General features: G+C 45.4%; 1 protein-coding gene across 1 annotated transcript; it reads right to left on the bottom strand.

Annotated features, from left to right (window-relative positions):
- Positions 1 to 15239: 15239 nt before the first annotated feature.
- Positions 15240 to 59759, bottom strand: LOC128696994 (aminopeptidase NAALADL1). Its single transcript, XM_053788477.2, has 15 exons — positions 59514 to 59759; positions 55017 to 55200; positions 49265 to 49455; positions 48423 to 48539; positions 47890 to 47991; positions 47163 to 47304; positions 46328 to 46527; positions 44904 to 45167; positions 44144 to 44330; positions 43289 to 43493; positions 38776 to 38876; positions 34960 to 35053; positions 33269 to 33430; positions 17042 to 17165; positions 15240 to 16857 (listed from the first exon to the last, which is right to left on the bottom strand). Exons 1-15 carry the CDS (start codon positions 59549 to 59551, stop codon positions 16545 to 16547), a joined length of 2424 nt encoding a protein of 807 aa, XP_053644452.2. The 5' UTR covers positions 59552 to 59759; the 3' UTR covers positions 15240 to 16544.
- Positions 59760 to 60896: the final 1137 nt, after the last annotated feature.

Here is a 60896-nt window from a genome sequence, read left to right as displayed (position 1 = left end):
TCTCAGCCTTTCTTTGTATTGGCGACAAAGTCTCGTTACAACAGGTCCAAGTAGTGGAACCTCAAAGCCTAGATACCTGTATCTGCTTACATATTCTAGAAGAGACCCATCATGCAACTGGATCTGACGAACTGTGCCTCTCTGCCGAGGAGGACGCCTGTTGAGTATCTTTGTTTTATCCCCTGAGATTATTAACCCCAGGTCCTGACACGAGGCTAGTACATGATTAAGAATGTTTTGGGTGTTGGAGAATCCGGTAGTGTGAATCATTATGTCATCAGCAAAACTAACCATATAATGATGGGGCTGGCTAGGCATGGCATTAAGTAAGGCATTAATCAAAATGTTGAAAAGGGTGGGACTAAGCACACCTCCCTGTGGGGTTCTTAATGATAGTATGTATGGTAGATTTGATATTTGTATCTGTTATATCTATGTGACTCTGATGGGTTAGTATTATACCCCTTAAAGAATATCTTATCATTTCACATACACTTTTTAAATTACACCAAAGTGGTTGGGCCACTTACCTTTATATCCTACCTCTCTCCCCCCCTCCCACCCTTTTCCAATATTTCTATCCTTACCCATCCTTCTTCCTTACCCATCTTACCAAAGCTCTGGTCATAAGAAGATCATTGAGCTGGAGGTAAGTGGTGGTACTATTTTCTTGCACTAACTACTGTCAAACAAGTGGTTGGTGTAGCTACAATTTGACAAAGTGGTAGTTGCAGCCTCTCACCCCTTCCTGTCCTCCCTCACCCCTCAGACGCCAGTCGGCATTTTATCACCTCACACTAGCTACCTTACATAATGTTATTTTTTGGGATTTAGACTGTGCTGTGCATGCAACCTATGTCCATCATGTAAATTTGATTTTTTGAGAGCCTGCATGATCTATACACTGTCTTGTATGTTAAATTAAGTTTTCCCAGTAATGTCAAGTGGGAACTTATCGTTTTAACAATGTTCACTTTGCCCCTGGGAACAAGGGTCGCCACTCTGTTGTTCAGAGTATACTTACTCAAAATCTGTGCATTATCTAGCATGGACTTTGTTTCTAAGTGGTGTGGTCTGGTGTGTACTGCCTCAGGAAGATGGTTTGCCTCATCATAATTTGTAGTGAGCGGACTTCGTATTTGCCGAGCATAGTGGACTTTGGCCAGCCCTGAGGCTTGCACCCACTGTGACTAAAATTAGCTTCACGCGGCGATGTCTGGTTCGATTCCCAGCGAGGGTAGAAACATTGGACGTGTTTCTTTACGCCGGATGTCTATGTTTACCCATCAATAAAGTGAGTACCTGGGTGTTAGTCGAATGGTTTGGGTCGCATCCTGGGACAAAACTGAACTAATTTGCCCGAAATGCTCTGCATAACAAGCGGCTTTCTATATTGTAGTACGCCATTGATGACAGCTAGGCCTGTATACCTTGTACATGTAGTAAATAAAGTTATATATTTTAGAATGGTATCATTGTGTTTGGCTTTGGCGAAGGACGGAAGACATCATAAAAATTATATAAGCTTAGGGAGAGATGTACCTCTAAAGAGGACAGAGACAACATCGATGATATTCAATTTCCTATCCTGGTTTCTCGTCTCCTGAAGTCCGAGTTGTCCTAGAATTTTCCCACTTGCACTGGACCCTCGTGGCGTTACGAGGAGAGCAAAGTCAACGAGATCAATGACTGGCACTTCTTACAAGACGGCTGTGCCTTGATCAATGGTGTGTTGGCTGAAGATCACTTAAGTTCACATTTGGATGGTTGGAGATATAACTATGATTTTTTTTTCCCAGCTGTGTCAGCTTGACAGATCTTCATATATAGAATGACGAAAACAAGAGTAAATATAAATGCTGATGCCTGGGTGTATATATAAAAGAGATATAATCAAATTGTCAAATTCGTGATTATACTTTAGCATTATCACAATGCTAACTCTCGCGTCAAACTGACTCAAGGTACATGAAGTGAGCTTTGTAAACATTGCCTTGACAGTCACATCAACAATGCAGAGTAAGTCTTTCCTAAACATTCCTCTCAAAGGTAAGTTTTATCAACTCGTGACTTTTTAAAAAAAAAAGCACCCTTCAGTGAAATGTTGACTTGCTTTTCTATTGGTATCTTTTTATTACCCAACTTGTTGGCATTTTGCTTTCCAAACATTGTCTCTATAGACAAAGTATTTGGAGTCGCGTCGGTACCCGCGTGCGTCTCGTCCCATCCCTTTGTATGTTTCCTTTGGTGTGCAGCTCCGGTCACGTAAGGACAGGGACTCTGCTTTGGAAATCCTGCTTCTTCATTTTAGCATTTTTCCTTCTTTAGATGCTGTAACGATTAAAGAAGGTATTGACATGACTTTTAGAGGGATATTGTATGAAATAACAGTGGTGCTAGCAGCCAATATAGTTGGAGCGCCTGAGGCAGAAACAGTGCCGTAATGACTATTTAATTAGCACCACAACCTTTGGTTTCTGCTTTAGGTGCTTCAGCTACAGAGGTCATTAGCACCACTATACTGTCTCATATCACTCTTGACTGTATGTGGTTAAATGGATCCCAGCTACAAGCTCTTTACACTAACGCTACAATAGAGACAAAAATGTTGATTTGCGCACACACAGTGAGCAGGTTAGTTGACTGATGTCACAACAAGCCTCTCATATATTCCCATGTATGTTTACAGCGTAGAAATTCCTACTAATTCAGTAGGAAAGTAGTTTGCCAGTATCGACTTGCCCCACCGTATGCCGTTGCACCTGCATGCAATCTTAGACTCCAGTATGCGTCAAATTTACAACATTCAAAAAGCAGACGAGCGGAGGTAATCCCTGCACCACACACCTCAAGTAGGCTTGCTGTGTTATCAGTATCTTGTGGGATATTGATGCGAGTGCAACTCAGGCACAATCTACTAAACACATCCTCAGTCATATGTGACTCATTATGATTATAGGAAGAGTCCGTCCTGACAGCATTCTACTGTTCTTGCCAGGCCTTTTGAGTTTTCTCACTTCACCCCTTGTCCGTTTAGTTTTGCTGGCACGGGTGTTCACCTTGTTGCCCATTCAGAGATCCTACCATCTGAAGGCCTTGAAATTCAATTGTCTAGTTTCTCAAGATGACTCTCTGCTGCCGTTTCCAAGAGAAATCCTGCATATGGAATCTCGACTGGATGTAATCGGTGTAGTGATCGGTTTCCCAATCCCTGTGTGCTACCTACCAGAGCAAAATTAACTGTGGGTTGCTGGCAAGACACAGGTGCAGCACATGTGGGCGCCACATTAGCTCTCTGTCTAGGTGCATACCCAAGTACTTCAGAGTAGCTGTTGCGACAGTAATGCTACAATAAGTTTTAGCCGTGAAGAACTGTTGACCCTCATTTTGGTAAGAATAAAGTTTTCGTCTTCTCTACCGAGATCCTGAAACTCCACCTGTTAAGCAGTCTTTTATAGTCAGTAGGGATGCCTGTGTATGGTTTGTCACCTCAAACACGTCTTCGTCTCTCCCTGCAGAGCTATTTTCTGCATACAACATATTGGCAATTGACGTGTAGCCTTCAAAAATATCGTTGACCGACATCTTAAAGTATTGAACTCTGCAGACTGTCTTCTTTGATCCCATTTATTAAGGGGTGCAAAGAAGAGTCCTTTCCCTTCAGTCTGGACCCCCAAAGTCCTCAAAGTTAAAAAGTTTTGAACAAATATAGCCAATTTACCATCCACGTCTTACTGCTGTAGCTTCTGCATTAGTTCACGTGGTCAAACATTGTCATATGCTTTCTCTATACAGAGTCCACCAATACTCATTCCTCAGGAGTCATTTTCTTGATAGTTTTTTTCTACAACTATAATATCCTTTACCTTAGTTGAACTTGCGTTACCCACAAATCAATATTAGAATATTGAATTAAAAGTAATTAATGTCGTCATGTAACTTGATCGTTTTAAAACAAATCTCAGTACGCTGAATATACTGCTTATATAACACAGGTGAGTTATATACAGCTGCATAATGCTGACAGTGTTGAAAAAAAGCAGAGGTGAAGAACAAGCTTATTTTGTGATAGTTTCGCTTTCTGTAGAGCTTTAACAGTTCAGTTACTTGATAAAGCTCTACACAAAGCGAAACGATGTCACGGTACAAGTTCCTCAGGCGTTTTCACCTGAGCATTTCAGTGAGTTAATATACCATATAATAAAGACGGGTAAAGACCCTGTGTTGGTTCTAACAGCAAGAGTCGGAGGCTTCAAGACGGTGTCTCACGCACAGTGCTTACATTAACGAAGAACGAGTGTCAGTCGTTGAGTCTCGAGACTGGGGTTGATCCCTGAGACCGGCCTGGCAGCGAACACTCATTCCCTGAGTAGGATGCCATAAGACTGTCAGATGCTCCAGGAGACATTTTTCCTGACGAGCCAAAATACCACCGCTGTGACGCAGCTGCTGCATGCACACTGTTTTGAGTTTAATTTCAGGGTTAAATCAGTTGAATTAAACTTAAGGTTTAGCAGCCCACAAATTATTGCTGAAGATAAATAAGTCCTTGGCAGAGGTATTTGAAGATGTTGAAAATGGGTACAGGAGACGACAGTCCCTCGGTGTTTCTCAGGTTTTGTGATTGAGATCAATTTATTTTATGTGAAGAGCTCTGAACTCTCCTCGCTGATATGTAAATTTATCATAAGGGGTGGACATCCACGAACGTTCTTAAGTCATTTACCCTTACGGGTGAATGATTTAAGAACATGATTATCGGGTGAATGACTTAAGAATGTGATTTGTGATTTTCCTGTTATTCACCCTTACGAGACTTAGGATCATCATAAAATTTATTTCTGCCTCACTTAATTTGCACACTACTGTATGAAACTTTAACCATCCAAGGGAATGCATCATGTCATGTCAGTGGTTGTATTTCGATCCTTACACACACACACACACACACACACACACACACACACACACACACACACACACACACACACACACACACACACACACACACACAGAGGTATGATAAAGCTCACGGCTCAGGGAGAGTGACCTAGTAGCGATCAGTGAAGAGACGGTGCCAGGAGCTCGGACTCGACCCCCGCAACCTCAACTAGGTGAGTACAACTAGGTGAGTACACACACACACACACACACACATTTTAAGACTAGGTTTGACAGGGGTCCCTGAGACTAGGAATTTACAGTAATTGAGCGACGGAACTACGACTAAATAAGTTGATCAGATACGTAAGAATACACACCATGACTTCTCTACGTAGTTGTACCATACTGTAGTATATTGCTGTAGCATATTGTTACACAGACTTCCTTGTCCAGGGCAACAGGTTACCAGAAAGATACTATACCAGTCGGTATTGTAAAGAGTGAAAATGAACACAAGGATTTCTCACAGGGCTGCATTCAACCCCCTTTCTGCGTGAATTGCTGAGGTCACCTTCTATGCTCTCCAGGGTAAACTGCTGCTTCTTCTCACGTCTGCAGCATCCAATCCTCTCCCCCCCTTCCCTGCTCTCTCTCTCTCTCTCTCTCTCTCTCTCTCTCTCTCTCTCTCTCTCTCTCTCTCTCTCTCTCTCTCCTAATTAAGCTGTCACTTTAGCGAACCTTGGGGTGACTCGCCATTCTTTAAGTAACGTTATTTGGGTACAGGTACACACGAGTACAGTTAGTATGCATAGTTTTTTAAGATATATGTAAATTACCATATAAAATTAAGCTTGTAGAAAAGGAACGTTCTCATTGGCTTCAAACAATATACTCTAAGCGCCTTCCGACTTTCCAAAGCTGTCGACAGTGACTGTCAGGTTGTGTGGATAAACTAAGATCTTTTTCTTACAGATTACCAACCATGGCGTTGAGCTGTTATCCAATTGGAGCTAACTTTAGCTGAATGAAGAAGACATTGAAGCTAACTTAGCTGATTCAGGAAGACACTGAAGCTAAATTTAGCTGAATCAGGAAGAGAAATCGCTAACTTTAGCGGGACCAGCAGAAAACTCCTAACTATAGCCTGACGAGGAAAGAAATCAGAAAATAACTAAGATAAACAAAGATTAATTTAAGAAAAACGTCAATAACATAAGGAAATCTGAGCGCAATAAAAATACAAAAAAAAATAGATCGCAGATAATGGTTCCGGGAGCGAGCGAGAAGTCGAAATAAAACATGACAAGAAAGTGAACAAGAAAAAGGTTTGGGCGTGTTAAATAATAGAAAAAGAGCAGAGGACGAAGAGAGAAGTGGAAGTGGATCTCTACGTCTCTCTCTCTCTCTCTCTCTCTCTCTCTCTCTCTCTCTCTCTCTCTCTCTCTCTCTCTCTCTCTCTCTCTCGCTGGCTCATACACCACTACCTGTGTCCCATCAGGTAGGCTGTGTCCCCTTCCTGTGTACCGTCAGGTAGGCTGTCCCCCTCCTGTGTCCCGTCAGGTAGGCTGTGTCCCCCTCCTGTGTCCCGTCAGGTAGGCTGTGTCCCCCTCCTGTGTCCCGTCAGGTAGGCTGTGTCCCCCTCCTGTGTCCCGTCAGGTAGGCTGTGTCCCCCTCCTGTGTCCCTTCAGGTAGGCTGTGTCCCCCTCCCCCGTCAGGTAGGCTGTGTCCCCCTCCTGTGTCCCGTCAGGTAGGCTGGGTCCCCCTCCTGTGTCCCGTCAGGTAGGCTGTGTCCCCCTCCGGTGTCCCGTCAGGTAGGCTGTGTCCCCCTCCTGTGTCCCGTCAGGTAGGCTGTGCCCCCCTCCTGTGTCCCGTCAGGTAGGCTGTGCCCCCCTCTTGTGTCCCGTCATTTAGACTGTGTCCCTCTCTTGTATTCAATTCATTTCAAGTTTATTCTCTACAAGGGTTACAATGTGGGGTTTACAGGTTTTGGATATTGTGTGGTTTACATGTTATAAAATACTAATTACAGAGGGGGCCACTAGGACACCTAGCATGGCTAGGCATTTCGGGCAGACTTAGATTAATTCTTAACATTAAATCCTTACAGATTATGGTATTAAGGCTGTGACTACATCATAATTTGTGAGTTTAGCAATGTGAATGCTTTTGTTTTGGCACAATACAAAGTGTCTATATTGGAGTATCATAGGCAAACTTATGACTAGTTAGGATTTATTATTTTAAGATTAAGATTAGTATTTCTGGGTTTATAGTCAGGTAGGCTGTGTCCCGTCAGGTTGGCTGTGTCCCCCTCCTGTGTCCTCTTCTGTTCACCAGTCTAGGAATGTGACAAGTGTATATCACATTTCCTGTTTTAACTGAATAAAGATAGAACGGAGAGAGAGAGGAGAGAGAGCAACATGCTGGAGGATGAAGCAACACTTCATCAAGAGATCTTCAGCTCACCAGAGAAAATCCAACCTCTCAAATCTCCAGGTCCAAGGACATAGCGAAGCTCTTTGAAGCTTAAAGATGAGATATTTATTATACCACAAGAGTGCCTCTTAAAGATATCTTGCCTGCGAACGTTACCCCAGTGATGGCGCTGGTCTTAAGGAAGTTCGCTGAACTTCACGAAGCTGCTACGACTGAAGGATTCTCTACAGCTGCTCCTTTCAATCACCGTTGCTCTTCAGATTCTCCTGGACATGAAGGAATCTGGTTTAATTACGAGAGAGAAGGTGGAGGGAAGGGGAGAGGGTTAAGAAAGTCAGTACGTCATCGATGGCTTGTCTTAATTCAATTAGGGTTCTTCAATCTTGATCCTCACCCTCCCCAGAATGCGACTCACACCAGTCGACTAACACCCGGGTACCTACTTGCTGCTAGGTGAACAGGGATAGGTGTAAGGAAACACGCCCAGCATTTCCTAATTATGTTAGTCTCCAGCGGGCAGGTGCCCAGAGCAGTGCCGACACCTGACACTTATTGCCCCAATCGACAGTTGTGGATGGCATCTAGGGAACGTGGTAGTGTTTCTTAGCTAAAACTAGGCTCTTAATTAAGCCATGGGACGACAATATAATCCTGTTGGGTGGTAGTATACCTGAGAGCTGCGCTCTGAAATGAACTGAGGTAGAATAACTACTCTTAGCCAGTGATTTCTGCTGACAAATGGCAGTGTAAGTTGTCAGATGAGTCTGTGAGGCTGATCTAAATCTCGCCTAAGAGACAGGTAGAAATTGTTAAGGTTGTGTATCACAATGGAGAAATAATACGAATTACCCACAAGGGTTTCTCCAAGAGTAACGCATGGCTATGACAACACAATATGTAACACAGGCTTTCACTGGGACAATGTCTCGCTCATTTTTTCACAGAACTTTATACTGCATGTTGTGAATTGTTTGTTTACCTCTCACAGGCTAGCCTGTAGCTCTCTCAGTGGCTCTGTCCCGTGTCTCTCTTCTAGCTCGCGTTGCTGTATAGTCCTTGTTGTGGCTTATCGCTTCTTTTTGATTATAATAATAATCTTCTAGCTCGCGTGTGTGTCTTATTGGCAGTGATTCGTGAAAGATGGTCAGCAAAATAAATGGCATATAATCAGGGTTTCTTAACATAAGATGCGTCCAAAAGCCCAAACCTCACGGAAGTTACTTGTCAGAATGCAAGCAGAAGCTGGACGCTGGATGTTGTATACTTTGATATATCCTTGATGAGTTCCCAGAGTTTCTACTCCTAGGGCCAGGCTCGTCTAGTGCTTGCCTCGTCAACCAGGCTGTTGTTGGTGGTGGCCTGCAGCCCCACATATCCATCACAGCCTAGTTGATCTGGCACCTAGTGAAGATAATTGTCCAGTTTCCTCTTGGAGACTTGTACACTTGCTCCAGCAGTGTTTCTGATAACTTCTGGTAAGATGTTAAATAGTCTGGGACCACAAATGTTGATACAGTGTTCCCTTATTGTGCTCACCGCACCCCTGCTTTTCACTGGGTTTATCTTGCACATCTTTCCATATCTCTTGCTCCAGTATGTTATGGCAGTATGCACATTTGGGACAAGGCCCTCAAGCATCTTCTAGGTATATATTATGTATCTCTCTCTCTCTCTCCTCCGCTCCACTGAGTACGTATTTATGACGTTCCCAGTATTGGCTCTGCGGACCGTAAACGATCTTTGTGTTTGTTCCAGCTCTGATATTTCTCCTGCCTCAGCTGAATGGGGGCGTCAGCACTGAGCAATACTCCAGTTGCCGTGAGAAATGAAGATACGTATGCAAAACCTATGTCATTTATAAGAACACGTTTCGCCCGCTATGGGCGAAGCTTCTCCCAATAAAATGTCTTTATTTCGCAGTTTTTCGGTAGTGATATGTCTTATAAAGCGACTGACTTCGCTAAGAAAGTTCAAAGTCTCCAACACCCATTAGAAAGTCAGAGATGGGAGGGGACTGGAAAGCTGTGATTCAGCAGTGCCTGACACTGACTCAGCAGCAGTGCCTGACACAGTGACTCAGCAGCAGTGCCTGACACAGTGACTCAGCAGCAGTGCCTGACACAGTGACTCAGCAGCAGTGCCTGAAACAGTGACTCAGCAGCAGTGCCTGACACAGTGACTCAGCAGCAGTGCCTGACAGTGACTCAGCAGCAGTGCCTGACACAGTGACTCAGCAGCAGTGCCTGACACAGTGACTCAGCAGCAGTGCCTAACACAGTGACTCAGCAACAGTGCCTAACACAGTGACTCAGCAGCAGTGCCTGTCACAGTGACTCAGCAGCAGTGCCTGACACAGTGACTCAGCAGCAGTGCCTAACACAGTGATTCAGCAGCAGTGCCTGACACTGACTCAGCAGCAGTGCCTGACACAGTGACTCAGCAGCAGTGCCTAACACAGTGACTCAGAAGCAGTGCCTGACACAGTGACTCAGCAGGAGTGCCTGACACAGTGACTCAGCAGCAGTGCCTGACACAGTGACTCAGCAGCAGTGCCTGACAGTGACTCAGCAGCAGTGCTTGACACAGTGACTCAGCAGCAGTGCCTGACACAGTGACTCAGCAGCAGTGCCTGACAAAGTGACTCAGCAGCAGTGCCTGACACAGTGACTCAGCAGCAGTGCCTGACACAGTGACTCAGCAGCAGTGCCTAACACAGTGACTCAGCAGCAGTGCCTGACACAGTGACTCAGCAGGAGTGCCTGACACAGTGACTCAGCAGCAGTGCCTGACACAGTGACTCAGCAGCAGTGCCTGACAGTGACTCAGCAGCAGTGCTTGACACAGTGACTCAGCAGCAGTGCCTGACACAGTGACTCAGCAGCAGTGCCTGACACAGTGACTCAGCAGCAGTGCCTAACACAGTGACTCAGCAGTAGTGCCTGACACAGTGACTCAGTAGCAGTGCCTGACAGTGACTCAGCAGCAGTGCCTGACACAGTGACTCAACAGCAGTGCCTAACACAGTGGGTCAGCAGCAGTGCCTGACACAGTGACTCAGCAGCAGTGCCTGACACAGTGACTCAGTAGCATTGCCTGACACAGTGACTCAGCAGCAGTGCCTAACACAGTGACTCAGCAGCAGTGCCTGACACAGTGACTCAGTAGCAGTGCCTGACACAGTGACTCAGCAGCAGTGCCTGACACTGACTCAGAAGCAGTGCCTGACACAGTGACTCAGTAGCAGTGACTGACACAGTGACTCAGCAGCAGTGCCTGACACAGTGACTCAGTAGCATTGCCTGACACAGTGACTCAGCAGCAGTGCCTAACACAGTGACTCAGCAGCAGTGCCTGACACAGTGACTCAGTAGCAGTGCCTGACACAGTGACTCAGCAGCAGTGCCTGACACTGACTCAGCAGCAGTGCTTGACACAGTGACTCAGCAGCAGTGCCTAACACAGTGACTCAGCAGCAGTGCTTGACACAGTGACTCTGCTGCAGTGCTTGACACAGTGACTCAGCAGCAGTGCCTAACACAGTGACTCAGCAGCAGTGCCTGACACAGTGACTCAGCAGCAGTGCCTAACACAGTGATTCAGCAGCAGTGCCTGACACAGTGACTCAGTAGCAGTGCCTGACACAGTGACTCAGCAGCAGTGCCTGACACAGTGACTCAGCAGCAGTGCCTGACACAGTGACTCAGCAGCAGTGCCTGACACAGTGACTCAGCAGCAGTGCCTGACACAGTGACTCAGCAGCAGTGCCTGACACAGTGACTCAGCAGCAGTGCCTAACACAGTGACTCAGCAGCAGTGCCTAACACAGTGACTCAGCAGCAGTGCCTGACACAGTGACTCAGCAGCAGTGCCTGACAGTGACTCAGCAGCAGTGCCTAACACAGTGACTCAGCAGCAGTGCCTAACACAGTGACTCAGCAGCAGTGCCTGACACAGTGACTCAGCAGCAGTGCCTGATACAGTGACTCAGCAGCAGTGCCTGACACAGTGACTCAGTAGCAGTGCCTGACACAGTGACTCAGCAGCAGTGCCTGACACAGTGACTCAGCAGCAGTGCCTGACATAGTGACTCAGCAGCAGTGCCTGACACAGTGACTCAGCAGCAGTGCCTGACACAGTGACTCAGCAGCAGTGCCTGACACAGTGACTCAGCAGCAGTGCCTAACACAGTGACTCAGCAGCAGTGCCTAACACAGTGACTCAGCAGCAGTGCCTGACACAGTGACTCAGCAGCAGTGCCTGACAGTGACTCAGCAGCAGTGCCTAACACAGTGACTCAGCAGCAGTGCCTAACACAGTGACTCAGCAGCAGTGCCTGACACAGTGACTCAGCAGCAGTGCCTGATACAGTGACTCAGCAGCAGTGCCTAACACAGTGACTCAGCAGCAGTGCCTGACACAGTGACTCGGCAGGAGTGCCTAACACAGTGACTCAGCAGGAGGGCCTAACACAGTGACTCAGCAGCAGTGCCTGACACAGTGACTCAGCAGCAGTGCCTGACACAGTGACTCAGCAGCAGTGCCTGACACAGTGACTCAGCAGCAGTACCTGTCACAGTGACTCAGCAGCAGTGCTTGACACAGTGACTCAGCAGCAGTGCTTGACACAGTGACTCAGCAGCAGTGCCTGACACAGTGACTCAGTCATAGGACCTAACTCAGTCATCATAGGCTAAACTAGAGTAACTTGTTAATGGTCAGGGTCGGACCGAAAGTAAGTTTCGGTCTCCTAAGTGCGAGTTATTCGTCTGTGCCCAGCGTTCGTCCAATAATATGAAAGCTCACTAAGAATGGAACTCATAACACCATAACTGGAAGCTAAGTTATTGTGGTAAGTGACAATCCTTTTTTCTTGACAGAGGATAATTTAATAGTGTCCTGTGGCTTGGTTGGCAACGCTCTCGCCTCACACACTGAGTATTCGTGGTTCAATCCCCGGCATGGGTGGAAACGTTGGTTATTATATTTCCTTACACCTGCTCCCCCTGTTCACCTAGCAGAAAGTAGGTACCTGGGTGTTAGTCGACTGGTGTGGGTAGTATCCTGGGGTGGCTAACCCTCCGGAGTTAAAAATTTCGAGAAATCTTATCTTGCCGCCCCCTACCCGAAGTCGTGGGCGCCCACAGGAAGCGGGCAAAACCTGCCATTCACAGCATTAAACCTGATTTAAACTAAACTTTTTATATGTGCTTCGGCGGGCGTCACAGTTTTACTTTGTCGACTTTCTGGGTAAAAGCGGCTCCTCTGCGGTAGTTTTACGTAATTATCTGTATGACCTTTGTGGGTTTAGCGCTGAGTTATGATTTATAGTTTGCGTAATTATTCCTGTTATAGGATTGTTATAAGAATGGAGAAGGTAGTTTTAATGTCATGCTAGAAGGTAGGTTTAAGGGAATGCTAAGGGAAGGTGGTTTTAATATCATGGTAGAGAGTAGGTTTTATGTCATGATATTCGTGACATAACGTAAGTTTAATGTCATCATGGGCAGAATTACCGCCACACGCTGAAGCTGCAGTTCTTCGCCTCACCTAGTATAGGGAATACTTGCAGGGAATACTTCTAGGGGGAATACTATTGTCCTGCCATGGAAACTGAAATCAGCAGCTAGGGAAGAGCTGTGTGGCCGAGGCTCGAAGTGAGGTTAATCAGCCATGATTCAGGCGACACCGAGGGACCTAGCATTCATGCGGGCTTCCTGCTGAACGAGGCTGAATTGGATAATGGTCACTGCCTTGCAGGTTACCATGCACTTCCCAGAACATATCTAATGCAGCATCAGTTGCAGAGCTGCATCACTCGCTCAAGAAAATGATAGAAAATAACATAATCATGCATTACAACGACGTTTCTCTCAAGGGGAGTTTTTTTTTTTAAGTTGTACAGAAAGTATGTAAACTGCTTGAAAAAAAAAATGTTATGGTGATACAGACAAGATGTGGAAAAAGATACTTATATATAGTTCAGGACAGTTATTAGAAACGTTTCGCTATGAGTAGCTTGAGGACTAAAGAAGCCACTGGCGAGACTACTACATGTACAGCCTGCCGGCCAGATGAAGACTGAGGTGAGAACCTGAGTCATGTAACTTTTGTTGTTGTTGTGGGTGAGGTCAGCTGCTGGTTGGTGACGTGGGAGAATTTGGGCGAGAGTGTCAGCGAGTGTAAAATTTAGTTCTGTAGTATCGTAGGTCTGGATGAAGGTGACCTCTGTACACTTTCTCCTCTATCATGTTCGTGTAACATAAGCTGAACTGTGTCCTATACCATAAGGTATTCTGTAACTCGATTGGTAGCACACTTGGCTCACGCAATGACGTCCGGGGGTCGATCCCCGGTACGGGTGGAAAAATTTGGACGTGTTTCCTTAAGACACCTGTTGTCCCTGTTCACCTGTCAGTAAAATAGGTACCTGGCTGTTAATCGACCCATGTGGGTCGCATCCTGGGGACAAATTTGATCTAATTTGCCAGAAATGCTCTGCATAACAAAGTGCTTTCTATATAGTAGTATGTCATTGATGTCAGCTAGGACTGTATACCTTGTAGAAATTATTATTATTATTATTATTATTATTATTATTATTATTATTATTATTATTATTATAGGGTGTGCTTTTGTCTGTTTCACACACACGTTGTTTCTGGGTTGCTGCAGTCGGAGGGTCCCCTGAATTGTGGTGTCATCACACTTCTGGCAAGATAGTTGAATGAATGATCACGAGTGTTTCCTTCTTTGGGTCACCCTGCCTAGGTGGGAGACAGCCGATGTGTCTTCAGATCACACACTTGTTTCCCTACAAAGAATTTACTGCATCCAGCAGAGGGAATGGTGTAAACTTCAGCCGTGTTGCTATGTGTTACGGATGTAGGTACTAGTGATACCCTTGACGGTGTGGGGATACAATATTACTAGACTGTATCCGCCATAGCTCTAGCAACACGGCTGGAGACTACGCCATTCCATGTGACAGATGCGGTAAATTCTACATAGGAGAGAGAGCCGTTGCTCTCGAGGCAAGAATATGCATTCGCCTGCGTACGCGTGTAACACGCACGACACAAACAGTGCGTGTGTGATTAGAACAACAGCGCACACCTCGTAAATTGGGAGACAGCTCACCTTAAACTACATGAAGATGACATGGTCAGGAGACAGTGTATGATGTATTTATCCACGAGTGTTCAGATCCCTCGGTAAGACTACTAAAAATAATAGTCGAGGTAGTAAATGCAGCAACATTTTCTTAGCAAAAGTTTGTTTTAAATTGGAGAAGCTATTTTTTAATCATAAGCGTTGCTAAACCAGTCCAGGTAATTTAGCGCAAAGAATGGTGCAGGCTCGAACCTCCGTCAGCAAATAGCAAGAAAATTCGACCTGTGCAGCTATAGCTTCCACGATTTTCTCAGGCAGAGCGGCAACTCTCATATATATATATTATATATATATATATATATATATATATATATATATATATATATATATATATATATATATATATATATATATATATATATATATATATATATATATATTACAATATTTTATACACTGACAAAAGTTTAATTGCATTTCTTGGTAAAAATAGAATAACACTTGAGTGTTGACAAGTAACATTTGCTTCCTAGACACCGAGTAGCTGCGTGTATTGCCAAGTGTAGGACAAGACACTGGTTCCAGAACCAGCTTTTATTACGACAGCGTTTCGCTCTTTGTCCAGCTTTATCAGGTCATAAAACTGTACAGAGAGCACAGTGTTGTTATAATAAAAGCTTGTTAGACAGCGTGTGTCCTTGTGATCATATAGTTGTTACTCTGGTGATGATGTCAGCACCACCTCTGCTGGGGCCTCTCATATTAATAATTTACACATTACCGACAAGTTCATGAATAAGACACACATGCAACATTCGTGTTTCTTTATTACCTAAGTCTTGCGCCTACATAGCAGGCTTCTTCGGTCGAATACAGTCTAATATAACACTGGAGAGAGTAGAAGTAATTTTGTGGGTTTTAGTCCCTCAGCCTTAACAGGGGGGAAGAGTATGGTAAGTCTCTGGTCACTTGCGGGACATACAGTGACTTACATCTCAAATACGGTTTGTTTCTTAAATGACGATGGTGTTTTGTTCCTGAGGAAACAAAGAGGACAAGTGTCTCCTGGTACTTTCTTCTTTCCTCTGCTTACAGTGCTTCAAGTGCCACGCTAATTAACACCGTTATGTTTGCAACAGGTACTTCTAATTAACATACATGGGTGTTATCTTTTATAATCTAGACATACAGACCTGGCACTGTGCCTGCCTCTACCTATTACGTCACTGGCACTCAGAAACTCCATTGACGTCTAGTATACTTGACATCTAGTTCAACTAACATATTAGCTGTTGATAACTATCAAACATCTAGTGCAACCTTCTGACTTACCGACTTGACTGACTCTGGTTTGTGCCTCTTTTTATAACCTAATTATCCAGATCCTAATAATGTTGCTACGACCCTGGTACAGTATTAGTGTCACTGAATCTCCTGACGTAGGTTAGCGTCGGATGACCCGTTCAGAGGTTAAGCATCGTCCGGTCTACACTAGCTAGATTGCTTAGTTAATGGGGTTTAAATAACCTGTCGACTACACGAGGGTTTCCCAGCTGGGTTTCCCATAATATTTCAAACACAAACGACACCTCATAGTAAAATGGCGGTAGTCGTCGTGGTTTATTCGTCAGCAAACGACTGCCACATAAACAGATTCTTTTTAAGATGGTTCCAGATACTGGATTTATAGCAAATCATAAATGCCATTTGTTTTCATAAGGCTACCGAACACCACATTACATTTCCCATCACCTTTTTCATACGTTTTGTATATTATCAACTGAAGGTGTCGTTTATGAATTGTCTTCACGTATCTATACGAAAACTCGACCTTTCTTGAAGCGCTCTGATCCCACACATTCTTCTTGACATACTATTTAAACCTTATCCCAGTGATCAACTAAAAGAATGTCCTTTATGAGGGACACCTTGATATCGCTGAAGGACTTTTGATCCAAAAGAATTTAGGCTACTCTCTTCCATTAAACCAGATTTCCTTCTATTACAAAGTGCTGTATGACTCCCTGTAAGTTAAGAACTTCTCCATTGGTGCTACAATCAAGACCCAGAACGATGAATTACTTCATGAGAAATGTTAAGCTAAGCGATTCTTATTACACCTGTGGTTCTGTGGATCCCGTAGCTTCATCCTGCGATTCTGCAGGCAGGTTGGTTGGGAAGAGCTGCCTGTAGGAGGTGAGAGCCGCCAGGATATAGGAGAGTTCCTGGTGCACGCTCTCCCAGGGCGTCTCCTGCAGGAGGGCGTGTGTGATGGCTTGCACGGCGTGTGGGTAGTGGATGGCGCGATAAGGGTCCTCGGGATCAGCTCCTATCATTAGGTGAGTAGTGAAGGTACGACCTACGCCACGGGGACCTAACAGACCTCGTTCCAGGTTAGTCAGCCATCTCAACCTCTGCTCCACCTGCCTGTACAAGAAACCAATGTTACTCTCTAGGCTTACTGAAAGTTAATGATGTTCAAGGAGTTTTGAGCTACGGAAACAGCTGGAATTTCCTTCCACGTATTAAACCCTACCAGTACTGGGGAAGAGCCAGGTAAGAGCTATAGGTCCTTGTAACGAACAAGTCCAGGAGACCTGCAAGCACCTACCTGAAGTGGGCAGGTCCTGGGAAGGGTTGAGGGTAGGGATGCATGTAATAGGGACGAGTGTGGTACCATCTGTCCAGTTCTGTCAGCATGTTGTTGAGGGTAATTAATTCCTTCTCGATGGCACCTGTGGAAGACGAGATCAGAGTGAGTGGTGGCCAGGGACGGTGGACCTACTTTGAAACTAATGAAGCTTAAGCTTCACGGTCCCTAATCCCGGAGGGGCCCCAGAAGCCATTTTAGCCCACATTGCTTGAAAATTTTGAGTCTACTGTATGAGAATTTTTTTTCAATAATATTAATAATATAATGTAATTTACTGCAAAATAATAGAATAAAAATTAAAAGGTTATTAAAGTATCATGTAGACCTAGCCATTATTGTTGCCATGGTGACCCGTAACAGTTCAAGCTTCAGGTTGGTAGGTAAGACATAGGCAACAGTTAGGCAACTTTATTCCGAAACGTTTCGTCTACACAGTAGGCTTCTTCAGTCTAGTACAGAAAGTAGGCAGGAACAGAAGACGATGTAATCAGTCCATCACCCTTGAAGGATTTGAGGTTGTCAGTCCCTCAGCCTGGAGAAGCTCAGCTCCATAGCTGAACTTCTCCAGGCTGAGGGACTGATAACCTCAAATCTATTTCAAGGGTGATGGACTGATTACATCGTCTTCACGTCTCTTCTATCAACTTTTCTGTACTCGACTGAAGAAGCCTACTGTGTAGGCGAAACATTTCGGAATAAAGTTGCCTAACTGTTGCCTATGTGTCTTGTCTACCAACCTGTCGGTATTGTATACCATTTTAATATTCAAGCTTCAGGGACACCATAACAGTTCAAGCTTCAGGGACACCATAACAGTTCAAGCTTCAGGGACACCATAACAGTTCAAGCTTCAGGGACACCATAACAGTTCAAGCTTCAGGGACACCATAACAGTTCAAGCTTCAGGGACACCATAACAGTTCAAGCTTCAGGGACCCCATAACAGTTCAAGCTTCAGGGCCTCAAAAATGTAGGTCCGCCACTGCTGGTGGGTAGTTATGGAAGTCAGTAGCTATGTATTACAAACACAAGTGGTAATGTGATGGCCTGTTAACCCAGACGTAAACAAGTCAGCAGCCAGGAAAGTGCAGCAGGGCAAGCGTGGGCAAGACAATAAAACACGAGATTTCTTTAGCCGTGTATTCCTTCACCAATATATATATATACTATGTACAGTGTAATGAAGGAGCAATACAGATTGGAAATTGTATTCAGTAGAGCCACTCGAGCAGCAGTGGACATAACCAGTGTGTATGATTGTCATGGATTGTAGGTAAGGAATGCCGGGCTAATAGGTGGATAGAATAGTTGGTAGGCGTGCAAGCAGGCGGGTGGGTGGATAGGAAGGCAGGCAAGCAGGCGGGTGGGTGGATAGGAAGGCAGGCAGATTGGAGGTTAGGAAGGTATTGAAGAAGGCAGGGAGGCAGGCAGCCAGGCAGGCAAGCAAGCAGGTGGGTGGAAAGGAAGGCAGGCAGGCAAGCAAGTGGGTAGGAAAGTAGGCTAGCAAGCAGGTGGGTGGAAAGGAAGGCAGGCAGGCAGGCCAGCAGGCGGGTGGGTTGGTACCATCTATTGATCAGGTGGTGTAACTGGTGCGCATCTCTCTGTCGACCTCCACCAGCTGTACGTGGACCACATCTCTTTTTACCCATCCTACTCTACCCTAGTTGAATACCAGTTCTTGGGCCTTGCTCTAAAGACTGTCCAAAAGTACTCAGCGTTCGGCTTCAATCTGTGACTAATTTCTCCCATTACGATATTCTTTTCCTTATCTCTGCCACAGAGTATTTTAAGATTTTAAGATTTTTGTTCGGATTTTTAACCCCGGAGGGTTAGTTACCCAGGATAACCCAAGAAAGTTAGTGCGTCATTGAGGGACTGTCTGTCTTATTTACACTGATCCTTAAATCTTGGCTCTCAGGGTGCGACCCACACCAGTCGACTAACACCCAGGTACCTACTTGCTTGCTAGGTGAACGAGGACAGTAGGTGTAAGCAAACACGCCCAGTTTTTTCATCCATCCCGGGGATCGAACCACAGACGCTGTGAGGCGAGTGTTACCAGGCCACAAATTCTCTTTAGAATCGTAAGGTTACGTTCGTTCAGTCTTCGTTTTCATATATCTTTTTTTTTCATTTCCGGTCCTGATATCGAATTTCTATCGAATTATTTTTTTCATATTATCCTAGATAAGGGTTGCATGCTGGAGCTGTATACTCGAGATAAAGTATTACCTATGTTGTCAATATAATGGTATACAGCAATAAAATGGTATACAGCATAGACTAAGAGGGACTGATTACCTTACCGTCTACTGTCTGTAGTTTGAACACCGTCTGTCAAGGCTGGGGGACTGATTACCCCACCCTCTACTGTCATCAGTTTATAACCTCTGTGTTGACTTGAAACATTCACTGGTTGGCCAAGTGTCTTCATAACAAAAATATAACCAGCTGTATCAAACGTTTCTTATCTGTTTTATGGATTCTTCGATCAGATATCAGGATTCCACAAATCATTCTTACGTTACCAATAGACCAATAGACCCCTGGCTGTCTTCAAGACCCCTGGCTGTCTTCAAGACCCCTGGCTGTCTTCAAGACCCCTTGCTGTCTTCAAGACCCCTGGCTGTCTTCAAGACCCCTGGCTGTCTTCAAGCAGGCACTGGACAGGCACCTGAAGTCAGTACCTAACCAGCCTGGCTGTGGTTCGTACGTCAGTTTGCGTGCGGCCAGCAGTAACAGCCTTGTTTATCACTCTAATCCACCACGAGGCCTGGTCTCAGACCGGGCCGCGGGGGCGTCGACCCCAGAAGCCCTCTCCAGGTATACTCCAGGTATAACCAGCGCGACGTTACTGACTTGTGACTTACACTAATAACGTGAGTGTATATGTGTGAGTGTATGTACTCCGGGAGAGAGGATACACTCCAGGAGAGAGGATACACTCCAGGAGAGAGGATACACTCCAGGAGAGAAGATACACTCCAGGAGAGAAGATACACTCCAGGAGAGAGGATACACTCCAGGAGAGAGGATACACTCCAGGAGAGAGGATACACTCCATGAGAGAGGATACACTCCATGAGAGAGGATACACTCCAGGAGAGAAGATACACTCCAGGAGAGAGGATACACTCCAGGAGAGAAGATACACTCCAGGAGAGAGGATACACTCCAGGAGAGAGGATACACTCCAGGAGAGAAGATATACTCCAGGAGAGAGGATACACTCCAGGAGAGAGGATACACTCCATGAGAGAGGATACACTCCAGGAGAGAGGATACACTCCAGGAGAAAAGATACACTCCAGGAGAGAAGATACACTCCAGGAGAGAGGATACACTCCAGGAGAGACGATACACTCCAGGAGAGAGGATACACTCCAGGAGAGAGGATACACTCCAGGAGACAGGATACACTCCATGAGAGAGGATACACTCCATGAGAGAAGATACACTCCAGGAGAGAGGATACACTCCAGGAGAGAGGATACACTCCAGGAGAGAGGATACACTCCAGGAGACAGGATACACTCCAGGAGAGAGGATACACTCCAGGAGAGAGGATACACTCCAGGAGAGAGGATACACTCCAGGAGAGAGGATACACTCCAGGAGAGAGGATACACTCCAGGAGAGAGGATACACTCCAGGAGAGAGGATACACTCCAGGAGAGAAGATACACTCCAGGAGAGAGGATACACTCCAGGAGAGAAGATACACTCCAGGAGAGAGGATACACTCCAGGAGAGAGGATACACTCCAGGAGAGAGGATACACTCCAGGAGAGAGGATACACTCCAGGAGAGAAGATACACTCCAGGAGAGAGGATACACTCCAGGAGAGAAGATACACTCCAGGAGAGAGGATACACTCCAGGAGAGAGGATACACTCCAGGAGAGAGGATACACTCCAGGAGAGAGGATACACTCCAGGAGAGAGGATACACTCCAGGAGAGAGGATACACTCCAGGAGAGAGGATACACTCCAGGAGAGAAGATACACTCCAGGAGAGAGGATACACTCCAGGAGAGAAGATACACTCCAGGAGAGAGGATACACTCCAGGAGAGAGGATACACTCCAGGAGAGAGGATACACTCCAGGAGAGAGGATACACTCCAGGAGAGAGGATACACTCCAGGAGAGAGGATACACTCCAGGAGAGAGGATACACTCCAGGAGAGAGGATACACTCCAGGAGACAGGATACACTCCAGGAGACAGGATACACTCCAGGAGAGAGGATACACTCCAGGAGACAGGATACACTCCAGGAGAGAGGATACACTCCAGGAGAGAGGATACACTCCAGGAGAGAGGATACACTCCAGGAGAGAGGATACACTCCAGGAGAGAGGATACACTCCAGGAGAGAGGATACACTCCAGGAGACAGGATACACTCCAGGAGAGAGGATACACTCCAGGAGAGAGGATACACTCCAGGAGAGAGGATACACTCCAGGAGAGAGGATACACTCCAGGAGAGAGGATACACTCCAGGAGAGAGGATACACTCCAGGAGACAGGATACACTCCAGGAGAGAGGATACACTCCAGGAGACAGGATACACTCCAGGAGAGAGGATACACTCCAGGAGACAGGATACACTCCAGGAGAGAGGATACACTCCAGGAGAGAGGATACACTCCAGGAGAGAGGATACACTCCAGGAGAGAAGATACACTCCAGGAGAGAGGATACACTCCAGGAGAGAGGATACACTCCAGGAGAGAGGATACACTCCAGGAGACAGGATACACTCCAGGAGACAGGATACACTCCAGGAGAGAGGATACACTCCAGGAGAGAGGATACACTCCAGGAGAGAGGATACACTCCAGGAGACAGGATACACTCCAGGAGAGAGGATACACTCCAGGAGAGAGGATACACTCCAGGAGAGAGGATACACTCCAGGAGAGAGGATACACTCCAGGAGAGAGGATACACTCCAGGAGAGAGGATACACTCCAGGAGAGAGGATACACTCCAGGAGACAGGATACACTCCAGGAGAGAGGATACACTCCAGGAGAGAGGATACACTCCAGGAGAGAGGATACACTCCAGGAGAGAGGATACACTCCAGGAGAGAGGATACACTCCAGGAGACAGGATACACTCCAGGAGACAGGATACACTCCAGGAGAGAGGATACACTCCAGGAGAGAGGATACACTCCAGGAGAGAGGATACACTCCAGGAGAGAGGATACACTCCAGGAGAGAAGATACACTCCAGGAGAGAGGATACACTCCAGGAGAGAGGATACACTCCAGGAGAGAGGATACACTCCAGGAGAGAGGATACACTCCAGGAGAGAAGATACACTCCAGGAGAGAGGATACACTCCAGGAGAGAAGATACACTCCAGGAGAGAGGATACACTCCAGGAGAGAAGATACACTCCAGGAGAGAGGATACACTCCAGGAGAGAGGATACACTCCAGGAGAGAAGATACACTCCAGGAGAGAGGATACACTCCAGGAGAGATGATACACTCCAGGAGAGAGGATACACTCCAGGAGAGAAGATACACTCCAGGAGAGAGGATACACTCCAGGAGAGAGGATACACTCCAGGAGAGAAGATACACTCCAGGAGAGAGGATACACTCCAGGAGAGAGGATACACTCCAGGAGAGAAGATACACTCCAGGAGAGAGGATACACTCCAGGAGAGAGGATACACTCCAGGAGAGAGGATACACTCCAGGAGAGAAGATACACTCCAGGAGAGAGGATACACTCCAGGAGAGAAGATACACTCCAGGAGAGAGGATACACTCCAGGAGAGAAGATACACTCCAGGAGAGAGGATACACTCCAGGAGAGAAGATACACTCCAGGAGAGAGGATACACTCCAGGAGAGAGGATACACTCCAGGAGACAGGATACACTCCAGGAGAGAGGATACACTCCAGGAGAGAGGATACACTCCAGGAGACAGGATACACTCCAGGAGACAGGATACACTCCAGGAGAGAGGATACACTCCAGGAGAGAGGATACACTCCAGGAGAGAGGATACACTCCAGGAGAGAGGATACACTCCAGGAGAGAAGATACACTCCAGGAGAGAGGATACACTCCAGGAGAGAGGATACACTCCAGGAGAGAGGATACACTCCAGGAGAGAAGATACACTCCAGGAGAGAGGATACACTCCAGGAGAGAAGATACACTCCAGGAGAGAGGATACACTCCAGGAGAGAAGATACACTCCAGGAGAGAGGATACACTCCAGGAGAGAGGATACACTCCAGGAGAGAAGATACACTCCAGGAGAGAGGATACACTCCAGGAGAGAAGATACACTCCAGGAGAGAGGATACACTCCAGGAGAGAAGATACACTCCAGGAGAGAGGATACACTCCAGGAGAGAAGATACACTCCAGGAGAGAGGATACACTCCAGGAGAGAGGATACACTCCAGGAGACAGGATACACTCCAGGAGAGAGGATACACTCCAGGAGACAGGATACACTCCAGGAGACAGGATACACTCCAGGAGAGAGGATACACTCCAGGAGAGAGGATACACTCCAGGAGAGAGGATACACTCCAGGAGAGAGGATACACTCCAGGAGAGAGGATACACTCCAGGAGAGAGGATACACTCCAGGAGAGAGGATACACTCCAGGAGAGAGGATACACTCCAGGAGAGAAGATACACTCCAGGAGAGAGGATACACTCCAGGAGAGAGGATACACTCCAGGAGAGAGGATACACTCCAGGAGAGAAGATACACTCCAGGAGAGAGGATACACTCCAGGAGAGAGGATACACTCCAGGAGAGAGGATACACTCCAGGAGAGAAGATACACTCCAGGAGAGAGGATACACTCCAGGAGAGAAGATACACTCCAGGAGAGAGGATACACTCCAGGAGAGAAGATACACTCCAGGAGAGAGGATACACTCCAGGAGAGAGGATACACTCCAGGAGAGAGGATACACTCCAGGAGAGAGGATACACTCCAGGAGAGAGGATACACTCCAGGAGAGAAGATACACTCCAGGAGAGAGGATACACTCCAGGAGAGAGGATACACTCCAGGAGAGAGGATACACTCCAGGAGAGAAGATACACTCCAGGAGAGAGGATACACTCCAGGAGAGAGGATACACTCCAGGAGAGAGGATACACTCCAGGAGAGAGGATACACTCCAGGAGAGAAGATACACTCCAGGAGAGAGGATACACTCCAGGAGAGAGGATACACTCCAGGAGAGAGGATACACTCCAGGAGAGAGGATACACTCCAGGAGAGAGGATACACTCCAGGAGAGAGGATACACTCCAGGAGAGAAGATACACTCCAGGAGAGAGGATACACTCCAGGAGAGAGGATACACTCCAGGAGAGAAGATACACTCCAGGAGAGAGGATACACTCCAGGAGAGAGGATACACTCCAGGAGAGAGGATACACTCCAGGAGAGAGGATACACTCCAGGAGAGAGGATACACTCCAGGAGAGAGGATACACTCCAGGAGAGAAGATACACTCCAGGAGAGAGGATACACTCCAGGAGAGAGGATACACTCCAGGAGAGAAGATACACTCCAGGAGAGAGGATACACTCCAGGAGAGAGGATACACTCCAGGAGAGAGGATACACTCCAGGAGAGAGGATACACTCCAGGAGAGAGGATACACTCCAGGAGAGAGGATACACTCCAGGAGAGAGGATACACTCCAGGAGAGAGGATACACTCCAGGAGAGAGGATACACTCCAGGAGAGAGGATACACTCCAGGAGAGAAGATACACTCCAGGAGAGAGGATACACTCCAGGAGAGAGGATACACTCCAGGAGAGAGGATACACTCCAGGAGAGAAGATACACTCCAGGAGACAGGATACACTCCAGGAGACAGGATACACTCCAGGAGAGAGGATACACTCCAGGAGAGAGGATACACTCCAGGAGAGAGGATACACTCCAGGAGAGAGGATACACTCCAGGAGAGAGGATACACTCCAGGAGACAGGATACACTCCAGGAGAGAGGATACACTCCAGGAGAGAAGATACACTCCAGGAGACAGGATACACTCCAGGAGAGAGATACACTCCAGGAGAGAGGATACACTCCAGGAGAGAGGATACACTCCAGCAGAGAGGATACACTCCAGGAGAGAGGATACACTCCAGGAGAGAGGATACACTCCAGGAGAGAGGATACACTCCAGGAGAGAGGATACACTCCAGGAGAGAGGATACACTCCAGGAGAGAAGATATACTCCAGGAGAGAGGATACACTCCAGGAGAGAGGATACACTCCATGAGAGAGGATACACTCCATGAGAGAGGATACACTCCAGGAGAGAAGATACACTCCAGGAGAGAGGATACACTCCAGGAGAGAAGATACACTCCAGGAGAGAGGATACACTCCAGGAGAGAGGATACACTCCATGAGAGAGGATACACTCCAGGAGAGAAGATACACTCCAGGAGAGAGGATACACTCCAGGAGAGAAGATACACTCCAGGAGAGAGGATACACTCCAGGAGAGAGGATACACTCCATGAGAGAGGATACACTCCATGAGAGAGGATACACTCCAGGAGAGAGGATACACTCCAGGAGAGAAGATACACTCCAGGAGAGAGGATACACTCCAGGAGAGAGGATACACTCCATGAGAGAGGATACATTTCTAGTTTATTTACACAATGATACTGTGATTTTTTTTTAATTTAGAATATAAAATTGATATATAACACTGTGTTGCTACACTATTCTGTATGATAGTTACATAGTGGGAACACCTGCAGTATGTTGCTACACTATTCTGTATGATAGTTACACAGCGGGAACACCTGCAGTATGTTGCTACACTATTCTGTATGATAGTTACACAGTGGGAACACCTGCAGTGTGTTGCTACACTATTCTGTATGATAGTTACACAGTGGGAACACCTGCAGTGTGTTGCTACACTATTCTGTATGATAGTTACACAGTGGTAACACCAGCAGTGTGTTGCTACACTATTCTGTATGATAGTTACACAGTAGGAACACCTGCAGTGTGTTGCTACACTATTCTGTATGATAGTTACACAGTGGGAACACCTGCAGTGTGTTGCTACACTATTCTGTATGATAGTTACACAGTGGGAGCACCAGCAGTGTGTTGCTACACTATTCTGTATGATAGTTACACAGCGGGAACACCTGCAGTGTGTTGCTACACTATTCTGTATGATAGTTACACAGTGGGAGCACCAGCAGTGTGTTGCTACACTATTCTGTATGATAGTTACACAGCGGGAACACCTGCAGTGTGTTGCTACACTATTCTGTATGATAGTTACACAGTGGGAACACCTGCAGTGTGTTGCTACACTATTCTGTATGATAGTTACACAGTGGGAGCACCAGCAGTGTGTTGCTACACTATTCTGTATGATAGTTACACAGCGGGAACACCAGCAGTGTGTTGCTACACTATTCTGTATGATAGTTACATAGTGGGAACACCTGCAGTATGTTGCTACACTATTCTGTATGATAGTTACACAGTGGGAACACCTGCAGTGTGTTGCTACACTATTCTGTATGATAGTTACACAGTGGGAGCACCAGCAGTGTGTTGCTACACTATTCTGTATGATAGTTACACAGTGGGAACACCTGCAGTGTGTTGCTACACTATTCTGTATGATAGTTACACAGTGGGAACACCTGCAGTGTGTTGCTACACTATTCTGTATGATAGTTACACAGTGGGAGCACCAGCAGTGTGTTGCTACACTATTCTGTATGATAGTTACACAGTGGGAACACCAGCAGTGTGTTGCTACACTATTCTGTATGATAGTTACACAGTGGGAACACTGCAGCAGTGTGTTGCAGTGTGTTGCTACACTGTATGATATTGGGAACACCAGCAGTGTGTTGCTACACTATTCTGTATGATAGTTACACAGTGGGAACACCTGCAGTGTGTTGCTACACTATTCTGTGTGATAGTTACACAGCGGGAACACCAGCAGTGTGTTGCTACACTATTCTGTATGATAGTTACACAGTGGTAACACCAGCAGTGTGTTGCTACACTATTCTGTATGATAGTTACACAGTGGGAACACCAGCAGTGTGTTGCTACACTATTCTGTATGATAGTTACACAGTGGGAACACCAGCAGTGTTTTGCTTCACTATTCTGTACCTGGAGTTTACTTGGAGAGAGTTCCGGGGGTCAACGCCCCCGCGGCCCGGTCTGTGACCAGGCCTCCTGGTGGATCAGAGCCTGATCAACCAGGCTGTTACTGCTGGCTGCACGCAATCCAACGTACGAGCCACAGCCCGGCTGGTCAGGTACAGACTCTAGGTGCTTGTCCAGTGCCAGCTTGAAGACTGCCAGGGGTCTATTGGTAATCCCCCTTATGTATGCTGGGAGGCAGTTGAGCAGTCTCGGGCCCCTGACACTTATTGTATTGTCTCTTAACGTGCTAGTGACACCCCTGCTTTTCATTGGGGGGATGTTGCATCGTCTGCCAAGTCTTTTGCTTTCGTTGTGAGTGATTTTCGTGTGCAAGTTCGGTACTAGTCCCTCTAGGATTTTCCAGGTGTATATAGTCATGTATCTCTCCCGCCTGCGTTCCAGGGAATACAGGTTTAGGAACCTCAAGCGCTCCCAGTAATTGAGGTGTTTTATCTCCGTTATGCGGGCCGTGAAGGTTCTCTGTACATATTCTAGGTCAGCAATTTCACCTGCCTTGAAAGGTGCTGTTAGTGTGCAGCAATATTCCAGCCTATATAGAACAAGCGACCTGAAGAGTGTCATCATGGGCTTGGCATCCCTAGTTTTGAAGATTCTCATTATCCATCCTGTCGTTTTTCTAGCAGCTGCGATTGATACAATGTTATGGTCCTTGAAGGTGAGATCCTCCGACATGATCACTCCCAGGTCTTTGACGTTGGTTTTTCGCTCTATTTTGTGGCCGGAATTTGTTTTGTACTCTGATGAAGTTTTAATTTCCTCGTGTTAATCATATCGGAGTAATTGAAAATTCTCATCGTTGAACTTCATATTGTTTTCTGCAGCCCACTGAAAGATTTGGTTGATGTCCGCCTGGAGCCTTGCAATGTCTGCAATGGAAGACACTGTCATGCAGATTCGGGTGTCATCTGCAAAGGAAGACACGGTGCTGTGGCTGACATCCTTGTCTGTCAGATATGAGGATGAGAAACAAGATGGGAGCGAGTACTGTGCCTTGTGGAACAGAGCTTTTCACCGTACCCGCCTTGGAATTTACTCTGTTGACTACTACTCTTTGTGTTCTGTTAGTGAGGAATTTATAGATCCATCTACCAACTTTTCCTGTTATTCCTTTAGCACGCATTTTGTGCGCTATTACGCCATGGTCACACTTGTCGAAGGCTTTTGCAAATCTGTATATGTTACATCTGCATTCTTTTTGTCTTCTAGTGAATCTAGGACCTTGTCCTAGTGATCTAGTAGTTGGGACAGACAGGAGCGACCTGCTCTAAACCCATGTTGCCCTGGGTTGTGTAACTGATGGGTATCAAGATGGGTGGTGATCTTGCTTTTTAGGACCCTTTCGAAGATTTTTATGATATGGGATATTAGTGCTATCGGTCTGTAGTTCTTTGCTATTGCTTTACTGCCCCCTTTGTGGAGTGGGGCTATGTCTGTTGTTTTTAGTAACTGTGGGACGACCCCCGTGTCCATGCTCCCTCTCCATAGGATGGTAAAAGCTCGTAATAGGGGCTTCTTGCAGTTCTTGATGAACACAGAGTTCCATGAGTCTGGCCCTGGGGCAGAGTGCATGGGCATGTCATTTATCGCCTGTTCGAAGTCATTTGGTGTCAGGATAACATCAGATAGGCTTGTGTTTACCAAATTCTGTGGCTCTCTCATAAAAAATTCATTTTGATCTTCGACTCTCAGTCTGGTTAGCGGCTTGCTAAAAACTGAGTCATATTGGGACTTGAGTAGCTCACTCATTTCCTTGCTGTCATCTGTGTAGGACCCATCTTGTTTAAGTAGGGGCCCAATACTGGACGTTGTTCTCGACTTTGATTTGGCATAGGAGAAGAAATACTTTGGGTTTCTTTCGATTTCATTTATGGCTTTTAGTTCTTCCCGCGATTTCTGCATGTTAATTACAGAGTGGGAACACCAGCAGTGTGCTGCTACACTGTTTTATATGTTAATTACAGAGTGGGAACACCAGCAGTGTGCTGCTACACTGTTCTACATGTTAATTACAGAGTGGGAACACCAGCAGTGTGCTGCTACACTGTTCTATATGTTAATTACAGAGTGGGAACACCAGCAGTGTGCTGCTACACTGTTCTATATGTTAATTACAGAGTGGGAACACCAGCAGTGTGCTGCTACACTGTTCTATATGTTAATTACAGAGTGGGAACACCAGCAGTGTGCTGCTACACTGTTCTATATGTTAATTACAGAGTGGGAACACCAGCAGTGTGCTGCTACACTGTTCTATATGTTAATTACAGAGTGGGAACACCAGCAGTGTGCTGCTACACTGTTCTATATGTTAATTACAGAGTGGGAACACCAGCAGTGTGCTGCTACACTATTTTATATGTTAATTACATAATGGGAGCAAAAGGAAGCTTTTCCCCCTGTCATATTCCATCAGAGTTCCTAAAATGTATAAAAAAAAGACGTATGAATGGATGAGGACCTCAGTAGGCCTACTGGCAGATTCTAGACAGGTGATATTCACTCCCAACTCTTCCTATTCATGTATCTAGAGTATTTTTAAGAGTTAGAGTGCTCATTCCAGTGACATCACTTGGAAATTTTGTAAACTCATCTACAACTCAACTGCCAGGCAACCTCTTCACGTGTATATCTGGAGGGGTTTTGGGGGTTAATGTTTATGCGGCCCGGCCCGTGGCCAGCCCTCGTGGTGGATCAGAGTCTGATCATCGAGGCTGTTTCTGCTGGCTGCACGTAAACCGATGCCTGTCCGGCTCCTTGAAGACAGTCATGGAACTATTGGTAATTCTCCTTATGTATGCTGGGAGGCAACTGAACAGTTTTGGGCCCCTGACACTTATTTTGTTGTCTCTGCTTTTCATTGGGGGGGGGGGATGTTGCGCCTCCTGCCGAGTCTTTTGCTTTGGTAGGGAGTGATTATAATGCATTAAATTTGCATGAGATGGTTTGTAACCACGAGCTGAACTCTATGCTATCCTTTACCCTCATGGGTTCAGTTCACTGCCCTCAGTGGTTCACGTCACCAATCTCAGTGGTTCAGTTTGCAAGCATCAAGGGGGCAGTACAAGTAGGGCTCTTGATCTGAGGAATTGCGCCTACTCTCCCTTTTTCTCGAATTTAACCTGATTATCTCCCATTCCCCAGGTACTGTACGACCCCGTACTGGTTTAGTTCTTCCCAGTGAATATACTACTAATAATTTTGGTGTCATATTTACATCTAAAACCGAAAATTTGTTTTCCCGCGTACTGGACTACAGTCACAAAACATTTTCATGATTAAGACATGTGCAGCAGTTGGGCATCTTTATTGTTGAAACGTTTCGCCTACTCAGCAGGCTTCTTCAGTCAAATAGAGGCAGCAGGTGTAGTAGTGAAAGGAAGATGATGTAATCAGTCCCTTAACCTTGGTGAAATAGCATTTGAGGTGGTCAGTCCCTCAGCCTGGAGAAGAGTTCAGCTCCATGGTCCTTGTCAATTCCAACCCATCAACAAAAAATATTTGCTCAACCCATTTTCAATGCTCCCCAAGCAATAAGCTTTGATAACCCTTATAACTAATGTGCAGATCCAACCCTCACTCGTGTATTTATTTAACCAAAATTTGAAACTGCCGAAGGTTTTAGCTTCAGTAACCCTACTAGGCACTCTGTTCTACTCATCAGCTACTCTATTTCCAAAAGTTAGCATATGAGAAGTTTTTACAAAGTAGAAGTGATGCAAGGAGGGAAGAGTATATGGAGAAAAAGAGAGAGGTTAAGAGAGTGGTGAAGCAATGTAAAAAGAGAGCAAATGAGAGAGTGGGTGAGATGTTATCAACAAATTTTGTTGAAAATAAGAAAAAGTTTTGGAGTGAGATTAACAAGTTAAGAAAGCCTAGAGAACAAATGGATTTGTCAGTTAAAAATATGAGAGGAGAGTTATTAAATGGAGAGTTAGAGGTATTGGGAAGATGGAAGGAATATTTTGAGGAATTGTTAAATGTTGATGAAGATAGGGAAGCTGTGATTTCGTGTATAGGGCAAGGAGGAATAACATCTTGTAGGAGTGAGGAAGAGCCAGTTGTGAGTGTGGGGGAAGTTCGTGAGGCAGTAGGTAAAATGAAAGGGGGTAAGGCAGCCGGGATTGATGGGATAAAGATAGAAATGTTAAAAGCAGGTGGGGATATAGTTTTGGAGTGGTTGGTGCAATTGTTTAATAAATGTATGGAAGAGGGTAAGGTACCTAGGGATTGGCAGAGAGCATGCATAGTTCCTTTGTATAAAGGCAAAGGGGATAAAAGAGAGTGCAAAAATTATAGGGGGATAAGTCTGTTGAGTGTACCTGGTAAAGTGTATGGTAGAGTTATAATTGAAAGAATTAAGAGTAAGACGGAGAATAGGATAGCAGATGAACAAGGAGGCTTTAGGAAAGGTAGGGGGTGTGTGGACCAGGTGTTTACAGTGAAACATATAAGTGAACAGTATTTAGATAAGGCTAAAGAGGTCTTTGTGGCATTTATGGATTTGGAAAAGGCGTATGACAGGGTGGATAGGGGGGCAATGTGGCAGATGTTGCAAGTGTATGGTGTAGGAGGTAGGTTACTGAAAGCAGTGAAGAGTTTTTACGAGGATAGTGAGGCTCAAGTTAGAGTATGTAGGAAAGAGGGAAATTTTTTCCCAGTAAAAGTAGGCCTTAGACAAGGATGTGTGATGTCACCGTGGTTGTTTAATATATTTATAGATGGGGTTGTAAGAGAAGTAAATGCGAGGGTCTTGGCAAGAGGCGTGGAGTTAAAAGATAAAGAATCACACACAAAGTGGGAGTTGTCACAGCTGCTCTTTGCTGATGACACTGTGCTCTTGGGAGATTCTGAAGAGAAGTTGCAGAGATTGGTGGATGAATTTGGTAGGGTGTGCAAAAGAAGAAAATTAAAGGTGAATACAGGAAAGAGTAAGGTTATGAGGATAACAAAAAGATTAGGTGATGAAAGATTGAATATCAGATTGGAGGGAGAGAGTATGGAGGAGGTGAACGTATTCAGATATTTGGGAGTGGACGTGTCAGCGGATGGGTCTATGAAAGATGAGGTGAATCATAGAATTGATGAGGGAAAAAGAGTGAGTGGTGCACTTAGGAGTCTGTGGAGACAAAGAACTTTGTCCTTGGAGGCAAAGAGGGGAATGTATGAGAGTATAGTTTTACCAACGCTCTTATATGGGTGTGAAGCGTGGGTGATGAATGTTGCAGCGAGGAGAAGGCTGGAGGCAGTGGAGATGTCATGTCTGAGGGCAATGTGTGGTGTGAATATAATGCAGAGAATTCGTAGTTTGGAAGTTAGGAGGAGGTGCGGGATTACCAAAACTGTTGTCCAGAGGGCTGAGGAAGGGTTGTTGAGGTGGTTCGGACATGTAGAGAGAATGGAGCGAAACAGAATGACTTCAAGAGTGTATCAGTCTGTAGTGGAAGGAAGGCGGGGTAGGGGTCGGCCTAGGAAGGGTTGGAGGGAGGGGGTAAAGGAGGTTTTGTGTGCGAGGGGCTTGGACTTCCAGCAGGCATGCTTGAGCGTGTTTGATAGGAGTGAATGGAGACAAATGGTTTTTAATACTTGACGTGCTGTTGGAGTGTGAGCAAAGTAACATTTATGAAGGGATTCAGGGAAACCGGCAGGCCGGACTTGAGTCCTGGAGATGGGAAGTACAGTGCCTGCACTCTGAAGGAGGGGTGTTAATGTTGCAGTTTAAAAACTGTAGTGTAAAGCACCCTTCTGGCAAGACAGTGATGGAGTGAATGATGGTGAAAGTTTTTCTTTTTCGGGCCACCCTGCCTTGGTGGGAATCGGCCGGTGTGATAATAAAAAATAAAAATAAATACTTTCCTATATCCTTTCTAACTCTAAACTTATGCTCTTATATTTTAGAAGTGAGAGAGTTGTACTATAGGCTCACTTACCGACGATGGAGGTAAAATTGTAACCAGATTTGTGGAGTGCTGAGGAGTGGAGGTCGAGGAACTGCTGCCAACCATTGTACAGTTCACCGCTCAGCTCATTCAGGATGACTGGTGGCAGGTCACTCTCACTCAGCACCAGTGTGGTCACCCCCACCAGGCTCGCTGTCGTGGGTACCCCCAGAAATAGGACTTAGAAGAACTAGGTTGTATTCGGATTATATTAGGTGGGTTAGAAGGCCAGGATAACCCGGAGGGAAATGTACACGAATACGTTAGTAAGGATACCTTTATTGAAGATGTTCTTGGACCTTGATTACTTCGATGTGATCAAGATCCAAGTACCGAAACGTTTCCGTAAAGGTTTGCTAAGTGAATGCATTCGTATCCATTTCGCTCAAGGTGTCGGCACCCATTTATATTAACTATAACCTGCATGGATAACCTGTTGGGTTGGTAACCCAGGATAACCTGTAGGGTTAGTAAGCCAGGTCTACCACGAACTCCAACAAAGGTGGCTTATCCTCCTTCCCAGGATGCCGCCCCTACCACTCTTCAAACACCCAGGTACCCGCTGGGCACCAAGGGGCAGCACATGTAAGGAAGCCAGCCAAACGTCTTCTCTTGTTGAAAATGGATTAAGATACCGGCAAGTTAAACAGTAAGACACTTGTACAACAGTTGGGTATCTTTATTGTTGAAACGTTTCGCTTACACAGTAGACTTCTTCAGTCAGATACAGAGTTCCTAAACCTGTATTCCCTGGAACGCAGGAGGGAGAGATACATGATTATATACACCTGGAAAATCCTAGAGGGACTAGTACCGAACTTGCACACGAAAATCACTCATTACGAAAGCAAAAGACTTGGCAGACGATGCACCATCCCCCCAATGAAAAGCAGGGGTGTCACTAGCACGTTAAGAGACCATACAATAAGTGTCAGGGGCCCGAGACTGTTCAACTGCCTCCCAGCACACATAAGGGGGATTACCAACAGACCCCTGGCAGTCTTCAAGCTGGCACTTGACAAGCACCTAAAGTCAGTTCCGGATCAGCCGGGCTGTGGCTCGTATGTTGGTTTGCGTGCAGCCAGCAGCAACAGCCTGGTTGATCAGGCTCTGATCCACCAGGAGGCCTGGTCTCAGACCGGGCCGCGGGGGCGTTGACCCCCGGAACTCTCTCCAGGTAAACTCCAGTCCAACCTTGGAGAAACAGTATTTGAGGTGGTCAGGTCCTCAGCCTGGAGATGGGTTCAGTTCCGTGGTCTGGAACGATGGAGCTGAACTCTTCTCCAGGCTGAGGGACTGACCACCTCAAATACTTTTTCTCCAAGGTTGATGGACTGATTACAACATCTTTGTTTCATTAGTAGTGCTTCCTTTGTATTTGATTACAGAAACCTACTGTGTAGGCGAAACGTTCCATCAATAAAGATACCCAACTGTTGTACATGTGTTTTCACTTGTCCTGGGATCGAACCCGGGATCCTTCGGTTATGAGGCGAAGGCTGTATCTCTTGAACTACATTAAAATATAGATCAGTCTCATGAATTTTCACAATATTAGGATATAAAATCACAAAAAATATCTCTTAGACAGATTTTAAAATTAAAAGCAGAGGTTAGCAGTTTTTTCTTCATGAAGACGAGCTTAATCGTTGTAAGTGGATTAATTAAAGACGTAAACGCACTTAGCATGTGAGTCCATTTGAAGCCAGGGTCCAGGAGCTGGTTGTACGCCTGGAAGGTGTCGTACTGCGAGTGCTGGAGGGAGTACGTCTTCTTCTGCACGCACCAGCACACACACCAGCAACCGAAATTAAATAAACATGAGCCAGGGATAATGGAATGTCAGAGTAGGCGACAGTATGTAAACAAAACACAGGTTGATAACTGGTGAAGTTTCTGGTGGACGAGTCTTGACGGGGAACTGGTTAAGTTTCTGGTGGACGAGTCTTGACGGGGAACTGGTTAAGTTTCTGGTCTACGAGTCTTGACGGGGAACTGGTTAAGTTTCTGGTCTACGAGTCTTGATGGAGAGTCGTAGCCAGCATTGTGTGTCATATTTCCCCTTCAAGGGAATCTTGGTCCCAGGAATTGGAATTACCTTCCATTTCAAACCATACCACGGGTGGGGATAGAACCCGCAATCAGAGAGTCATAAAACTCCAGACCAACGCGTTAGCCACTGGGCCAGCTGGCTACAATAAGATTCATCCAACTAGCCCAGCTGGCTCAGTGGCTAGAGCGTCGGTCTGGAGTTGTATGACTCTGATCGCGGGTTCTATCCCCGCCCGTGGTATGGTTTATTTGCAATCATGTCATTACATTTTCGTGAGTCACCTTCCATTTCCTTAGATTGAATCTGATTACCTCCCACTCCCCCTAGGCACTATATGGCCCTTATGGGTTTAGTGCTTTCTATTAAGTACAATAATAATGACATATTTCCAGACATTAGCTATGGGGAATGAGAGGCAGTCAGGGCCAAACTGAGGAAAATAAAGGTAACTATAGTTACTTGAATCAAGGCCTCTTTGCTAGGATCAAAGTCCTTCCCTCTTTGAGGAACATTTGCTGCAGTACGGAAAGTGACACTTAAGGTGAATACATTGGTAGTGTGTGCGCTATGCTGCAGACTTCCTGCCACGTGTGTGGGTGTTATGAAGCAGACTTCCTGTCATGTATGTGTGTGTGTGTGTGTGTGTGTGTGTGTGTGTGTTATGGAGCAGACTTCCTGTCATGTGTGTGTGTTATGGAGCAGACTTCCTGTCATGTATGTGTGTGTGTGTGTGTGTGTGTGTTATGGAGCAGACTTCCTGTCATGTGTGTGTGTTATGGAGCAGACTTCCTGTCATGTATGTGTGTGTGTGTGTGTGTGTGTGTGTGTGTTATGGAGCAGACTTCCTGTCATGTATGTGTGTGTGTGTGTGTGTGTGTGTTATGGAGCAGACTCCCTGTCATGTGTGTGTGTTATGGAGCAGACTTCCTGTCATGTGTGTGTGTGTGTGTGTGTGTGTTATGGAGCAGACTTCCTGTCATGTATGTGTGTGTGTGTGTGTGTGTTATGGAGCAGACTTCCTGTCATGTATGTGTGTGTGTGTGTGTGTGTTATGGAGCAGACTTCCTGTCATGTATGTGTGTGTGTGTGTGTGTGTGTGTGTGTTATGGAGCAGACTCCCTGTCATGTGTGTGTGTTATGGAGCAGACTTCCTGTCATGTGTGTGTGTTATGGAGCAGACTTCCTGTCATGTGTGTGTGTTATGGAGCAGACTTCCTGTCATGTGTATGTCTTATGCAGCAGACTTCCTGTCATGTGTGTGTGTGTGTTATGCAGCAGACTTCCTGTCATGTATGTGTGTTATGGAGCAGACTTCCTGTCATGTGTGTGTGTGTTATGCAGCAGACTTCCTGTCATGTGTGTGTGTTATGGAGCAGACTTCCTGTCATGTATGTGTGTTATGGAGCAGACTTCCTGTCATGTGTGTGTGTTATGGAGCAGACTTCCTGTCATGTATGTGTGTTATGGAGCAGACTTCCTGTCATGTGTGTGTGTTATGGAGCAGACTTCCTGTCATGTGTGTGTGTTATGGAGCAGACTTCCTGTCATGTATGTGTGTTATGCAGCAGACTTCCTGTCATGTGTGTGTGTTATGCAGCAGACTTCCTTTCATGTGTGTGTGTTATGGAGCAGACTTCCTGTCATGTATGTGTGTTATGGAGCAGACTTCCTGTCATGTGTGTGTGTTATGCAGCAGACTTCCTGTCATGTGTGTGTGTGTGTTATGCAGCAGACTTCCTGCCATGTGTGTATGTGTGTTATGCAGCAGACTTCCTGTCATGTGTGTGTGTTATGGAGCAGACTTCCTGTCATGTGTGTGTATGTCTTATGCAGCAGACTTCCTGTCATGTGTGTGTGTGTGTTATGGAGCAGACTTCCTGTCATGTGTGTGTATGTCTTATGCAGCAGACTTCCTGTCATGTGTGTGTGTTATGGAGCAGACTTCCTGTCATGTGTGTGTATGTCTTATGCAGCAGACTTCCTGTCATGTGTGTGTATGTCTTATGCAGCAAACTTCCTGTCATGTGTGTGTGTTATGCAGCAGACTTCCTGTCATGTGTGTGTATGTCTTATGCAGCAGACTTCCTGTCATGTGTGTGTTATGGAGCAGACTTCCTGTCATGTGTGTGTATGTCTTATGCAGCAGACTTCCTGTCTTGTGTGTGTGTGTCTTATGCAGCAGACTTCCTGTCATGTGTGTGTGTGTGTTATGCAGTAGACTTCCTGCCATGTGTGTGTGTTATGGAGCAGACTTCCTGTCATGCGTGTGTGTGTTATGCAGCAGACGTCCCGTTACGTATGCTTATACAGCAGAACTCAGCCACACATACAAAGCCATTAAATAAGTACAAAGAATCAGAATGCATTTGAGCAATGGATTGATTCATTTTAAAGATTTTGTTGGTTGTTGTTATTACAGGGGAACTTAAGGGCTACCCAAGCTTACGGTTTACTGAGCCATCTCTCCCGTGAGAAAAACATGTCGCCTAAATCTGGGCTTAAATAAAAAAGGAAACAAGGTTTCATCCGCAAAAGAGAATCGGAAATATCTTATCAGGTAGGTCAGGTGGAACCCCTTGCCTAAACCCCGGCTGCCTCAGACACCCACACCTTGCCCTACTTGAATTATCAACAAAAGGCTTTTCCCAAGCCTACAAGAACTGATCTAAATAATAAAAAAAGGCACAATACCGTGACTGGAACAATACACAAATAACCCGCACATAGGAGAGAAATGGTCCAAGTCGGACCGAAACGTCGTCCTAAGTTCCTCTTATGTGCAGGTTGTTTGTGTAAGAGTTGATCTATGGCTGCCCGACCAATTGCCCATCTGGTTGTGCAAGACGAGAGACCAAGCGTCCAGGGAAGAAAAAGGGAAAATTCGTCACTGATGCTCTAGACGGGTAAAGCAAAATGTGCGGTCCGCAGTCCACTAAAGGAGGTGCGGAAGTCCCTCGAAATATGGTGTTTATTGCTGAGTTTTTTTTTTTTTTTTTTTTTTTTTTTAAGATCTACGATGGCTTATGTTGTATGAGCTGCCTAATACTTATGTAACGTGGTGGTGCTGCAGCGAATATTGTTTGCTTGACGGGGTGGTCATTTACAAGATACTTTTAACAAGAAACCCTTTCTTATACAACATTTCATCCACAGTGGGGCTTTTTCAAGTACTCAATAAACTCCCAATGTGGGCGAAACGTCATATATTAAATATTTTTATTGATAAAAAGTGTTTCTGACATGACTGTAGTCAGTTTATATTGTTGTCTACGAGCATTTGCAAAGTTACGCTAGAAGAGTACGACATATATACGTAATTCTTAAATTTCAAAGCGTTGCTTTGAAAAATTTATTATTTTTGTTTTAACCAGCAGGAAGCAGTGCTACCCATCCTTCCCTCCCTTCTCACCCATTCACACTTATCTCCACACACTCCATCTCTTACCCAGTTCTCACCCATGACCATAAAGTGAGCTGAAGGGATGCCCCGCTGAGCCGTGAAGCTGGCGAAGTCACTGCCGGAGCCCAGACTACTGAAGTGGACGTCTGCAAGACCGAGAAGTGTTTTTTACAAGGTGTTGTCTTACACCAGCAGCACACTACTGAAGTGTAAGTTTATTTAGGTACAACTACGCAGTACAATTATCATACATAGTTTAACATGTGTGTAAATTAGTTACACTAAAAGGAGATAGAATAGGAATAAAGTAAACTGAACAAGAAGTGTGTTAAAAAGTGGTGTTCTCATACATATACAGAACACTGCTGTAGTAGACGTCTGGAGAAGTAAGAAGGATGAATAAAGACACAAGACTTTATTGGCACAATGTTTAACTCTAAGCAGAGCTTGATAACGCTCTCTTCAGAAGAATCGCTATCCAAGAGAGTCCAGTTTTGGTACCTGTGTTTTCGTCTTCGTTCCTGTCAGGAATATCCTTTCAGACCGGTGAGTAGGATATTACAAACAGGTGGAGATGCCACATGTATCCCCTTGATCCTGGTCCTCTTAATTTAGTTAGTTGTTGTAATGTGTCTATCAATAGATAACTGACAGATTCAAGTATATTGTTTATTATAACCACAGTTATGCTTAAGACGTCACTACCAGTGACAATTAACAGTTTACAGTTTATATCATTGTCTTCCTGAAGTGGCTGACTTAGGCTCAACACCCAGATTACTCTAATTATATGACTACAGTTCACATATCAGACTTCAACACTGCGACTCACTCTTGGTTTGGTCAACATCGTCCGCAGCTCACACACTGAGGAACCGGAAATCACCCCCCGTCAAGGGTGAACATTGGACATGTGTCCTTACACCTGCTGCCCCAATTTACCTAGCAGTAAGTAGGTACCTGAATATTAGTCGACTGTTATAAGTTGCATCCTGGGGGGAGAAGATTAAGACCCCCCCCCTCCCCAGTGGAAATAGTCTCCGATGACGTACTGAATTTATCGGGTTTCAACCCGATATGATAATTATCCTTGGTGACCAATCCTCCCCCGGGTTAAACAGATAAAAGCTAGTAAATCTTATCGTAACCTGACTGTTCACTGCTGTGAAATATTATGTATTTGCGTGTAAACCTGGAGCCTCGATTTTCCTTCCCAGAGGAGAGAGAGAGATTTTGGGATATGTTAAGTGAATGTATAGGAGCCTTTGAACCAAGTGAGAGTAATTGTGGCAGGGGACCTGAATGCTAAAGTAGGAGAAACTTTTAGAGAGGGTGTGGTAGGTAAGGTGTAAATGATAATGGGAGCCCTTTGATTGAACTTTGTATAGAAAGGGGTTTAGTTATAGGTAATACATATTTTAAGAAAAAGAGGATAAATAAGTATACACGATATGATGTAGGGCAAAATGACAGTAGTTTGTTGGATTAGGAAAGTGGGTGCAGGAGGGAAGAGGAGCGATTGGTGGAATGATGATGTAAAGAGAGTAGTAAGGGAGAAAAAGTTAGCATAACAAAGTAGAAGTGATGCAAGGAGGGAAGAGTATATGGAGAAAAAGAGAGAGGTTAAGAGAGTGGTGAAGCAATGTAAAAAGAGAGCAAATGAGAGAGTGGGTGAGATGTTATCAACAAAGCCTAGAGAACAAATGGATTTGTCAGTTAAAAATAGGAGAGGAGAGTTATTAAATGGAGAGTTAGAGGTATTGGGAAGATGGAGGGAATATTTTGAGGAATTGTTAAATGTTGATGAAGATAGGGAACGTGTATAGGGCAAGGAGGAATAACATCTTGTAGGAGTGAGGAAGAGCCAGTTGTGAGTGTAAGTTCGTGAGGCCAAAATGAAAGGGGGTAAGGCAGCCGGGATTGATGGGATAAAGATAGAAATGTTAAAAGCAGGTGGGGATATAGTTTTGGAGTGGTTGTGCAATTATTTAATAAATGTATGGAAGAGGGTAAGGTACCTAGGGATTGACAGCGAGCATGCATAGTTCCTTTGTATTAGTGCAAAAATTATAGGGGGATAAGTCTGTTGAGTGTACCTGGTAAAGTGTATGGTAGAGTTATAATTGAAAGAATTAAGAGTAAGACGGAGAATAGGATAGCGCATATGACAGGGTGGATAGGGGGGCAATGTGGCAGATGTTGCAAGTGTATGGTGTAGGAGGTAGGTTACTGAAAGCAGTGAAGAGTTTTTACGAGGATAGTGAGGCTCAAGTTAGAGTATGTAGGAAAGAAGGAAATTTTTTCCCAGTAAAGGTAGGCCTTAGACAAGGATGTGTGATGTCACCGTGGTTGTTTAATATATTTATAGATGGGGTTGTAAGAGAAGTAAATGCGAGGGTCTTGGCAAGAGGCGTGGAGTTAAAAGACAAAGAATCACACACAAAGTGGGAGTTGTCACAGCTGCTCTTTGCTGATGACACTGTGCTCTTGGGAGATTCTGAAGAGAAGTTGCAGAGATTGGTGGATGAATTTGGTAGGGTGTGCAAAAGAAGAAAATTAAAGGTGAATACAGGAAAGAGTAAGGTTATGAGGATAACAAAAAGATTAGGTGATGAAAGATTGAATATCAGATTGGAGGGAGAGAGTATGGAGGAGGTGAATGTATTCAGATATTTGGGAGTGGACGTGTCAGCGGATGGGTCTATGAAAGATGAGGTGAATCATAGAATTGATGAGGGAAAAAGAGTGAGTGGTGCACTTAGGAGTCTGTGGAGACAAAGAACTTTGTCCTTGGAGGCAAAGAGGGGAATGTATGAGAGTATAGTTTTACCAACGCTCTTATATGGGTGTGAAGCGTGGGTGATGAATGTTGCAGCGAGGAGAAGGCTGGAGGCAGTGGAGATGTCATGTCTGAGGGCAATGTGTGGTGTGAATATAATGCAGAGAATTCGTAGTTTGGAAGTTAGGAGGAGGTGCGGGATTACCAAAACTGTTGTCCAGAGGGCTGAGGAAGGGTTGTTGAGGTGGTTCGGACATGTAGAGAGAATGGAGCGAAACAGAATGACTTCAAGAGTGTATCAGTCTGTAGTGGAAGGAAGGCGGGGTAGGGGTCGGCCTAGGAAGGGTTGGAGGGAGGGGGTAAAGGAGGTTTTGTGTGCGAGGGGCTTGGACTTCCAGCAGGCATGCGTGAGCGTGTTTGATAGGAGTGAATGGAGACAAATGGTTTTTAATACTTGACGTGCTGTTGGAGTGTGAGCAAAGTAACATTTATGAAGGGATTCAGGGAAACCGGCAGGCCGGACTTGAGTCCTGGAGATGGGAAGTACAGTGCCTGCACTCTGAAGGAGGGGTGTTAATGTTGCAGTTTAAAAACTGTAGTGTAAAGCACCCTTCTGGCAAGACAGTGATGGAGTGAATGATGGTGAAAGTTTTTCTTTTTCGGGCCACCCTGCCTTGGTGGGAATCGGCCGGTGTGATAATAAAAAAAAAAAATAATAAAATATATATATATATATATATATTACCTAACCAAACATATTGTTGTAAAATGCCCTTTTGTAGGATAACGCGCAGAGCTGTATGACGCTTATGGGTTTAACAGTCATCGTTATGATAGTTATGTAGGGCAGAGCCATTTAGTAAGAAGGAAAAACAGGCCAGACTACCGTGGCTGGAACAGTTGAAACCTGATGGCGACGCTTCGGTCCATTTTCGACCATTGTCAACGTTACAACTTCTGGTAAGAATTTTTTTCTGATACTCGTTCCTATCTGTTGTGGCGCACGTGATGGGGCCATACTTGTCTGTTGTGGCGCACGTGATGGGGCCATACTTGTCTGTTGTGGCGCACGTGATGGGGCCATACTTGTCTGTTGTGGCGCACGTGATGGGGCCATACTTGTCTGTTGTGGCGCACGTGATGGGGCCATACTTGTCTGTTGTGGCGCACGTGATGGGGCCATACTTGTCTGTTGTGGCGCACGTGATGGGGCCATACTTGTCTGTTGTGGCGCACGTGATGGGGCCATACTTGTCTGTTGTGGCGCACGTGATGGGGCCATACTTGTCTGTTGTGGCGCACGTGATGGGGCCATACTTGTCTAACGATTTTTTATTATTAAAAATGGAGAAAACATGGCAGTGAAGAAAGGGGGTAAACGTTGCAAAATGAACTTTATTGGAAGCACATTTCGCTCTGAATGAACTTGACTTAAGCTCTACAGAGAAACGTGGCCCCGATGGAAGCTTCTGCAACGTTTTTATGGAGGGAGAGATGTGCTGCGGATAATAGAAAAGTACAAACTGAAAACGTTTCGCTCTCTTTGAATCTTTCTCAAGTCATTAGCCTAATAAAGCTCCCCACAGAGCGAAACCTCGTCCTAAATCTCGTCTCTGCGTACGTCACCTGTATCCAAACCTCTTCATCTTATACAAAATCCGCACGTAGGAGAGAGAGAGAGAAGCTTACGACGTTTCGGCCCGACTTGGACCATTTACGAGGTTGGACCGAAACGTCGTCGTAAGATTTTCTTAGAAATCTACTGGAGGTTATACTCACTACTTTCTCCCAGTGGATCTGAGAGTCTCCAGCCATCACGGACGCTGACAGCCTCTCCCAGGGGCCAAGAGACGTGGGAGGCCGCTTCTCTGATTGCCTGACGGAGGGCAGGAGACGCCATCACCCGCATTGTACCTATCCCTTGCAACATCTCGTCAATGCTCAGATACGCCATCATTCCTGTATCCAACCACCACGAGTACAGCTGTAACACACCACGAAACACTATTATTATTATTATTATTATTATTATTATTATTATTATTATTATTATTATTATTATTATTATTATTATTTATTATTTTTTTTATCACACTGGCCGTCTCCCACCAAGGCAGGGTGACCCGAAAAAGAAAAACTTTCATCATCATTCACTCCATCACTGTCTTGCCAGAAGGGTGCTTTACACTACAGTTTTTAAACAGCAACATTAACACCCCTCCTTCAGAGTGCAGGCACTGTACTTCCCATCTCCAGGACTGAAGTCCGGCCTGCCGGTTTCCCTGAACCCCTTCATAAATGTTACTTTGCTCACACTCCAACAGCACGTCAAGTATTATTATTATTATTATTATTATTATTATTATTATTATTTTCAACGAACCGACCGTATCCCACCGATGCAGGGTGACCTAAAAAGAAAAACAAAAGTTTCTCTCTAAATTTAGTAATGTATACAGGACAAGTGGTTACTAGCCCCTTTCTCATGGCATTTTAGTCGCCTTTTACGACACGCATGGCTTACGGAGGAAGAATTCTTTTCCCACTTCCCCATGGAGAATTATTATTATTATTATTATTATTATTATTATTATTATTATTATTATTATTATAACAGTAGTGTTTGGTACCCACCTGCGTGAACTCGGTGGAGCCGACAATACCGTGGTGCGAGGCGGCCCAAGCGGAAAACACCAACTTTCTCTGTGTACCCTCAGGCAGGAAGGTCTTAGCTAGGGCGTCGCTCAGGGCCAGCAGGGATCCTAGACCTGCCCCAGGGTCGCTCTGCAGGGACCCATAGTGGCACCCTACCATCACCATCCTGCCCACCATAACCATGCTTAGTACATATACATCTTGATTTAACTCAGGTGGTCCGCGGCCCACTCTTTGAGAACCGTTGATCTGGACCATCATTCTATATAATTATATACATTAAATGTTGGCTGTGTATGTTACATGCAGACTGTCATCGTACTGCTCCATCAAGAGGGGTCCCTTGATGCTGGTGAAGGTCTCTTGATGCGAGGAATTGGACCTACCCTCTTCTTGGATGAAAGCTGATTACCTCCCATTCCCGAGGCGTTGTCTTACCCCTACGGACTTGGTGCTTCCCCAAAATTATAATAATGTTGTATATTATTATTCCTATTATTGTACAATAATAAAAATATTGAAGACTGAGACACTTATGCAACATATGGGAATCTTTATTGAAGAAACGTTTCGCCACACAGTGGCTTCATCAGTCCGATACAAAGTAGAAAGGTGTAAGGAGAGGAGAAGTTTGAGGTAATCAGTCCCTGAGCCTGGAGTCGATGTGTTGGCATATTATTAGTATTCCTATTTCAATGTATAATAATAATAATGATAATAATAATGTATGTAGACTTACTTGGAGTCATCAGCAGCAGGTAGTGTTGCGTGGATGTTGGTGATGGTGTCTTGATAAATAATGTTGTTGACGGTGAGTGTGAGGTTGATAACGTCGCTCTCAGGGGTCCACGACCCCCCCAGGCGATACCCCAGCTGCTGGCCCTTACCACGCCACTCCTGTGGCACCTCAGGGCCGCCCAACAGTGCCAGCATCCGCTGCGCGTCCCTCCAGCTGATAGTGTGGACAGGGATCCTTGGCAGTGGCTGAGATGATCGCCCACTTCTGTGGAGTAGTAATCAGTTGAGAGGATGTAGGAGGATCTAGGAAGAGCGAGGAGGAACTAAGAGGAACTAGGAGGATATGTGAGAGACTAGGAGAAACTGAGAAGATCTAGAAGAATCTAGGAGGAACTAAGAGAATCTTGGAGGATCTGAGGAACTAGGAGTCAGTGCACATCTCGGTGACACACCTGTAATCTGTACAACTTAAACCTAATAGTATCTTATTTTTAGATTTTGTTCTGTTCTGCGGGATGTTTTTTGAGCGGCATGAGTCAACCTGCGAGTGTAAACACATCTCAGACTTGACTGGTTTATCCTTAATGAAATTTTATACAGTTTACTCAGAAAAAAGGTATCGTTTAAGTTTCATAATTATACAGGAGGCTGAAGTACAGTAGAACTTGATTAAGTTCAGTCTGTGTAATGAACTAAACACTAGACGTACTGAAGAATAACATGTTGATGATCAGGCTTTTATTGGGGCAATGTCTCGCCCGACACAGACTGAAACGTTGTCCCGGTTAAGCTTGTTCTGTAAGGTTAGGTTAGGTTAGGTGTGTCTTCAAGATTGTCGGCAGCACGTCATTTGCATCCACCATGTCATACCATCAGGAGTTTTCCACCACCTTGGATGTTGATGATCCAGGGAAGTGTTTATAGCATGTTCCATATGTCTGGAACCAGAGGCTAAAATAAGTAATATTTTTTTCCATTTATGTAGTTGCTCATGATGTATGAGTTAGAACATATCCAGTTAACTCCATTGGTAGAAAATCGAAGTCAGGGAGAGAGACAGACGGACACACTGAACACGTCCTATGAATTTGGCCTCTATTAATTACCGATTTCTTGTCATTTTCCCCTATGGTTCCAGAATTATGGTTCACCCTGTATTGTCTCACATCTCCAAGGTGCCTCGTGACAGAGCTAATGCTAACTTGTGAAGCCGTAATGATGCGATTAGAAACAATTCACAGAAAGGATTGTTCAAACTTAAGACACGTCAGTCCTAAAACTAGCAGGCCATTGTTTTGGGATGAAGACAAAGGTTCCTTCGTAGAAATTATCAAGAGAGGACCTTGCAAAGGGTGTTCACCCGTAGAGACGATCGTGGGAGGAATTACTTAGATTCCTCCCACAGGAGTATTAAAGGGTGCTCACCTGTAAATATACTCGAGGGAGGGTAGGAAGGGCGTGGCAGGGTCACCAGGGAAGGTACTGAGGGTATCCCAGATGATACCATCGTCTGGTAGGCCCGTACCATTAGGGTATGGTGCCCTGTTGCCCTGACCGTCCCGCATATCTGCAGGATCTGGGTACAGAATGACTCCCCCGGCTCCAGCCTGTTCCGCGTTGTGTATCTGAGAAGAGGAAAAGGAAGCGTAGCTAGCTTTTGTTCCTATGTAAGTATCATATAGAATAGTGTAGCAAAACACATCTGGTGTTCCCACTATGTAACTATCATACAGAATAGTGTAGCAATACACTGCGGTGTTCCTATGTAACTATCATACAGAATAGTGTAGCAATACACTGCGGTGTTCCTATGTAACTATCATACAGAATAGTGTAGCAATACACTGCGGTGTTCCTACTATGTAACTATCATACAGAATAGTGTAGCAATACACTGCGGTGTTCCTACTATGTAAGTATCATATAGAATAGTGTAGCAAAACACATCTGGTGTTCCCACTATGTAACTATCATACAGAATAGTGTAGCAATACACTACGGTGTTCCCACTGTAACTATATTGTAGAAGTGTAACAGCACACTGCTGGTGTATTGAATTTTGCTAAAAAAAATTGTTCTGGATGCAAGTTCTTTGTGTCAACGTTTCGTTGTATGTACAGCTTCATCTTGACCTAACAAAGCTCTACACGGAGTGAAACGTGTCTCAGTGGAAAGCCTTAACTAAATCAAGTGGTAGACAGGGAACACCAGCACTTGTTTCTAACAGTAAGAAAGATGATTGGCAGTGATGGGCACTGACCTTGGCACCGTTGTGGATTTTGCCGTGCCTGACGAGGAAGATGGCATCCTCCAGAGTGACCTTTTGTGCTTGGAGAGTGACGAGGTCGTTCCTGCGTCCGTAGTGAGCATACACTAACCCTCCAGTCACCCTCCCAGCCGGGCTGCACAAATATTATTATTGTTATTAGAAGTAGTAGTACAACAGCTACTACTACTACTACCACCACCACCACCCCAGTTACTACTACTGACCCTAGTACTACTACTGCTGCTGCTGCTACCACCACTACTATAGCTATTGCTACTACTGCTACAATTTTTTCCACCACCACTACTATTACTGCTGCTATTATTACTGCAACTGCTGCTACCACCACCACCACCACCACCACTACTACGAAGACTCCTGCTACAACTGCTGCTGCTGCTGCTATTATTATTATTTCTTATATTATTAGAGGTATAACTGTGTGTAGGAAACTCGCTTACAATAATAAACCTCTAAGGTAGACCCATGAATAAATACTTGCATTATATACATGTATACAGTGTGTAATGTGTATAGGTTTTCCAACCCGTATAAAAAATGGGAAGGCACTTCACAGAGACGTGTCTTAGGATTGATGTTGAAGGTTGTAGACGTGTTCACCTCCCTGGACTACTGATGTCAAGGTTGAAGTCCTATCCTGAAGGCTCCGTCAAAAGTATGTCTGAAATGTTGCACAGCTGTGGGTGACAAGACTCACCTGTAGGCGCTGAAGGGGATAGGATCGAGTTCTTGAGGGAGGGAGTTAATGATCTCCTGACGACCATCACTGTATGTCACTTGGACGGTGTTGGGTCGGTCCCTGCAAGCCACACCAGCACATGCAACAAACACAGCCACGTTAATGTTGCAGTGCAACAGACGCTGCAAAGTAACGTGGTATTTTATAGTATATGTATAGAATTCTTTCTGTCTCGGTGTATACGCCGAGAGATGTCTGTCTTTTGATGTATACACACTTAGAGGTATGTATCTCTGTGTGTATACACTAAGAGAGTACCCCCTGTTATAATAAAGTAAACTTCAGTGCATTGGTTAAACGAGGCCTTCAATGATCCTCATCCTTAATGACCCCTTATCCCTAATGACCCTTGCCTTTAATGACCCCTTACCCTTAATGGGCCTTACTACAGGCTGACTGGACGCGGGGTTCCCTTATGACACGTACTCAGTGTACAAGAATTATTACATAGACTTAAAGAAGTTGGACACGGGGTACCGTGTGAAACTTACACATCAGGCTTGGAGAGCTGGACACGGAAGGTGGTGTTGGTGGTGTGGAGACCCTGGGCTTGCCATACACTCTCCACGTATGATGCCAGCAGCTTCTTCGGCATCTGCGATAGTTTCCTGAGGAAGAGTTGAGCTTAGGAACCCTATGACGACGTTTCGCTCCTTCCTGGACTCTTGCCCACTCACAGTTCTTCCGTATGTTACTGACTCATATAGCTTACTCACCTATACTCTGTTCGTCGGTACCTCACTATGAGTAACAGTTGGGTATCTTTATTGTTCAAACGTTTCACCTGTACAGTAGGCTTCTTCAGTCGAATATAGAGGTGACAGCAGAAGCAGTGGAGAGGTAAGGGTGATTTGATCAGTCATCAACCTTCAAGTTGCTTTGAGGTGGGCAGTCCCTCGGCCAGGAGAAGAGTTTCGCCACACAGTAGGCGAAACGTATCGATACTAAAGATACCCTAGTGTTACGCATGTGTTTTACTCGTCTACTTGTCGGTATTGCTTGTCATTAATATTACTCTTGTAATCGTAGTGACACGATTGCAAACAAACCATACCATGGGCGGGGTTAGAACCCGCGGTCTGGAGTTTTATGACTCTGATCGTGGATTCTAACCCCGCCCGTGGTATGGTTTCAATTAATGTATGTCCTCAACCACTTGTTTCTCCCTGTTTCTTTCCCCTATAATCTATTCCTAAAATTCCAAGCGTTGCTTGACCCCAACGGATTTACCGCTTCCTCGTGTAAATAATAATAGTATCTTTATTATTATTGTTGGTATTATTATTGCTATTATTATGAGTAATGATAATAATACTAGGTAGAAGTAAGTTACCTTGCATAGTCTTGGATGATGTTAGACTGAAGGTTGGGTATAAGGCGTGAGGAGGCGCGGATGTGGTTGGATGAAGGCGCAGGGATGACGTGGTCGATGGCGTGGTGGATGATGTTCCTGGAGTAGCCCCACGCCAGGCCTACACACACGCCCACGCCCACACACACCAGGCACACCAGCAACAGTAACACCTGCAGAGAAGTGGGAGAGACACACCTGTTAGGGTGTGACTTAATCTGCTGCTGCAGCAGCTGCTGCTCCAGCAGCTCCTGTTACTGCAACAGCTGCTGCTGCTCCAGCAGCTCCTGTTACTGCAACAGCTGCTGCTGCTCCAGCAGCTTCTGTTACTGCAACAGCAGCTGCTGCTCCAGCAGCTCCTGTTACTAATAAATCATTACAAAGGTTCAGAACATCAGTATCCATTACTGAATCTGAACGAAGCCTCAAGTAGAATCTCTCATTACTCTGATATTTGACTAATTTCAGAGCAGTTTAATAATAATAATAATAATAATAATAATAATAATAATAATATTATTATTATTATTATTATTATTATTATTATTATTTTTGCAAAATTTCGTCCAACTAATTTCACAAGTCATGATAACTGAGGCAGCATCGTCTCTAATCTATATCCCTACGGGTTTATCGCTCCCCATGATAATACTATAATATATAACCTCTCATGGGAGGTTCCTTGATGCCAGTGAGAGGCTCTTGACCTAAGGAACTGAACCTGTCCTCCTCATGAATCGAACCTATTTACCTTCCATTACTATCAGGCGCTTTTTGCCCCCCTGCGAGTTTAGCGCTGCCCCCGTGAAGTCAGTCATATATTCTACGACATTCCTGATAGATGCTGTGTATGAAACACAAAGTGACTATTGTTATTGTACTTTAGTACTGTGATATTGTACTCCAGTACTGTGATATTGTACTTCAGTACTGTGATATTGTACTCCAGTACTGTGATATTGTACTTCAGTACTGTGATATTGTACTTTAGTACTGTGATATTAACCTAAAAGGTCTCTTTCTGTCACGTTTATTTTATGAACTGTCGCAGCTATGGTACTGTCAGTCTCTCTATTCTTTCTATCATGTAAGTTTTATGGGATTTCATTTTTTCCCCTTACGTGTCTACATTGTACTCTGCCATAATGAAGGTCCTAAGTGATTCTTTGAGATTCTTCCTCCTTACTAAATGGTAGACAAGCCCAGGGTCCTTTTAGCCATCTTGGGTGATTTATGGACTCAGTACATGCTTGTCGTAATTAAGCAGTCAGTGGCTTGCCCTGCCTTTTTGACAAGAGAGAACGATTTCTTCTGTTGATATTATTGATTGATGGCTTGTGTCTCCTCCTTCAGGAACAATTTTGACGTCCATTGTTTGGGATATTTATAAGAATATATGAGAAGTTATGCAGAAAAGAGTGATGGACGTACCAACTTTATTTCGTGTGGTCAGAGTGGCTCGTTTATTGTGAAACTTCAATTCGTTTCAGGAACGGTAGCTAAAAAATAGTATTACCAGGGGTTACAATGGTTCTTTTTGTAACTCCATTAGATATACATCTTTAACATTCAAGAAACATTTCATATACTGTAGTCTCATACGATATTATAAGTACCTCAACGGAAATAATTCACTTTGACTTTCTTGGACTGCCCAAAGTAATTGATACATATATTACTTTGCAATATAACCGCAGACAGGCGATCTTAATGCAAGACAAAGTACGGGGGGAGGAAATTTTTACCTCGAGTATTTTCACACGTCTCCGTGCGTCATCAGGAGCTATGCAATGCTACAAGAATAGCAACAGAAGGAATGAGAGGATGTTTTCTCGGAGTGAAGTGGAGTGGTGTGAGAGAAGTTTGCTAACTGGTGCAAACACGCTAACTCATTCTGAGGAAACTTCCCTTCATTCCTTCTCTTGCTAATCTTGCAGTATTGAATAGCTCCTGATGACGCACGGAGACGTGTCAGTATACTTGAGCCGACGATTTCCACCCCTTTCCCCGTGGCTTGTCTTGCATATATTACTATATGATAACTGTACCTATATGTAACTGTACCTTAATAAACTTAGCTAATCGACCACCCAGTGTTATAATATGTGGCTACAATCTCGAAATGTCCACAGATCTTATCACTACCACTGCAAGCATGCAAGCATTGGAAATTTCCAATATTATAGTTTTTATCGTATTCACGTAGCGGGTTAAAAATGTGGATACAGTGCCAATAACTCAGATATGTTATCATTAACAATGAGGTGATTTGTTTTTTCCTTAAGTGATTGCTGTTCTTGTCTGTGAATAGCAAGTTCTTCAGACGCTCAGTGTGTCTGGGGGGGGGCTCTGTCTAGACACTAGTGTGTGGTCCTGTCTGTCTAGACACTTGTGTGTGGTCCTGTCTGTCTAGACACTAGTGTGTGGTCCTGTCTGTCTAGACACTAGTGTGTGGTCCTGTCTGTCTAGACACTAGTGTGTGGTCCTGTCTGTCTAGACACTAGTGTGTGGTCCTGTCTGTCTAGACACTAGTGTGTGGTCCTGTCTGTCTAGACACTAGTGTGTGGTCCTGTCTGTCTAGACACTAGTGTGGCCCTGTCTGTCTAGACACTAGTGTGTGGTCGTGTCTGTCTAGACACTAGTGTGTGGTCCTGTCTGTCTAGACAATAGTGTGTGGTCCTGTCTGTCTAGACACTAGTGTGCGGTCCTGTCTGTCTAGACACTAGTGTGTGGTCCTGTCTGTCTAGACACTAGTGTGTGGTCCTGTCTGTCTAGACACTAGTATGTGCTCCTGTCTGTCTAGACACTAGTGTGTGGTCCTGTCTGTCTAGACACTAGTATGTGGTCCTGTCTGTCTAGACACTAGTGTGTGGCCCTGTCTGTCTAGACACTAGTGTGGTCCTGTCTGTCTAGACACTAGTGTGGCCCTGTCTGTCTAGACACTAGTGTGTGGTCCTGTCTGTCTAGGCACTAGTGTGGTCCTGTCTGTCTAGACACTAGTGTGTGGCCCTGTCTGTCTAGACACTAGTGTGGTCCTGTCTGTCTAGACACTAGTGTGGCCCTGTCTGTCTAGACACTAGTGTGTGGTCCTGTCTGTCTAGACACTAGTGTGGCCCTGTCTGTCTAGACACTAGTGTGTGGTCCTGTCTGTCTAGACACTAGTGTGTGGTCCTGTCTGTCTAGACACTAGTGTGTGGTCCTGTCTGTCTAGACACTAGTGTGTGGTCCTGTCTATCTAGACACTAGTGTGTGGTCCTGTCTGTCTAGACACTAGTGTGTGGTCCTGTCTGTCTAGACACTAGTGTGTGGTCCTGTCTGTCTAGACACTAGTGTGTGGTCCTGTCTGTCTAGACACTAGTGTGTGGTCCTGTCTGTCTAGACACTAGTGTGTGGTCCTGTCTGTCTAGACACTAGTGTGTGGTCCTGTCTGTCTAGACACTAGTGTGTGGTCCTGTCTGTCTAGACACTAGTGTGTGGTCCTGTCTGTCTAGACACTAGTGTGTGGTCCTGTCTGTCTAGACACTAGTGTGTGGTCCTGTCTGTCTAGACACTAGTGTGTGGTCCTGTCTGTCTAGACACTAGTGTGTGGTCCTGTCTGTCTAGACACTAGTGTGTGGTCCTGTCTGTCTAGACACTAGTGTGTGGTCCTGTCTGTCTAGACACTAGTGTGTGGTCCTGTCTGTCTAGACACTAGTGTGGCCCTGTCTGTCTAGACACTAGTGTGTGGTCCTGTCTGTCTAGACACTAGTGTGTGGTCCTGTCTGTCTAGACACTAGTGTGTGGTCCTGTCTGTCTAGACACTAGTGTGTGGTCCTGTCTGTCTAGACACTAGTGTGTGGTCCTGTCTGTCTAGACACTAGTGTGTGGTCCTGTCTGTCTAGACAATAGAGTTTGGTCCTGTCTGTCTAGACACTAGTAGTGTGTGGTCCTGTCTGTCTAGACACTAGTGTGTGGTCCTGTCTGTCTAGACACTAGTGTGTGGTCCTGTCTGTCTAGACACTAGTGTGTGGTCCTGTCTGTCTAGACACTAGTGTGTGGTCCTGTCTGTCTAGACACTAGTGTGGCCCTGTCTGTCTAGACACTAGTGTGTGGTCCTGTCTGTCTAGGCACTAGTGTGGTCCTGTCTGTCTAGACACTAGTGTGTGGCCCTGTCTGTCTAGACACTAGTGTGGTCCTGTCTGTCTAGACACTAGTGTGGCCCTGTCTGTCTAGACACTAGTGTGTGGTCCTGTCTGTCTAGACACTAGTGTGGCCCTGTCTGTCTAGACACTAGTGTGTGGTCCTGTCTGTCTAGACACTAGTGTGTGGTCCTGTCTGTCTAGACACTTGTGTGTGGCCCTGTCTGTCTAGACACTAGTGTGTGGCCCTGTCTGTCTAGACACTAGTGTGTGGTCCTGTCTGTCTAGACACTAGTGTGTGGTCCTGTCTGTCTAGACACTAGTGTGTGGTCCTGTCTGTCTAGACACTAGTGTGTGGTCCTGTCTGTCTAGACACTAGTGTGTGGTCCTGTCTGTCTAGACACTAGTGTGTGGTCCTGTCTGTCTAGACACTAGTGTGGCCCTGTCTGTCTAGACACTAGTGTGTGGTCCTGTCTGTCTAGACACTAGTGTGTGGTCCTGTCTGTCTAGACACTAGTGTGTGGTCCTGTCTGTCTAGACACTAGTGTGTGGTCCTGTCTGTCTAGACACTAGTGTGTGGTCCTGTCTGTCTAGACACTAGTGTGTGGTCCTGTCTGTCTAGACACTAGTGTGTGGTCCTGTCTGTCTAGACACTAGTATGTGCTCCTGTCTGTCTAGACACTAGTGTGTGGTCCTGTCTGTCTAGACACTAGTATGTGGTCCTGTCTGTCTAGACACTAGTGTGTGGCCCTGTCTGTCTAGACACTAGTGTGGTCCTGTCTGTCTAGACACTAGTGTGGCCCTGTCTGTCTAGACACTAGTGTGTGGTCCTGTCTGTCTAGGCACTAGTGTGGTCCTGTCTGTCTAGACACTAGTGTGTGGCCCTGTCTGTCTAGACACTAGTGTGGTCCTGTCTGTCTAGACACTAGTGTGGCCCTGTCTGTCTAGACACTAGAGTGTGGTCCTGTCTGTCTAGACACTAGTGTGTGGTCCTGTCTGTCTAGACACTAGTGTGTGGCCCTGTCTGTCTAGACACTAGTGTGTGGTCCTGTCTGTCTAGACACTAGTGTGGCCCTGTCTGTCTAGACACTAGTGTGTGGTCCTGTCTGTCTAGACACTAGTGTGTGGTCCTGTCTGTCTAGACACTTGTGTGTGGCCCTGTCTGTCTAGACACTAGTGTGTGGCCCTGTCTGTCTGGACACTAGTGTGTGGTCCTGTCTGTCTAGACACTAGTGTGTGGTCCTGTCTGTCTAGACACTAGTGTGTGGCCCTGTCTCTTTCGACACAAATAGGAAAGATGGATGGTTATTAAGGTTGCTTATATACATAACCACATACTGTGATATATCAACTGTTTACTGTGATCTTACTGCAAATATATAAATAGGAGAATCTCAGACGAATATAAAACATAAGTAGCAAAGCCGTAATAAACTTCTTCATTTCTCATCTAAATATTTCAGTCTCTCAGATTTCATTTCCGAAACGTTTCTGTGATATATGAAGCTGCTTACCACGGTTTTAATAATTGTGTTCTTAATTCGTCTGAGAATTTCGTCAAGAAAACCCATTGGTGAAGGTACTCGTCAGACGGTATTTAAGAGTTCTGAACGTACCAGGATGCAGACTAGCCTGGCTTGTCCCGCCGGGGAGAGAGGCTTAGATGGTCTGCTTCTGGAGGAGGTGATGATGGTGACAGCTCCTGCCCCGCGGTGACCACCTCCAGCCTCCGGGATGTCTTCATCTTCGTCTTCGTCGGGGTTAGAGCGCCAACGGGTGTAACTCTCCCCAGACATCCTCCTGCAACACCCACACTTGGTCAACACAACACGGCACCCATAGGTGAGTGGGAGATCATCTTGGAATCTTGATTATTTAGTGTTTACAATGAACTCACAACTCTGTATACACCGAGAAGTGTATATTTTTCGATGTATATGCGCTCAAAGTTTACTTATCTGCCTATTTCATGTATTAAAGTACTCTTGACTGGTGGTGAGCAGGTGACATGCAGCCTTAATGACCCTCGTGTAGTAGTTAGGCGATAAATCTCATTAACCAACTAACTAGCACACATTTTAGAGAGGAAACTTTAAAAGCGATTTCGGGCCATCCTGGACCATTATTGTATCAGTTGTGACTTGACAACGGTCCACCAAGGACCAAAACGTCGTCTAAAGCGCTCTCAACGTTTGGGTCATTCGTGAATTGTTTCAAGCACGTTATTGTGACTTTTATTCTTCGTGTTACTGAAATAAATTTTGCGAAATCAGAAATCTTACAGTGACTGCTTGATGGGAGTTTCAGTCCTGTCGACTACACGAGGGTCATTAAAGACTGCATGTCATCTAGACACAATATTGATAAATTAGACACATGTGCACCACTTTGGTATCTATTATGGAAAAACAGATGGGGCGTGCAACTTTGACCATCCCAGAAAATGCCGTGCCCATATGACAACAGGAAAAATGCAACCTCCCTTCCTGTAAGATTTTCCTCCCCGAAATATGTCACTCTTCAGTTCAAGAAAGACAATGCTATAACTTACATTGTCAGGCACACCACATAAAGAGGAAAGAACATCCAGACCATGGGAAAATCTATGCAGCCACAGCCACTCCAGAGAGAGTTTTTTTTAGCGCCAGGAAGGAAAAAAAATGCTGGCAGGAAATGACAGAAATCCACACCATTTCTGGAGTGGAATCACAGTCGATGGCCTCCACTCCAAAACAACAGATATTAGTGCCAGGAAAAAAAGATTCCTTCCCCCATGCCACCAATACCACCAATCCGACGACATTCAGCTTTGCAAATATACAGGGTCTGAAGCCGGCACGAACAACAAAATGCCTTTTATCCATGGACTGCTAGCAGTGTCAAACGCAATGTTCGCGGTTTTCACAGAGACCCACGTAAAGGATCACTTGGACAATGAAATATGGATCCCGGGTTACAACCTGTTCAGATGCGACACAGTCAACGGGCAAAAGGGGGAGGGGGACTTGGCCTGTATATGAGTCATTTATATGCTCAGAACTACTAAATTAGTATTTGTAGTTATAACAGCAGAGTTCTGCTGGTGGTCTGGTGACTTCAGTGTTTGTGGTTATAACAGCAGACCTCTGCTGGTGGTCTGGTGACTTCAGTGTTTGTGGTTATAACAGCAGACCTCTGCTGGTGGTCTGGTGACTTCAGTGGTTGTGGTTATAACAGCAGACCTCTGCTGGTGGTCTGGTGACTTCAGTGTTTGTGGTTATAACAGCAGACCTCTGCTGGTGGTCTGGTGACTTCAGTGGTTGTGGTTATAACAGCAGACCTCTGCTGGTGGTCTGGTGACCTCAGTGGTTGTGGTTATAACAGCAGACCTCTGCTGGTGGTCTGGTGACTTCAGTGTTTGTGGTTATAACAGCAGACCTCTGCTGGTGGTCTGGTGACCTCAGTGGTTGTGGTTATAACAGCAGACCTCTGCTGGTGGTCTGGTGACCTCAGTGTTTGTGGTCATAACAGCAGACCTCTGCTGGTGGTCTGGTGACCTCAGTGTTTGTGGTTATAACAGCAGACCTCTGCTGGTGGTCTGGTGACCTCAGTGTTTGTGGTTATAACAGCAGACCTCTGCTGGTGGTCTGGTGACCTCAGTGTTTGTGGTTATAACAGCAGATCTCTGCTGGTGGTCTGGTGACCTCAGTGTTTGTGGTTATAACAGCAGACCTCTGCTGGTGGTCTGGTGACCTCAGTGTTTGTGGTTATAACAGCAGACCTCTGCTGGTGGTCTGGTGACCTCAGTGTTTGTGGTTATAACAGCAGATCTCTGCTGGTGGTCTGGTGACCTCAGTGTTTGTGGTTATAACAGCAGACCTCTGCTGGTGGTCTGGTGACCTCAGTGTTTGTGGTTATAACAGCAGACCTCTGCTGGTGGTCTGGTGACCTCAGTGTTTGTGGTTATAACAGCAGACCTCTGCTGATTTTCTGGTGACCTCAGTGTTTGTGGTTATAACAGCAGACCTCTGCTGGTGGTCTGGTGACCTCAGTGTTTGTGGTTATAACAGCAGACCTCTGCTGGTGGTCTGGTGACCTCAGTGTTTGTGGTTATAACAGCAGACCTCTGCTGGTGGTCTGGTGACCTCAGTGTTTGTGGTTATAACAGCAGACCTCTGCTGGTGGTCTGGTGACCTCAGTGTAAGGTCATATTGGTTTGCTCTTGCATCCCATTCCAACATTCTACCACTGTGTATATTTTTGTTATACTATCTCTTATTATCTCTTTCGCGAGAGAGATACATGATAATATACAGCTGGAAAATCCTAAAGGAATTAGTATCAAACTTGCACACGAAAATCACTCACTATGAAAGCAAAAGACTTGGCAGGAGATGCGACATCTTCCCAGTGAAAAGCAGGGGCGCCACGAGTACACTGAGAGACAACACAGTAAGTGTCAGGGACCCAAGACTGTTCAGTTGCCTCCCAGCATACACAAGAGTGATTACCAATAGACCCCTAAAGTCAGTACCTGACCAACCGGGCTGTGGTTCGTACGTCAGTTTGCGTGCGGCCAGCAGTAACAGCCTGGCTGAACAGACCCTGATCCACCACGAGGCCTGGTATCAGAGCGAGCCGCGGGGGCGTTGACCCCCGAAACACTCTCCAGGTAAACTCCAGGTAGGTCTCTCATGGCTGTTCTAAACGTATCCTTACACTTCTTTAAGGTTACTGGTTAAATGTCGTGTACTTGTCTTCCTTGTAAGTATCTCAGAGAAATCAGACCAGGGAACGGGTGGGGTGTGAACCCATGGCAGGCGAGTGTTAAAACGCACAGGCCGGCTGGCTCTAAAAAATGATTACTCTCATGACATTAGATGAGATGACAGGGAGAGATATGATTGTGACGTACGAGATATTCAGTCGATTTGACAGGGAAGGTAGGGAGAGACTGAAGCACGAGGCAAGGGTACAAGTGTTGTAGAAAATGGTATAAAATATCGACAGGTTGAAGATTAAGACACATGTGCAACAGTTAGGTATCTTTATTGATGAAATGTTTCGCCTACACAGTAGTCGTCTTCAGTCAAATACAAAGAGAGCAATAGTAATGAATTAAAGATTATGTAATCAGTCCATCAACCTTGGAGATATAAGTATTTGAGGTGGTCAGTCCCTCAGCCTGGAGAACACAGCTCCATGGAGCTCAACTTCTTCTCCAGGCTGAGGGACTGACCACCTCAAATACTTTTTTCTCCAAGGTTCATGGACTGATTACATCATCTTTATTTCACTACTACTGCTCTCTTTGTATTTGACTGAAGAAGTTTACTGTGTAGGCGAAACGTTTCACCAGTAAAGCTACCCAACTGTTGCATGTGTGTCGTAATCTTCAAGGGGACAAGTGTCACTGATCGGAGTTAAAACCACATTTCACCCACAGGAATGTTAAGAAATGCTTCTTCAGTCTTAGGTTGGTAAGAAAATAAATTGGAAGAAGTGCAGAGGTTTGCAGCAAGACTAGTCCCGGAGCTAGAGGGTACGTCCTATGAAGAGAGGCTAAGGGAATTAAACCTGATGACATTGGAAGAAAGAAGGGATATGATAACGACAGAGGCTCAGATGAGTCATAGGGATGTTGGGAAGTATTTCTTCAGCCTTAGAGTTATCACGAAGTAGAATAATCTGGAGAGTGAAGTGGTAGAGGCAGGATCCATACATAGCTTTAAGAAGAGGTACGAAAAGGCTCTTGAAGCCAGGAGAGAGTGGACATAGTAGTAATCAGCAGAGAGGCGGGGTCAGGAGCTATGAATCGACCCCTGCAACCACATATACGTGAGTACACGTAGATATACATATAGGATAAATATGCATACTATATGCAGTATAGGTAGGTATTGTAACCACACATGACAACACAAGCCTCTCTCTGGGGACCTAGTAAGACCAGTTTACTTTCGTGTTGCTTCTCCCAGGCACCTGGAACAACGCCAAGTCCACACATGCTCTCTCTAAGCCTTACATTCTGCTTTATCTATACCCTTTCCTCTTGCATATTATTACAGAAGTTAGTTGGAGGTATGCCCTCACCTGTCCTCGGATCACCTGACGGTGACAGTAGGGAAGCTCACCTGGGGCGGCAGGTAGGTGTGCAGGAGGTAGGCAGCATCAACCTTCACAGGCACCTCGCATGGCGGGGTCCTGGAATCCTCCTAGGTCGTCTTCTGATGCTCACTCTGCTGCTACCACTCACGGTGCACTGGGAACCACATAGAACACAAACCACACACACGACAAACCACACTCGTCACACACTCCTCAGCACCATCAACAGATGTGAGCTACACCACGTTTGTCAGTGCGTAAGCATTTCGCTGCTCACATGTCCAGTCACCTCAATGAGCCTGTTGATCGAAATGCTTTGGTTTTGTACCTGTGTAAATGTAATGACAAGAAAAACCTTTAAAAACACTATGCAAGTTGATTCAGCTGAAATTGTTGTAACATGACGGCAACATTTCTCCCTTATAATATGACAGAAACAGTTTTGAAACGATAATACGCAGTCCAGTGAACAAGAAAACGAATTGATACGAAAGCGTCTTATGTGTTGAAGGAAGATCCACCACTCTCGGCAACTTCTTGAACGTTACCTGAGTAAAAACATCTTGAGATGTCTATACACGCACCTCCCGAGGAGCTTCATATGACAGCACAGCCCATCATCAAACGCATGTTTATATAAAGAAATTGAAATTTGATTTTATTACTCCATAAAACAAGAGAGGCAGGACACGAGAGATGAGGAGCCAGATAAATGACCGGTCAGACTGAAGGTGTCTTGATAGGTAGTCAAGCATGGGGTAGTCAGTGGGCCAGCCAGCCCACACTGCAACCCATTCTTCAACCCATTCTCTAACTCAATCTTACACCACGAGTGACATTCGTGCACATCTCAACGTGTCCTAGTTACACTCTGCCACCTTCTTGCCAGACGCACTGCTGCTATTGTGTGATTTCCTTATCGGTGGTTAAATATATATTTTATAGGTTTACATGACTCAACCCAGCTCATCTTAACAAAATAAAAAAAAAACAGAAAAGCTGCAGCGAACGTTGAAAAAAATAACGTTGTGGCTGACTTCCATCAGGGCTGCTTGATTCTCTTCTCAGGGCATCCAGAGAAATTTTGCAAGGTGGAACAAGACTGCTTTGGGGCACTTGAGGGCAGGCTGAGGTCCCCAGTCTAAGTGAATTTTACATAATTATTTTTCTAAATAAACTAAAAATAGTTGTAAAGTATAAGGGCATAAGTGCAACTAATGTGACATTTTATTGTGGCAACGTTTCGCTCTCCAGGAGCTTTGTCAAGCCGTTACAAACAATACATGGACACAGAGGATGTGGTAAGACACATAGGCAACAGTTAGGCAACTTTATTCCGAAACGTTTCGCCTACACAGTAGGCTTCTTCAGTCGAATACAGAAAGTAGGCAGGAACAGTAGAGATGTGA

Source organism: Cherax quadricarinatus, chromosome 49 (genome assembly GCF_038502225.1).
Source record: "Cherax quadricarinatus isolate ZL_2023a chromosome 49, ASM3850222v1, whole genome shotgun sequence".
Lineage (NCBI taxonomy): Eukaryota > Metazoa > Arthropoda > Malacostraca > Decapoda > Parastacidae > Cherax > Cherax quadricarinatus.
Note: the sequence above shows the minus strand (reverse complement) of the source record. Positions and strands in the feature narration are given on the sequence as shown.

Excerpts from the sequence above, each read along its gene's own strand:
- LOC128696994 (XM_053788477.2), bottom strand. The coding sequence starts at position 59,551 with ATGCTGCCTACCTCCTGCACACCTACCTGCCGCCCCAG. Across the intron at positions 38,877-43,288 it reads AGATCCACTGGGAGAAAGTA|ACGTCCACTTCAGTAGTCTG; the intron begins GTGAGTATAACC and ends TCGGTCTTGCAG. Across the intron at positions 16,858-17,041 it reads CCAGGACCTGCCCACTTCAG|GCAGGTGGAGCAGAGGTTGA; the intron begins GTAGGTGCTTGC and ends TTTCTTGTACAG.